Below are 56,373 nucleotides of genomic sequence, written 5' to 3'. Positions count from 1 at the left end.
AAGCCAAGCCTCCAGAGTTTTAAGGCAAGTAGCACTATTTGTCTTAGAAATGCAGAAGCATTATAACCTTTTAATTGAAAATGATTAAACCAGAGTAATCAATTCAAATACATTCAAACTCACCAAAAGTTTTCAGGTAACAGTAATTATTATTTTACCTCTACCTTTAACCTTACCTCTAAGTGTTTGGATTTTTCTGTGCAGATGATCAGAGAAATCATTAGTGTGCTTTTGTTCAGTGGCTGACGATTAAAAGTCTCTCCCTGCATGTGTCAGGGTCTTGCTGTCTCATTAGACTAAACCCTTTGCTGCAGGCACAGCACAATAACTCTTTCTGTTTTTCTAACAGAACATGTCTCCACTGCATTGTTGAGCAGTTTCTCAGAGAAACATGTTTAGTTAGATTAAAGAAGTCCCTCTTTCAGCATTGGGACAAAAAAAAAATTACAGTGCAGAGCTCTGGGTAGGGAGATAACAAAGAAAACTCTTCCTCCACCTTACATGCACGGAGCTTAGTGACACCAAGGCAATACTGTCCCTTTGATTTAGTGTTACACCAGCACATTACGAAGACCAGAACATAGGAATGACATTGAAATCCAGATATTTTTCTTTATTTAATGGGTTCCTCATTAGGTAGGATAGGGGTTGTGGGGTGGAGGTAAGTTTATCTCTCTGTGGTTCAGTTATGATAACTATTTATTTTGCTGCAACCATTCCTCTGGCTTCACTGCCTAGGGGTGGTCATGTATCATCTCATTAGTAAGGTGTTAATATATAGCTGTTAGCAAGTTTAGCTCATACCGACAAAGACTGGCATGTAAACACATGAAACAGGCATGATTTTAGCATGATCTGTTATTATGTATTTCTGTGCTCATCTTTCATTGTAATTTCTTTCATCTTTCCTTAAACTTGTGCCAAAATGTAACATTTTTTGGGCAAAATTCTCCATGCCAGAAGTAATAGACTGCTGAGTTGCTTGGGGCATCTTTCACTGGTCTGTGTACGCCTTACAGTCATAAGACTTAGATGAAAAGTAACATACCTAGCATGTGATGGTTCAGACTAGTTGTTAAGAGTTTGCTAGCTGAGACAGAGATACTTCATAGGCTCCTTTCTTTTTAGTACTTAGTTGCTCATTTTATGCTTTAATAAAGATTCCTTGTAGCACTAAGACCTCACTCGGGGTCCTCACTGATCACCACATCCCATAGCTGTCAGTCTTGAGATGGTTTAAAATTATATGTATTTTGAAATTTCGTTTAAAAGAAAAATGAAGCCTGAGAAAAAATATTCTTTGCCTCTGCCTAGCTCCTCCCCAACATTAAGCTGTTTCAATGCCCACTGGAGTTACCCCTCCACTTTGTAGCAAGGAGATGAAATCTGGCAAAAGAAGCACATGTCTGTGTCAGGGATGGGGTTTTTTCTTTCACTTACACATTCAGACATGTTGACGGTGATGTAGTCCCAGCTCTCCCTATCCCCTGGAACTTCCACTATGAAGTTTCTTACCTTCTTTGTGTCCCCCAGGGCTTGGTTTTGGGGCCACTCCTGTTTAACATCTTTATTGATGATCTAGACGAGGGGATCGAGTGCACCCTCAGTAAGTTTGCAGATGACACCAAGTTGGGTGGGAGTGTTGATCTGCTCGAGGGTAGGGAGGCTCTGCAGAGAGATCTGGACAGGCTGGAGCGATGGGCTAAGGCCAACTGTAGGAGTTTCAATAAGGCCAAATGCCGGGTGCTGCACTTGGGCCACAACAACCCCCAGCAGCGCTACAGGTTTGGGGAGGAGTGGCTGGAGAGCTGCCAGTCAGAGAGGGACCTGGGGGTGTTGATTGACAGCCGGCTGAACATGAGCCAGCAGTGTGCCCAGGTGGCCAAGAAGGCCAATGGCATCCTGGCTTGTATCAGCAATAGCGTGGCCAGCAGGGACAGGGAAGTGATCTTACCCCTGTACTCGGCACTGGTGAGGCCGCACCTTGATGACTGTGTTCAGTTTTGGGCCCCTCACTACAAAAAGGACATTGAATTACTCGAGCGTGTCCAGAGAAGGGCAACGAAGCTGGTGAAGGGTCTGGAGCACATGTCGTATGAGGAGCGGCTGAGGGAACTGGGGTTGTTTGGTCTGGAGAAGAGGAGGCTGAGGGGAGACCTCATCGCCCTCTACAGCTACCTGAAAGGAGGTTGCAGAGTGCTGGGGATGAGTCTCTTTAGCCAAGTAATAAGCGATAGAACAAGAGGGAATGGCCTCAAGTTGCACCAGGGAAGGTTTTGACTGGATATTAGGAAGCATTTCTTTACAGAACGGGTTGTTAGGTGTTGGAATGGGCTGCCCAGGGAGGTGGTGGAGTCCCCATCCCTGGAGGTGTTTAAGAGTAGGGTTGACATAGCACTTCAGGATATGGTGTAGTTGGGAACTGTCAATGTTAGGTTAATGGTTGGACTAGGTGATCTTCAAGGTCTTTTCCAACCTAGACGATGTGATTCTGTGATTCTGTGAACTGTGAAAGGAGGGGAAAAAATGTGGCTTTACCTCTCCACAGTTCTCTGAAATTAGTGTTTTTAAAGTGAGTAAAGAACAATAAAAGCAGAGGCCCTGACTCATCTTGCCTTCAACATGCTTTTAGCTCAAGGGATTGTGTGTTTTCTCCTCTTTTTATCACTTCCATACTGGCAGGAACAATGCAGTCTAATATCAGTGACTGATAATGCAGTGTTGGGGAAAATTGTCCATTTTTGATTGAATAGAGATATTAATCATATCAGTATGTAAATGAAAGTGCTTCTTATGCATTCTGTCTCTTGACACTTCCATTTCAACCTGTCTTTTGGGGATGTTTGCCTCCAAGGAATGCATTAAGGGTAATCAGCCACAAGCATGTAAGGATGAAGCAGGATAGTAAGCAATGTTGGTATTTTATATTAAAAGTAAAAAATATGAGAATGTTCTTTCAATTGAGCTGCAGTGAGTCGAGTTCCTAATTTCCTGTACAAAGCAATGCAAATGTACATAATAACTTAAAATACAAAAATATTGCCGGTTAGCTTTTGTGTTGTCTGACGGAGAAAACAAGAATTAAACTGATGTCATCATTAGTAATATTCAACTTGAAATCTGTTTTCTAACCAGAATAATTATCTTTATTTTAAGTGAATAAACAAGAGCCAGGCAGAGAGTTTCAGAGCATGTAGAATAGTTTCAATCAACAGTAGAACATTATCACAAAATGGCTCCTCTTATCCGTTCACATTAAGTAACACAAGAGAGACCAAGGAGACACATTGTATTAAATTTCTCTAACAATAAGATCTCATTTCCAAAAATAGAATATGCATCGAACAATCTTCAGTTATGTACATTCCATATAAAACAAGTGTCAGGGATTAATCACTGTATGTAAGAGTTGCTGTGATCATACATGATTTTTGTTCAGCATCAGTATTTCAATGTGCCCTTTTTATTTGGGCTTTTGAAGATAGTGATCCTTCAACCTATATTCTGGAACATGTTGCATCAAGGCTGGATGACCTGTTTATTTGAATAAAGGTTGAAGGTTTTCTGTCAGCTAGCTCACATTTTGTATTCTCATTGTACAAAGTAAAGGTGATGCATACATATCAGAACACCAGTGCATTTTAGATTCTCAAGAAAAAGAAACACTTTGGCTCTACAGCAAAAAAAAGAATTTAGCTCAACTCCTCAGAAAGACCATCCCTTTTAATATTTTAATTTCCTTTAATATACATGATAAACGATTCCTGTTCTATAACCAGGAGTACACAACAGGAAATTAGACATTTCCTCATTTATTCTGCATTTTGTCAAATAATTTTAAAACTCTGTTGTCCATATTGATTTTTTTCAAAAGGAAAGAAACCAAATTAATTGTAAATAATGAATCTATTTTTTTAAAAAAGTATTTATTCTACTTCTGCTCAAACTTCAAATTACACTATTCCCTGTTCTCAGGTCAAAATCGTTCCTGAGTATATACACATTCATTGCTAGTTGCTGTGTTGTTTTATTTCAGCAGTACTTTCCTATATTAAACAAAATGGACAAGAAGAAACTGTTGATATAAATGCACAAAGATGCTTCCTATGGAGTATTGTAGAGTTAGGAAGTTCATAGTCTTCATACAAATATATAAAATATTTCAAATTATCTCAATTCACTGGAGTCCATTCAGTTTCTCTTGTCAGACCTGTGTGACAAATACAAGACCAGAAATTAATAATTTATCAGTGCACTCACAGGGATTTTGAGAGCATGCAGAAAAGTACCTGGAAGTTGTGAGGGGGTGTATCTTCCCTGCACCTGCAATTTTGCTTTCACTGCGTGTACTTGTTTTCACCCAAGCTCGGGGAATACAGAGTGGGCGTGAAACAAATCTTTTTGATACACTACATTTTCCCGCCCACACTCCAAATCCCTGTCTGATGAAACTTCACAACTCTGTTAAGAGCTCAGACCTCTGAAGCCTTCATTTTTTCAGGCAGGGTGTGGGGGGCTCCTGCGGTGCCCCTGCCTTCAGGTGAGCCAGGTCCAGCCCTACATGGGCCCCAGGACTCATTCCCAGGGAAGCCCCAGCACTGCTTCAGCAGGCACGGGTGGCAAATCCTGCTGTATGGCACAGCAGTGTGGCCACGCTGCAGGTAGTAGGGGTGCACCAATTGGATAAAAATCAAGATAGCATTTAATTTTACCAGTAAATACTATTTACTGGTATATACATACATGTGTATGTATATATATATATTTTTAAATTTTTTTTAGCTGCTTTGATTATCCTTTTCTCTTGCTTTCTCTGTCCTGCCCATTAGAGTCCTTACTGGTAGTGAGTCTCCTTCTTTGTCTCCTGTCCAAACTGAACAGTCCCAGAGATTTTCAGCCTCTCTTCTTTTGGTATTGCATCTGTTCCTGTAACTGTTTTTGTCACAACTCCACTCCTTCCCTGTTTTTGCTTTAATTCTCATGACTGACCAACACTGAAGACAGTATTCCAGACATGGTAGCATAGTATTTTCTGTGTTGTTTGTATAAATCCCACTGGAGTTAATTTATTTACTAATGTAAAGTGAGGTGTTTAGCTGCTGTCTGGGAAATGATGAGTAATTTCCATTGACCCGTCTACAGTGACTCCTGCATAGTCTCAGCTAATTTGAAGCCCAGCATAGGGTCTATTCCTGTTCTCTTTGAAGTTAAGATACGTTGGTGGTTGCTGTTGATATTGGTGGTTCCAGAGAGCCCAGTACTGAGGAAAACAGGTTTTGAAATTAACTTGCAAAAGTTCAAGACATTAACTTTCTCAGCATATATGTTTAATCAGCTAAGATGTAAGTATTTGAGATGGAGGAATATCTCTATTTTTGGTACATTTTATTGAACTCATGAACCTTTAACAAATGCTTAGAAAGTAGAGAAAAACCCACGGAACAGAAAAAAAAAATTACAACCTTCTCTATTTCATGATGAGCTGCATAAAGTAAGTTTTTGCTGTGCTCCTGAATGTGTGCAGGCTATACACATTTGGACCAATTTTGGAGGGACATTCAAAAGGCTGGAACTACTTCGCTTTCAGAAAAAACACTTTCCTGGATTAAAGAAGTGCTATTAAGAGAAACCCTACATGGGTTGAAAGTGCTTGAAAGTTTTGGTGACTTTTGAATAAAGAAGTCAAAAGTTGATTAACTTGTCTTGAAAAAAAGTGAAGCAGTGTTATTGTCCACAGGAAAAGTCATGAAAACACACGTAGAACTACTAACACGCTCTGTGGTCATTAGCAATCAAACAAGTAATCGTCTCGTAGCCTGATTCCGTAAGGCAATGTACTGTTCTGTTTCCTTCCAACCAGGTAATTTTAGGTACTTATCTTTCTGATCTCAAAAACAAAATCCAACTTTAAGGCTATATTTGATGGCTCCCCAGGATACGCACACACGTGTAATCCTGTCCTATATAATTACCACCTGCCTACACACGTTCTCCATGTATTTCAGTCGAGTATTCTCCTTTCTCTTTCAAACTGTTCTGTGCCTGTTCCTGAATGTCACAAGGTGACTCTTTTCCAGTGGTGGGTGGATAAAACATTGCTGGCTGTGATTAAATTGGAGTGCTCAAGCCCAGGATCAGGAGAGAGAGTGTGCAGAGCGCAGCAGGCACACCTGAGCACAATGTGGTCCTCAGTGTCACAAGTGTTTTCTGATCCTTCTGCTGAAAGAGGCCAACATCAGGTTCTGCCTCCAAGTACATTGTGGGCAGGTTTGTGGCATGAAGGACAGCCATAATTTAGCATTACGGGTTTTAGGATTACTTGATATTTTTGATACCTTCCTAGCAGATTCGGCATCTTAGATGGTAAGGCTGTGTTTCCTGCAGGTGTCATCCTGGAGGAGACATCTGTGCTGCATGGGAGCTCCATGTTTATCTTCTCCAAGTACTTTAGCCTTTCCTTATTTCCTGAGCTCCTAATACCATCCGTCCTGTGCTGCGCACACCAGGGCCCTAGGGATCTTGGTGATAAGGGTACAAAGAAAATGGAGCCAGACTTTCCTCAGTGATGTCCAGTGACAGGACAGGAGACAGCAGGGACAAATTGAAATACAGGGAATTTCAACTAAACATGAAATAAAACTTCTTTTACTGTCAGGTAAACACTGTCAAAGGCTGCCCAGAGAAGTTATGGAGTCTCCATCCTTGGAGATATTCAAAACCTGACTGGACATGGCCCTGAACAATGACCTTGTCCTGGGCAGGGAGTTGGACTGGACAGTCTCCAGAGGTGCTCTCAAGCCTCAGCCAGTCTGTGAGTCTAGGAAGAGTCTTTGTTTGTCCTGAGGGAAGCCGTCCTCCACTCATGAGGGACAGGATGGATTCGTGGGACAGGTGCAAGGTCCCTGCTTGCCCTTGTTTTGCTGTGGAACTGTCAGTGAATTTCCAAACTAAAACAACAAGGTGTTATATACTGTATTACTGTGTTGCTAATAATCCAAGTAGTGTGGCAGCTGGGATTACTTTTAGCCACATGCTCCATTTCTTCAAATACTCCTTTGGTCTCCCTTCATGTCCTCATCAATCCTGGACCTTTGACACCCAGCTCCTGCTGAAAACAATATAAATATCACTTAATAACTTTATGACCTCAGGGCTGAAAGGTCCCAACTGGCATCAGATCCCACCCTGCCAAGCAAGCACCTCTCTTCTTACCACTCGCATGGCACAGGACTCTCACTAGGCAGTGGACCCACCAAAAGATCTGCTGTATCCGGTTCTCCCAGTCACAACTGAGACATAATAGCTCTAGTCAAAGGAAACCTAGTCTTCTAGGATGCCATGCACCTACAAGACTAGTTAATTAGCAGGAGGAGCAAAAAAAAAAAATACTATAGCCACTTTCCATCCAAACACAGGAGCAACCAAATTGCCATGATGATAAACCTTGCCTCAGTGCTTAGGTGCTGAGGAAAATCAAGCCCACTCTTCTCAAATTTTGCCTGAAGCACACTGTTTGCAAGCAGTGCTATTTTAACACCTGCTAATAATATTACCTTTCTCTCCGGTGTACTCTCTGCTCTCTGGTTGCTTATAATTGCTACCTGAACTCCCTTCGCAGCCAGTGGACCCTCTATTATCTCCCCATGATGCTCCAATCCACTCAGACCTCCCTCCAGCCGGCTCCAATTGTCTCTCTCTCAGCTCCCAAAGGCACATTATTTTTAGAGCTCAAACTCCTCCAGAGATCAATGGGAGTCTGTAAACTCAAAAATAGGTTGCTTATGGTACATTAATAATCCTCACAGTTATGTTCCCTGGTTATTCTCTCAGCTGCTGCAGCTTATCTACCAGAGCCTCCCTTGACACTCCAATCAACCTTATTATACTTGAAAACACTCTGCCATTTTAAAGAAAACAGAAAAGGATGTACTTGACAGCAAATGCTTAAATGTTGTCCTGATTAAGAAGGGACAGAAGTACATGCTTAGGATCTTTTCTGAATCATGGAAATAGAGGGTTTTTCAGCCCTCAAGACTTTCTCCATTCCCTGTCTGAAAATCTGCAGGGCTGTGATTGCAGTCAGTGTGATGCCAGTGTTAACTTCTGGGACAAAAAAGACTGGTTCCCTGAGTTTTCTAACTAGCAATGGCTATTTTTATGTAAGAAATTATTTATGTGCTATTCAACATAGATGCTACTTCAAAAATAAATCTAAATTAATTAACTGCAAAATCTCACTTTTTTTTCTTCTTCAAAAATTACAGTTTTTAATGTTGTGTCTCACTTTTATTTCCTGAAAATATGCCCAAACTGGTTAACAGTAAGCAGGTAAAAGATTTACTCTAAAAAAAGCATCAGTAATTCCAACTGTCAGTATTTTCTGTTCTTATGCAACATGTTAGCTGAAAGAAGACAAAACATGAAATGAATCCAGATTTTGGCTGTATCTCCATATATTCAAAGAAATGACTGCATTCAGTGCTAATATTATATAATTAAAGACCGTGCATTAATCACCTGAGGGCTAAATAAAATTTGTCTTTATTAGAACAGTTTCCAGCCTTATATATTTAACCCTAAGATTTTGTTAAGGCAGCCTGTGTTATAAGAACCAACTTTACTAAGGAGAAAACAGACATATCCTATTAGCACTTCATTGAAAATCAGTGATTATAGCAAGGGCACCAAGGCTCAGTAAATGCCTCCCACTCAACAAGCTTCTGAAGTGAACGACCACATGATGTTTACTCCTCACCAGAACCCATTTATAGATCTCTTACTCACCACTATCACAGTAATACATGCAACATTTAAGAAAAGGCAGCAAGAAGCCATCTATTTGGGAGCAGACAGGGGGGTTATAGTTGGAGATCTGGGTCTTTTCTTTACAAGCTGTGAAGCATGATTTAAATCATGCAAACTCGAAAGGTCATAATCAACTGAAAGCATTCATTACATACTGTGGGCATTGCATGTGGACAACGGGTATGTCTGCTTGGAGAAAGTTTTGTACTGACTGGAAAAAAATTATAAAAAGGGTCAAAAAGTGCTTCTTCAAAAATGCAAGTAGGAAATTAAGGTAAAGACTTCCTATGGAGTTAGGAGACCCAGGAAAGAGTTTTGTTCCCACAACATTTAAATGACATCTGGGCATTCCTAGCAAATAGCATCCTGGGAATGAAAAGTGTATCAATTTCAGTAAGGTAAGAAGGGGACAGAGTTCATGAACTTTTGTTAGTCTGGAGCAGAATTAGCCTAGAATTACAAACACACTGATCTTCTGAAAGAAAAACAGGAAAAGGGTAAATCCAGGAACATGCCTTCTTTGAATGCTCTAGTGAATTGGGAATGTGAAATAAAGCTGGACTGTCTCCTTTGACTCCCTGATTGTCCTACATGTCTGGTAAAAGCCTTGTCCTTTCTGAGACAGTAACCTGAACTGCCAAGGGATCTGCATCAATTCATCCGCTCTCACTTAACTTCAGTGGGCACCACTTGCTAAGAACATCTTCTCCTGTGCAACTACTTTAATATTTATATCCTGTGGGAATCACTATCCACACGGAGGAAGAAGCAGTAGGAAGTCAGATGTGCTCCAGGTTAACATATTAACACCATGATGGGATGTCAGAGAGAGGGTTTAGGTTGCAAAGGGGAGGTTATCCTTTGACTTCCTCCCATTGGTAGCTGGCTGACTAAATGAAAAGTCTACTTTAAATTAACCTACACTTTCTTGCATGCTTTTTGCAAATTATTTCAACACATTTATTGTGTTTCTGTCAGGATAATAATAAAAACTCTTGCATATCTGAGCATCTCTCATATATTTTTTAAAATATATTTGCTCTCAGTTATATTTTTGGGGCATGGTCCTGGGCAGCCTGCTCTTGGTGGCCCTACATGAGCAGGAGGGTTGGACCAGACTGCCCGCAGAGATCCCTTCCAACCTCAACCATTCTGTGATGCTGTGAAATACTGGAAAGATTAAATAATTTCTCCTTTTTTTTTTTTTTTTTTTTTTTTCACTTTACATACAGTCATTTGAAATACATCGGGAAGCAGCTAAAAATGGAGATTCAGGTTGCGCATACACATACACACAGTTTCAAAACAAAAAAGGTCAGAATTTCTATTCTTTAGATTTGTCTGACAAAGAATGTTAGACAAAAAAGATGTCTTTTACACTGAAATACAAATATAATCTTTTTGATTATGAACTTTATCTTCACCATGAAGAAATTATTGAAAGCCATATGCTCACTTTCTCATACATATGTTGTTCCTCAAATTAATTTACATCTGTCTTCAGACAGCATGACATGGGGAACTAAGGGCAGTGTTGACCCTTTCCACTGTTCGTGATTCAGTAGTGCACACACAGGGGAGCTGCAGTCAAGTACTGTGTAACAGCACGTCTAGTCAACCACAATAGACTTTTTTATTTAAGACAAAAAAACAGTCAAGTGAAAACATTCTTTGTGTCATACTGCTGTCAAAATTTCTTGTTACCTACACTGACACAAAGCTTTGTCAGCAAAGGAACTTGCAAAAGAGAGACAATTTAGCCCTTTTGGCTCTGAAGTGACAGCTTTGGAGGTCTTTCAGATCAGTATGTTATAGCAGCAGAATGATCTCCTGCCAAATAAGGAACAAATCTGTGACATTTTTGAAAGGTATAAATTGGATACTTAGCAAATGTAACACAATTAAGAAGAATGACATTGCACTGACCTAGTGACTGCCATAACAGTTTAAGTGGTAAAAAAACAGATTAGGTATCAGTATACGTCTGAAGCTCTTTGGAGGATTTTTGGCTCAATGCAGTAGTATTAAACTTCACATGGTTGATAGGTTGTCCCCTTAGTTATTTGGAGATTGCAACTACTTGGGCACAGCAGCTGATTTATGCAAGTGGTTCCCAGAGGGTCAATAAGCATGAACAAGAGAACACATGAACAAATCGTACATGTGAATACTATTCATGGTGAGGTTTGTGTGTGGGCTCCTGGTTGAAGACAGTTGAAGCAGAACCTTGGCTTCTTTACATTCTATACATCAGATATTTTTTAACTTTCTAAAGCAAATGACTAAGTATTGTGTAAGCACAGAAATCTATCAGTTCCCTGAAGGACCAATATTTCTCATTAGTGGTCATTGGATTAACCACATAACAACAGTAAAATTCCATGATTTGGATGGTTCATCTGGTCTCTAGGACAGTTGTTATGCAAAAGGAAATGTTCCATTACAAATTTTTCAGGCAAGAGACTTGTTCTTCACTTATCCAGCTGCAGGCATCTTCTCATCTTGAGAAGACAACAGTGCAGCTGGCTCACTCAAGGTATAACACCTTTATGTTTTTCTCAAGTTAGATTTTTTTTTTTCTTCCCTCAGACCTCCTTCCCTGCCGTGGACCAGAGTGCCAAGCAGAGGTGGCAGCTCTCAGAGGGCCTGAGCTGTGTTCTGCAGGGCAGGGTCCAATATTTGGGAACCTGTGGGAGTCTTTCTTCTGTCTAGGGACTTCAGGGCCCTGACTTCTAAGGAGAGGCTCTGAAACCCCTAGAAATTCTAGGCTGACCCTGGGTTCTTGTATCTCCTAGCTTCCTGCTGTGGATTTGCAGTAAGGGGTCAAGCAGCCCTGCAAACCTTAGGTGGAGCTGTAGCCCTTAGGGGTCCCGGACTCCGTGTCCAGAGTGAGGAGCTTCAGGGAGCCACCACACACCTAGCAAGTCCGCACTTTGTCATCACCTCTCAGGACACTCCCTGAAGAGCTCCCAAGAATAAAGGCTGCTGAAATACTTGGGGAAAATCATACTGAAATATTTCTATTTTTCCTAAATGATTTGTCCTTAGAATTCACAGAATCACAGAATTAGCTCCAGAACTTACTGTGCTGCTTAAATAAGGCCTGTAGTAAAAAGCAAAATTATTTGCACTATGAGCAGATTAATTCATTTCCTATTACACAGAATCACAGAATCACTGAATCATGTAGGTTGGAAAAGACCTTGAAGATCACCTAGTCCAACCATTAACCTAACATTGACAGTTCCCAACTACACCATATCCTAAAGTGCTATGTCAACCCTGCTCTTAAACACCTCCAGGGATGGGGACTCCACCACCTCCCTGGGCAGCCCATTCCAATGCCTAACAACCCGTTCTGTAAAGAAATGCTTCCTAATATCTAGTCTAAACCTTCCCTGGCACAACTTGAGGCCATTCCCTCTTGTCCTATTGCTTATTACTTGGCTAAAGAGACTCATCCCCAGTTCTCTGCAACCTCCTTTCAGGTAGCTGTAGAGGGTGATGAGGTCTCCCCTCAGCCTCCTCTTCTCCAGACTAAACAACCCCAGTTCCCTCAGCCGCTCCTCGTACGACATGTGCTCCAGACCCTTCACCAGCTTCGTTGCCCTTCTCTGGACAGGAGGGGCCCAAAACTGAACACAGTCATCAAGGTGCGGCCTCACCAGTGCCGAGTACAGGGGTAAGATCACTTCCCTGTCCCTGCTGGCCACGCTATTGCTGATACAAGCCAGGATGCCATTGGCCTTCTTGGCCACCTGGGCACACTGCTGGCTCCTGTTCAGCCGGCTGTCAATCAACACCCCCAGGTCCCTCTCTGACTGGCAGCTCTCCAGCCACTCCTCCCCAAGCCTGTAGCGCTGCTGGGGGTTGTTGTGGCCAAAGTGCAGCACCTGGCATTTGGCCTTATTGAAACTCCTACAGTTGGCCTTAGCCCATCGCTCCAGCCTGTCCAGATCTCTCTGCAGAGCCTCCCTACCCTCGAGCAGATCAACACTCCCACCCAACTTGGTGTCATCTGCAAACTTACTGAGGGTGCACTTGATCCCCTCGTCTAGATCATCAATAAAGATGTTAAACAGGAGTGGCCCCAAAACCGAGCCCTGGGGGACACCACTCGTGACCGGCCACCAACTGGATTTAACTCCATTCACCACAACTCTTTGGGCCCGGCCATCCAGCCAGTTTTTTACCCAGCGAAGCGTGTGCCCATCCAAGCCACGAGCAGCCAGTTTTGCCAGGAGAATGCTGTGGGAAACGGTGTGAAAGGCCTTAATTCCTTTGTCTTGAGAAGCAAAACCTCTAATTTTCTTTCTGAATCAGAATCAATCTTTTTCCAAAATTTCTTAAAGAACATGAATCCTAAATTTTTGTTCTCTGAAATATCTGATGTCCATAAAGCCATGATACTTGACATGAGTTATATTGCCTTTCTTTTTTCTTGGTAAGTGGAACCCAGATTAGATGACAGAAATGTTATTATATGTGGTTCCTAACAGTCCAAGAAGCTGCAAATACTAGCAGTTTCAAAAGTGAAAAAAACGCCTTAGATTTCAGCTTTTCCAGTGAAAAAGAAAGAACTTCTTCCCATAACAAATATCTGTACTTCCTGACTAGTATTAAATCAAGAGCTTTAGGATTTGTAATGTGTTACAAATGTTACAATCTCTAGAGCATGGAAATGTGTTCTGAACTTTTCTATCTCCTCAGTCTTATCGGTCTTTTTTTTTTTTTTTTTTTTTCTTTTGTTTGGACATCTCTTGGCTGAGATCAGAAAGCTGCCTAAAATAATATGTGATGGGCTTCTAGTTATCATTTAGATGAAGTAACATCTTAATGACACATTTTTTTAGCTTATGGAATCACTACAGATGCTGGCATAAATATATTATTTATAGGGATAAATATCAACAGTTTCTTAAAGTTGGGAAAGTATATCTTGAAGTTTATCGTATCTGAGCAGTTCATAAAGAGACTGAATTTTTAAGGACTGATTATGCATAACACTTCAAATGGTATTACAAAAAACCCTGTATAAACTCTGATATACTTTCTGTTATTGGTATTGCTACTGCTCCTGTGACTTTTTCTGGAGCTACCCTTAACATTTTCTTGCCACAGTTTACATATCTTAAAGCACAGTGGCTGTAACATATGTTTACCTCACACTAAATTCAAGTTTTCATTTCAGTTTTCTGCTTTTCATTAACGTTTTCCCTCCAACTTCTCATAACCCAGTGTTGTCCGTATAGAAAGGTTTTGCAGACCCATCGTCAATTGCTTTGGGAGTGTATGAGGTCATATGCGATATGTAGTGAGAAGCAAAGATCAAGCAGCATATACGCTGTGATTAAATTTGTTGATGAGGAGCTGCCATGGCTTGCTCTGCCTCTGTTAACGAGAACTATGTTGCAGTACTTACTCCCTTTTAAATTACTGTCTGCTGAAGGGGAAAAAAAATTTTCCTCTGTAGCAGTTTACTAAGCCCTGCTAAATTCATGCAGGTGTGTGCCTGTAATTATTATTCTTTGCAATTATTAAACAATATAGGGGAAAAATTGTTCTCTGAGTTTATGTTAAGCTGTTCTCATTCACCTATACCACCTCTGCTTTAAAAAGCATTTGACTCCCAGTGTAGGCATCACTCAAGGGCTTGGTTCTCTTTTTAAGGTATCATCCTGATCATATTAGCAAGTACACCCAAATAGTCTGTTAATGACGCCAGATGACTTAAAGAGCTTAAGCAGTAAAAAATTTATGGCACTGAGATTAGAAAGGGATTTCCAGGACAGTTTATTTTTATTTCATTTTCATTCCGCATAATAGCAACCCAGATTCTCAAGACAAAGGATGAGACAGTGAAACTTCAGGAATTATTGTCATAGCAAATTCATAAGTAAGGAAGCCAAGACCTAAGATCTAATCCTGCAAAGTGCTTATTACCTCCTTCAAGGTGCTACAAAACCTATTGATTTCTCCAATGATAACCAAAACCACTTATCAGTTTGCAGGCACGGCAAAAAATAGCCAGTAGAAATGCACCTGCATGATGGTAGATTGTGAAAATGAAAAGATGTTGCTAGGTCCCCTTCTGAAAAAAAAAGCTCAGACTGGTAATTGTGATGTCTACAGGACAAAGATATGTACAGAAGGGGCCAGGCTAAGAACTGCTAGAAATAAAATCATGATTTATAAGATATGCAGTTCAGAAAAAAGCAGCAATAAAAATCAACTACTAAAAGAAAAAGTCAAAAAAATTGTGACATTTGAAACAGCAGGACATCTTTGTTGTACTGAAAATGATGAAGGCTCTGTCTGGAGGCACTCATTGATGCAATATGAAATGCACCTGCTGAGAGTTAATTGCATGATTGGAGTTTCTTAACCAGGATGTGTCTCTGAAAGCCAAGTTTCCAGCTAGGAGAAAATGTATATGGTGGTGAGTGCTCGAGCTGTAGAGACTCCCTACAGTCAGTGCTTGGTAGCCCACCACAGAGATAACTGGGGGGGAAATGTCTCACAGGTGTCTGTGGCTAAAGTACAAGAGGCAAGAATACAATGACTGGTATAGCACTGTGTAACATGGATTAAACATGGTCCAATTATTATAAAGCTAAAAACCAGAATTCATGGATTGCTTTAAAAGTGACTTACGTGTGTGGGGGCCACAGCCTTCAGGTTGGATCATGAGCTAACACACTGCAAGCACTACGGCTGCAGAAAGCCAAACCCTCTCATGTCCCACACAGGGCAGCACAAGCAGGGGGACCAAAGGCATTTTGCACTTCCCAAAACCTTGCAGCCGGCTCTCATGGCACTCCCATTCCCTCAGGTGGAAGCTTCATCCCACCAGCCTTGCCTTGGCCAGGCACTCAGCTCAGAGCAACCTACAGACTGCTGTGTGATTCAACCAGCACCGGGAACCGTGCCCAGCAGTGAAGGAGGATGTTTGGTGTGGTGTCTTGCAGCCTTGTAAATCCACAGTCTGTAGCTTGGACTATAATATTTTGTAACAATCTTAATGGCCTGTCTCTGCACCAGACCCATAGTGTCAAGGGTTTGAAGCTGCTGAACAACAGGTGTTGGAAGTACTTAGAAATGTTATTTACTATTCCAGATGGACAGGAAGCTGGAAATCTGACAGAATAAAGCTTCTCAAAAAGGGCCTGAATCAGTTTTCAAATTTTGATTCTTTCCCAGGAAATTGAAAATCCCCAGGTGTTCTGTGATTCTCTGTGAAAATTCAAGCCACCCAGTTTTGCTTTTCTAGAAAAATAGTTGATTTGGGGAGGCTGAAATTTGAAGAAAGGTGACTTTGTTTTCACTGACATTTTTATGGTAGGGTAAAGACACTTCATGTCGAATCCTTTCAGCAGTCTTATTGTAGTCCCTCAAACACTTCAATAAAAGCCTTTGTAGGAGTGGGCTATCACCCTCAAAATCATACTGTTTCATGCCATATGAACTCTAAAATGCATAACTGTGCTACATAATTAAATGATGAACAATAATTTTCAAGTAAGTTGTTTTACTACACAGAAGAGATTCTAGAGAAAGGCACTTGCCTCGGACTTCTTTTATGCTGGCACTTCATTTGGTGCTACTCTCCAATCAAATATTAAAGCTTTACTCTAAATTATGTACAAAACTTTCTCACAAATCTGAACGCAACATATCACACAAAATGCTGCTGCTGGAAACATTCTCTGATTTCACACTTGAACGCTCATGTCTTTTGTTATTGTCATACTGGCTGCCACTTAATACTCCCGATAAACCAGCATTTTCTCCAGAGTCACCCGGCCAGTGGTAAGCAACTCTGCTTAGTATCTTCATGGTTTTCACATACTGAGGAGGGTTAAAAATATTATTTGTATTTTTTAAACAAAAAATTCTAAACAAGAGATTCTGAATTTTTATTTTGCAGGAGATGGTAGAGTTGCAGGGGCAAAGGCTGCGCAAAGTGAAATATCTGGCAGGCTGCTGATTCCTGTGGAGTCCACAAGTGCGTGCCCTCACTAATGGCATTTCTAAAGTGCCACTGGTCTTTGTTGCCTACTGACATCTGTGGAATCGATGGCTTTTTCCTTTTCAAAAAACGCTGAGGAACTGAATGATAAAAAGCACATACTGAAATTGTATTAAGTTGATAAATGACTCACAGAAGTATCAGTTAATCAGCTAAGACTGAATATGTAGACTAATACTGCCTATTCATATCCAAAAGTTAAGACATAGGTACCAAATTTTCTTTCCCCTATACTTAAAGTGAGGTAAGTTGCTTCAGAGAAATACTGGTACGTACAAGAGATGAGCCAGAATTGCTGTGTTAGTTTTGTAATCACACATAATATTGCAGATATGCGATGGTAAGGGAAAGTTGTTATAAATCATAGTTTTCAGGTAACACAATATAAGGCAGGCTGTACAGTATGTTAATTCATCTGCACTGATGCACACATAAACACTCCCCCTTAGCTTCCATACGGCCTGATTTTTCAGTTCCTACCAGACTTTAACATTGTCTGAACATTTTTATGTCATTATTCTTCAGAATTCCCATATCCTCCAGGATGCTAGCTTTGCCATTCATTTTTCATTTCAAATACTCTCCATCTCATGCAACTTTAATGTTTGAGGGGAAAGGTCTAAGCATTAGGTGTTAACTCGTTAGACTTTCAAAAGCCATGTGTTCAAACCTTGGCAAGACAGACTTTGTCTTTCATTTGTCCCTGAAAAAAATGTGCATTTCATGCTGGTTTTAGAAAGGACCATGTCAAAAAAATGTTTTATAAAACAAAGTCCAATCATGTGTGTCCTGAAGGTAATTGAATTTTGGTGTCGTTTGTACATTCATAATTTGGGATTAAAGCTATATATATGTATCTCATGACTGTTTATGAATTTCAAATTCCAGGCCAATGAAATTAGAAGCAAACAACATCTTAGCGTACTGCAAACACAACCTTTCTTCCTTCAGTGAAGCAAAAGGGGAAAATGACAAGAGAATTATTAGGTTGGATAATTATGGGAGAAAAAGACAAGTTTGCTTGATTTGTTGTTTGAGAGTTGGCATGGGCTGAGGCTCCTGAAGTTTATTTAAAATGCAATGAGCTTTTGTACCTTAGCATATGCCAAGAGTCAAACTCGTCCAACATTTTCTGATGGAATATTTCTCCACTGGGAAGGGTTTGTGCTTTGAAAGTATAACTTTTTATGGAAACATCTTGCTTTCAGCAATTCTCCTGATGCAACATGGAACATTGAGCATGACTGATCTGGGCAGTTTCTTATCAGCCCCTGTGCTGGCTCCCAGGCAGCCTGCCAACAGGCTGGTGCAGCTCCTTGACAGGGGCTTCCAAAGGCCAACAATTTCACATCTGCCAGACTTGGAAACCCTAATTCCTGCTTCAACACTCCTAATGTCCAGAAGCTGCTGGAGACAGTTTCTCAAATCAGTGGAGAAATACTCTGTTTTTTAAAATCTAAATAGTATAGGTTAACCCCAGCTATTCCTGCACTATTGTGGTCCAGCTGAGGACAGGGCCCAGATCTGTGGTATAATATAAGATTGACATGTCCAAACCAGTTCCACAGCCTCTGCCTTGTCTCAGTCTCCTGCTGTATTGATCTCCATCTTTATTCAGGTGTGTGATGCCAAACATTTTAATGCTGCCCTTTAGGATTCATTTTGAAAACTCTAATCCCTAAAAATTATACTGTACGTCTTTTCCCACCCAGACTTGAAGATGACACCATAAGAAGTATATAAAAAAAAATCCAAACACATTTTCTATTAATTTCATTTCCTTCTTGGTGATTTGACCACAAGGATGCACTTTTTTACATTTTTGTCTGCCAGTGCAAGGGTGTCTGTAAACATCCTGCAATGAACATGACAGAAGCCAAGCCCCATGCAGATGCTAAGCAATACTCACACATGTAATAATAATAAAAAACCCTGTCCAGTCCAAAGTAATTTCTAGTACACAATAAGACACAATTCATGACACAACAACTTTGAGACAAAGGGAGGAATAAGGAAATGGCAACATGGTTATATTTGGTATAATAATTAGCAGACTTACAATAGGAGCTGCTTGGCTGCTGACACACAGCAATGACTATTATTTTCACACAATAAGCTTCCTGAGCCATCTCAGGACAGTATTTTGAAAGCATTTAGCTGGTTAAACATACAAAACCCCTAGGAGTTAGGCACTTGACAACTGTTTTTGGAAGCCCATGAGGTACCTATCTGCATCTTTACAGAGCTTGAAGTATTTTAGAAGCCTGCCCTCTAGTTTCCCTTAAGAGTTACTGTCACGATGCAGTGTTAACATGTATGTTTTGACTGTGATTTATCTCACTGTAACAATTATTTCCTCTTCTTTTCCACCAAAAAAAACCCAAACCCAAACCCCGCCAAACCCTACCATCAACCCACAATGTAAAGAAACTAGATTCAGTGTTAACCCTTTGGGCAACGTTCTGTACTAGAGTCACGATATAAGTAGAATTGGCAAAATCACAATTTCATTTGAAAACTAATGCTTTGGAGAAAAAAATAGCCTTTATTAATGACAAACCCAGTGAGAAAAAGAAGATAAATGACTGTCAGAAAAGAGTTTTTTGCATTTTAACACTTCATATGGCTGAAGGAGCCGCAGGACACATTGTTCTGTTATGCTTCTGTTGAGAAGAGGGTGGGGGAAGTAAAAAAGCCCATTTCTGCGGCAGCCAGGGAGACCCACAAGGGCAGCAGTACAGAGTACCTGCTTCTGCTATTACAGTGAAAGGGAAAAAAAACAGCTGTTTAACTTAACCAAATCCTTTCTGTACAGTGGGAGAGGATGCCCTGATGCCTTAGTCAGTAAAGACAAAATGTTCCTTGGCACTTAAAAACCCAAGAAATCCTTGCCCGGCCCGGTGCCTTCTTCTTCCTCCTGCCCTGTCGCCCCCCAGAGCCAGCGCCGACCCCTGACCCACAGCCCTCCGCCACCCCCCACCACCACCCCCGGCAACTGGGGGAAGGGGGGACCATTCTGCAAACGCCCCTCTGGTGCCACGCTCACTGCTTCAAAACTAAACTGAAATAAATGTACAAAGAGAAACATCCCGCCTGGCACCAGAACCTGCGCAGAGCCCAACATGAGCAAGAGCCTCGATGGGGTCTTGGGTTTGTTTGAGCGGCTCAGCAGAGGGATGTGGCTCTGCCATAGTTTCAGCTCTGTCAGAGTTTTTCAGGGATTTCACTGGCACTCAGGCAGTTGGAAGCTCTGTGAGGCAAACGGCGCTGCCCTGTGCTGCTCTTCAACAAAAAGGGAAGATATGTCCAGAGATGCCAGTCAACTGAGGTGATGTTTAGCAGTCCCCGCTGGGGTGCAAAGGCAGGGGAGGTTATGTCTCCTCAACTGCAAGGCTGGCGTGGAGCCGTGTGGCTTGCCACTTTAATATAGCTGTATTGCAGAAACAAGGGTGGGGAGTGTGGGGGTCATGGGGTTGGGGCAAGCCAAGTGCTGCCGACCCTGGAGCAATACCCATCCCTAAGCTCTCTCGGACTGATATCTTTGCTTCTAATGCATTAACAGCAAGCTCTCTGGTCTTGAAGACACTGAGAAGGGGCTCATCTCCAAGCAAGAAGACAGAAATCTCAGCTGTCTCTATTTGGGCAGTGATATCCAATTTATTCATCACTAATTCTGCTTCTTCTGCCACCTTACTCAGGCTGTACTGCAAATAGCCCACATTTGACTCTCTGTGCTAGTTACATTTTCTAAAAATGCCACTTTCTCCTGGTCATATGGCTTCTTCTCAACAGAATTCATAAAGTATGAGTGAATGTTGTTCCATATAAATACAGGGCACATCTGATATGCCTACAGATAATATCATAGCATGATTGATTTGATTAATCACAGTTCTATTCATCCACCTGTTTTCTTTCAATGTAACTCTGGCATGTGCAATAAGAAGAGAGGGCCTGAGACAATGGTCACATCCCTGCAAATATAGTTACAGAAGAGATGGAAATTGGCTATGGTTTTATTTTCAAACTGAGAGGTCTCTGTGTACTTTGCAAAGACTTTTTCTGATTGCTTAGCACTTCATATGAAGCAAAATACATTGAAAAAATACAGCAAATGGGAGGAAAAGGAAGTATGGTAAGAAAGTGATTGCTAACTGTCAAAACCCAGCATAGTCTTTCCCTAACCCACATTCTTTGCAGCCTCTTCTGAATATTTAACACTCTTGTCCTGGATTTCGTGGCCTCCTTGCCATGGAAAAGCGAGAGGTCTTAATCAGCTCAGGAAATTTGACAGCTGTCTTGTGCATAACCCAGAGGATCTCTTCAGAGATGGATAAGCATGAAGGCAAGACATCATACTCAGGCTACTAACTTAACTTGACATGTAACTGACTGTATTAGAAAACTGTGTATTCTGACATCTGGTCCATGCAGGATATGCTTAATTTCTCACATTATCTTGGTTTTTCAAAGCCACTGCATGTAGCATGGTAACTGTCTCCTCTTTGGAAAGCTTATTGTCAAGTTGTTTAATATTTGGTACATACAGCTACAGTACACATGAAGTTCTTTCACATCACTAACTGGTATATATATGTTGTGTTTGCAGGGGTTTCTCATTCATTAAAGCTTCAAATGTAAGCCCATTTTTTCTCGTGGAATAGATTTCTTCAAAACATAAATGAAGGTGTTACAGCATGTTGTCTGTACAAGGCTGTACTGTTAAAACTTGATTTTGCAATCTGTGACCGGTGAGCATTTAGAAATTAGGTATTAGGATTGAGTGGAAGATATATGGGAGAACTAAACTTTCCCATGACACCCTGTTTCATAACACAAAATTGTTTTTTGACTAAACAATCTGAAAAGAAAAAAAAAATGTTTTCCACTGAGAAACAGAAGGAAAAGGTGAGAGGAACCACCTGCTGTTAAAAAAACATGCATCCAAGACCAATTCAAGACCAACTACTTTTTGTTTTGAATTTGCACCAACAAGGTCTACAATTTCTCAAAAAGATCTCTTGCTCAGCTCTGCTGAAAGGCTCTTCTCAGAATGTACACACAGCAGTTCCTGCTGGAGCACTTGCACAGCTCTCAGTACGAGTCCTGGTTCTAACTGCAGAAGGACACAGAGGCCCATTCACTCTTAACAATCAACAATATGCAATTTGCATATTCAGATTCAGAGTGGGATTTTGAGAAGCACTTAAGCAATTTAGGAGCATAGTTCCCACTGAGTGGCAATAGGATTGTGCTCCTTAGTAGTGAGGGACAGAATCCTTAGATGCCTAAGGTGCACATGGGATGTAGGCGCTTAACTCCAAACCTTTGATGCTCAAAACCATGGTCCAACTACACCGTAACCTCACACTGTGCTCATGCCCGTCTACAAATACCTGAGTTTTGATAAACCTGCTCAGCTGAGTACCAGGGAGACATGTAACCCTGAGCAGCACACAGAAGCCTAGTAGGTTTCCACAGAGACCTTCCTCCTCAGCCACCTACATAATTGCTTCAGCCTTCATACAAAAACACAGCAGCAGCTACCCTGGTTTCTTTTAAAACACAGCTTGAAAAAATTGTTGCTACACAAATTAGTCTTTGGACAAGGTACACAGCAATCCACAGGCTAAGGCACATGGAAGCAGGTTTCTCTACTGCAAGCTGAGCTCCACATTGCTAAGCTGCTGTCAGGCTCACTTGTCTACAGATTAATTTTAATTCATTTCTGCACGGCAGCCTAGATTTACCTCAAAGTCTAGAAAGGGTGCCCCCTGCCAAGATAGTCTGCAGTCTCCAGGGAGGCAAAAATGTGGGTTTTAATCCTTCTGAGGAGAAAAAAGAATTGACCTGCTTTATTCATGCATCCTGGCTGGGTATGTGTGATAATCACCGAGCCAAGGCAGAAAGGAGGGGCCACTAGCAGGTTCCTTCTCTTGCATGTTTTCAAATTGCTTTTCTTGTTTTTAAAAGAAATACTCAGGTGTGAATCTCGAGGAGACGGTTCACACTGTAAATCCAGTGTGGGGGGAAATGGCTCCTGGCTCTATTCAGGACATTGCTGAAGCCCCAGAGAAGACAACCTGATTGTTTTCAATTTTTTCTATTAGCTGTATCTAAACAGCTCTCCACACAAGCTTCACGATGCTGCTTGCAGAAGTGGTTCAAGGTTTCTTAACAGCGTATGCAGCACCATCTTCTTGAGATGGCAGAAGAGCAGGTTTCTGCAGGGCAGAACATTTCTGGATGGACCTGTGAGGTCAGAGACACTGGGGACTATGGGTGAGACAGGAGTCTCTCTGTAACCTTTGTATGTCTCCTTACAGCCAGTTTCCTCTTGAGGGGAGACCAGAACTTGTCCCTGAGCAATGCTAGTGCACCCGGGAAGGGGAAGACAATGCTGGCCTTCATCCAGCCCTTGGGACATAGCAATCAAGGCAGAAGGTGGTGCCATAGGCTCTGGGCCATGTATTCTCCACCCCTGTCTGCCTACACCCAGGCTTCGGCTGCCCTCTTTAATGGTGGAGCCACCAGCCAGTAGGTGTTTAACAGAAGGTAGAGTCCAGGCAGTTGTATCCACTGGTAGATGATGCAAGAGGATCATCTCCATGGTAAAGAGAGACTTTGGGAGACACAGAGCTTGTAGTGCCTCTCTGAGGCAAATGAGTACACAGCAGTGCAATGCATTGTTCTGTCATCTTCCACTGCTACCAGGAACAGCTGTCTGCATCATTCTGCCCAAAATGCATCTGATCCCTGTGCTGTTAATAAAATCCCAAACACTGGCAAGGTACGTGAAGGAGTGCTCTATTGGCTCAAGGCACTCTTAATGCCATTGCGCATGATTTTCATACTGTGGGCTTGCCTTGATGGAAATTGTTAGATGCCAAAACTGTCACTGCAGATGGCGTCCCAAGGGCTTGACTGTGCTGAAGGATGGTCAATCTTCAGCTCAAAAATCAGGCCTTTAGCCTCAGGTCAGCACAAGCTGCTCTGGGAGACAGTCTCCAGTCACCTCTATGGTGCCTATTAAAGTAAGGCATTGAAGAAGTTGGAGCTAATTGCTCTGTCTCTCATTCTGCCTTAGGGAAACAGATTTCTTTAATTTCAAAGAAACTGCAAATAACTTCATACTTGGACATGTGACCAAGTTGCCCCATGAGCCAGCAAGCTACTGCTTGTCAGCTGAGCTGTGGTGTTTGGCCAGGTTCAATCTCTTATTCTCTACACATGTGAAGCAGAACATGAACTCCTTCACTGAGGTTTCTACTGGTTTGTCAAAGACTTTGAAGCATGCACATGCTCAACAGTGACTCAGGTGTTGTCTATTAATGTGTTAAACTGTAGTAACTTGATAGACAACACTTAGCTGCTCCTTAAATAAGCAGAACTGGTTTGCCCCAAAAGTAATTGTTCAAACATATAATAGCAAATCTATTCCATGCCAGATTTAAGAATAAAAATAAGAAAAGCATATAAAGAGTGGAAAGGACTGCAATACTACACCATCACGTAATTTGGTACTTTTTGAATGAAGGCCTTATACTAAAAAAAAGGGTACATGTGAGATACATCCATCTGAATTCACTTTGCTTTCAGCAAAATGGACTGAAAAACTGAAAATATGCCTCTTGTCTTCACAAAGAGAGCTCTTCTTGTCTTGAGAACTAAAAGGGAGAAAGATTACTTTTTTTCCCCAAAATAAATGCTTCCATTCAAACCCTGAAGAGACATATAAGTTCAACTATTTTCAGGCAAAACCACAAAACCAAGGAAATTGAGAAATTCAAAAGTAAAAGGTCTGAGATCCTTAATTAATTACAACAGAGGACATACTCTGTCCTGGTCTTTGATGATGTCTGGGAGGGATACTGCGCTCAAGAACAGCATGATTTGCAAAACACAGAAACAACTGGAAGCTTGGTTTTTCTTGTATTCTGCCTATTTCAGCTCAAATATTTGGTTTCAAGTCTTTGGATTTGTATTCTCTTCCATTTCAGTACACACTTTGTGTTGGTTTCATCTTATATATAAAGCCAGCACCTTTCAAAGTCTTGAAATAACACCATCTAGTTATTGTGATCATCCTTCCCTCAGAACAGGAGCAGTTTGGCTTTGGGGGAAGTGTTTTGTTCTTCGATGTTTCTTCAGTAAAAGCAATTTTGCCAGTCCTGCTCTCTCCTTGTGCGCACGAGTATTGCTGCTACCACCACTGTTAAAATGCACTAACACGGCAGCGGATGTGGGCTGGTTAGCCTGTTTCTCCCGTGGCTCATTTGCTAGGAAGCAGGGCAAGCACAGACATTGCCCTCTTCTTCCCTAAGTGCATTCATGGCCGCAGCTATTGTTTGCTCTGAGATTACGTTTCTGTACCGTGAAAGGCTCTGTAAGGCCATGCAGGAGTAACAGCAATTTTAAGACAAGGTTCGCTCCAAGGCAACAAACAGGAACAAAGACCCGGGAGAGATAAAAGCTAAAGGACTCGATTTATTTTTTATCAGTTGAATAACTGAATTATTAAATTAAAAGCAATATTAAGGCAACTTTACCAAAGTGGGGGATTAAGTTCTGAAGACCAAGTCTGAAGGGTTTATTCTGCTTTTATTGAATCTGTCTGTACACGGAGCTCAGCCATTTGCAGTCAGAAACAAATACAGTCATACTAATATAACCACTAAATGGAGGAAGAGAAAACCAGACTTTATACTTGTTCCCAAGTAAAGGTTAGTTCATCTGAGTTTCCTTTCAACTAGCTACAGCCTGCAGCAAATCAAATGTGAAAAATAAAGTATAACCAACACTGAGAGCAAAACCAATACATGTTCCCATAGGAAAATGCTCATTTATGCTGTGTACTTTGCTCTCTCAGTGTCACCAAAACGGGATAAAAGAACTTATCAACGCCAATGTGATGTAGATAAGCAGATACTCCTTTATTAACAGCCGGGCGCATAGGGGAGTCGTCTCACCAACAACACACACCTAACTCGTGTAGCATGTTGATTATATAGAATACAGTAATCAAGTTCTCATACATAAACATGATAATTCCCATAACTCATTTTCTTATTCCCACCTCTTTCCGGTCATGCGCACTTGAGTCCTAAAATGAGTCAGGGGCCTGGTTTTGCGACCACCATGGACTACTGAGCTAAAAGAAAGACCCTCCAATGCATGCCCTTGACTCAAGGACTTTGGCTCACATTGTGATTTTAACATGCTTCAAGGCCCTTTCACAATGTAACTTTTAGAACACCTGATCTACAGGGCAATAAATAGTCCTTACCAAACAGTCTAACAATGGTACCTCATCATGAGTCTTATTCTTTGAATAGAAATCTGGTTAATGATTATTACCAGCCTACGTGGCCTTAGCCTGGGACTTTACAAAGGACTTCGTAGCAGCATAATTGGTTGTACGGTTACTCTAAACTAAATACAGTATTTCCATGACTAGTTAAAACATTACACCACTATCTTTTTATAAAACTAATACTCCTGTAAAATTCCATTTAATTGATTAAGCCTAACCATTCCTTATCCAAATCACCAAAAATCATTAAAATCAGCTCAAATTAATAACAAATCAGTAACACTCAGTAACATCAGTGCATGGAAATACAATGTATTTGAGACTGCTGTTGCAAGTCAAAGGGGAATTAGGAAGTTAAAACAGCAGCAGACAGGGACAGCAAAACCCAATAACATCTGCAGCATATTTCCTCAGTAGTGTTGTTGACTGGGCAACAGCTGTTGGGATCACTGTAACGGTGAGCTCTCCTTATATATGGTGTTCTACCTATATACAGTGAGCTCTACCATTATATGATGATATTTATTCCTACAAGGAATTTGCAACCAAATGTGGAATAGAGGTAGCCTTGGCACTAAAAAGAACTACACTTTTCAAAACAAGGCACACGAGAAGTAATTTGATGGCTGAAGTAGGTGTAATCCTGTAAGTACAGAGCAGGGCCCGTGACACTTGTAGATGGCCTGCTCCCAGACAGGGGTCACAAGGGTCATGCAAGGTTGAGCCATCTCTGCAAGAGATGACGAAGTACAGTGATGCAGTAATTTATGTGGTTCTTGAGCACAAGGCTGTGAAAACATAATTAGGTAATCTTCTATCAAATGAAATGAATAAAAACTATAAAACAAAATGATGAAGAGCTAAATTTAGAAGAAAATTCATTTGATTATCACATCAGACCTGTGATATTTCAGATTGTACTGTCAGCTTAATTGGCTACAATTTATGTAGATTTGATAAAATTATCATCTGAGCTGTTAATAACATAGGAAGTTGCACTTCATGTATTCAAAAGCATTTAGCCTTTTTACTCTGATGTAGGCACTTGAAAACCTTTGTGCGGAATACATTTTGAACCATGAAAGGTTAGAAACACTGGAATTGCTTATTATTTTGGGTTTCTGATGATGCCTGTCATTACATTGTCTGAGTGCTCCAGGCATACCTTACACTGGCAGGACAGTTGCCAGGTACAGAGAAACAGCATTGTTCTCATCTCACTCATAACTCTTTAACCGTGGACAGTATGATCTCTTTTCCACTCTTCAAACAGTTTCTAATGCCCATGGTTACAATTGGTTCTGCATGGATTTATATGTGTGTGCCTCAGGGTTAGCGTCATTTAAGTCACAGGACCTTCTCTAAATAAAACGATCTGTTCACACAGCAAATAGCTGAAGTTTTAGGGATTCCTGATATCCTGTTCTGAGATTTCCATGAGAAATACATTCTAGTGGTACTTATTGTCCAGTGCTGGAGTTCATTCATACTACCTCTTAATTCATATAGCAGACATAAGCAAGAAAACTCCTGCTGACTATATTCCCTCTTCACACTTCACTGATCGCTCCACACCTGGTATCTTCAGGAGGCTTCATGCCTTTCTGAGCTTCATTTGAGGGATGTCACCCCAGAAATTGCATCTAACTCAGGGAATTGACTGAAAAGTTTAGTTCTTACAAAAATCTTTTATGAACAGCACTGATGGAAACGTAGAGGTTTCTATATGAAAGAGTCTAACAATAAAAGTTCAGGAACAAGTAATCAACAGAGTGATCACAGAAAAGCAGTTATTAAATAGCAGTGACTCACTTTTTTTTAAAAAAAAAAGGAGAATTTTCATCTTTCAAACAAAATGCTTGGAACTTTCTCCCAGAAACTGACAGTTCTCACTCCAGAATGGAGCAGAGATTTGTGGGACCACATTGCTAGCGTGGGAAGTATTTTGTTACTTTAAGGGCATTAACATTTCAAAGCGAGAGGCTCAGTGAAGAAATTTCTTGTCTGTGTAGTGGCCTGTTCATCTCTACATGTCTGCAAACTCTTTTGAGTATGGTGAAGGTAGAAGAGTAAATAAGACACTCATGTTCTAAAAATTAGTAGAGCTCTTTATTACTTTGTGCTTGTCTCTTCCAGTAACAAAAATGCTCTGCTTGAAGACATGGTTTGGAAATAAAAGACTTTTTTTTTCATATTTTATGCTTTGAAAAAATACAAGTATTCATTCTTGTAGTTTGCTTTGAAACAAAACTTTTTCTGATTTTTCAGTGTTTGTTTTGAAGTTATTAGTCAGTTTTCAAAACCACAAACCACATTCTTTTCCTAACTAGTTTATGTAGAAGCATTTGTTGTTCATAAGAACATTCCCTGTTCTTGACTTGGTAAAATCAACCTCCTAACACATACCTTCAAGCTTTCTTAGGCATCTAGAAAGCAGAGTCTCTCCAGTCTGCTTTCCTCCTCACTTCCAGTGTTCAACAAGAGAATGAGAAGGAAACCTCTCCTCAACTTGCAAAGGCCTAAGGAATGACATGCTAGGGGCTTACCACAGCATTGCGTAGGTGGTAGAGAAGAGACTCTGAGTTCATGACAGCTGCAAGGCCATGTTAGAGACAATGAATTAAATTTTTACTTCCGAACACAGATACTCTTGGAAATAAGACATGAATAACTTTTTTTTTCTCGAGGAGATAACATGATTCCAAAGGTTCCTCTGATATTAAATTATGTCCTGGAGATTCCAGTTTTCTCTTTGAAAAGAAATTTCTAGCTCTTCTGTTTTAAAGTCTGAAAGCATGACATAAGTAGACTTAAAAAACCTGGAAAGCAAACCAAAAGAAGCTTAAACATGCTGTTAAAAAATCCCCAAACCCTCAACTACCTAGTTTCTTGGGACAATTTGACAAACAGAAGTGACCTGGTAAAACTGGTGCCTGCCATGAAATCCCCAAGTGCTGTGAATCTGGGAGTTCTAAACCAAAGACGGCTGGATGGTAGGAAACTAAGGATAGAAAACCACAAGAATTACATTGAAATTAACACAGGCCAAACAGCGAGTGGGTCCGAGGATGGCTTGTCACTGGGCACCATTGAAAAAGGCCTGGTTCTGTCCTCTTTGCACCCTCCTTTCAAGTACTTGTATACATTGATGAGATCCACCCAAGCCTCCTCTGACTTTGGCACAAAGGTCCTGCAGAAATTCTTGCAGCACATCCTCCTTCTTCACCCCATTGTTCCCACTCCAGCTAAGTAGATTTGAGCTTCTGACCTACCTTGGCATCCTCTGGATGCAGGATTCCCTTCTCTCACACAAGGGCTGGCTACTTGGGCTTAGTCAAATGAACACATCTTCTTAAAACTGTGGGGCTGTTTCAAGAGCTCACAGCATGTCAGACTTCCTCTACTAACAAAGCACTGGGTGTATTTCTGGAGAAAATGGCAATAACTTTGCTTGTAACTGTACAGTTGCAGTTTAACTGTATCCCTCTGGTCCATGTGACCACAGGAATAAGACACGATCACTGAACTGTGTGTCAGAGCAGTGACGCTGGGAGAGGTAGATGGCTACTGTTAACTGGGATGCAGTTTAAGAACAGTATATAGCATGTAACTGTAGTTAAAATCCACAGTAGTCAGTGGACAACGTTATAATGTGTATTTTTAGCCCAGGATAATTGACATTTTTTGTAAATAATTAATAACAACACCAAGGAACATCTTGTAAGTATGGATATAAGAGCTCTATTCGCTAAGGGACTTGTTTTTTTTTCCCTTTCTCTCTTTCTTCCCCAAGTGATGTCCATCTCAGAGGCTTCTCTGCTGACAAGATTCCTCATTTTATGTAGGGCAGGATTCTCAATATATTATAGAGGAGGTCATGCTGCAAGTAATGCAAAGGCCAAACTGCCCTGGGAAGCTTTTGCTAGCTGTTTGTTCTTCTGCCCTCAAAAGACAGCTCCCTTGCTTCTGTAATCTGACAACAGAACTATCTTCTGAAATTAAACCACCCTCTCCAGTAGAGTTCCAGGTAAAGACAACAGTTTATCTACAAGTACCAGCCGCGGGGTTTCTCAAGGTTTCATGGGGATTCTGACAAGCCTTTTCTCCAAACATGACCAGAACACAGTGCCAGGAGTGCTGCCTGTATATCCACAACAGACTTTTTTGTAACTTCACAACAGTAAATTCCCCTTTTTGCCTTTTGAGAAGTTCCTTCAGTAAGTATGAAAGTTTCCTTCAAGGGGAAAAGACTAGACCACTCTGGCTGAAGGTTTTTAGGTCCTTTAAAGCCAAAGTCCAGCATTCAGACTCCTTGGCCCTTCATGGCACATTGTAAAAAGTCTTGTTATGCAAACCCCCATACTTCAGGACACAAAATGTGAAGGGGTACAGAATGAAGAATGAACAGGAGTTGCAGCAGTAACTAGCTGCAATTACATATATTCTCAGGTAAAATGCAAGTTTGTGCTTAGGCCCATTTTCAGGTACAATCACTATACTAGTTATCACATGAGATATCACAACAATCAGCAATAAATCTCAGCCATAGCAGTCTCCATTAGTCACAAATTAAATGCTGCCTACCATTACTTATTCAATAGGACATATATTTAGCTGATTAGCGTGTGCAATTTTGTTACTATTTTATTTTGCATATGTTTCACTGTAGTGCATGTAGAAATGGAAAGGAGCAGCAAAAATATTGTAGATGGAGAAAAGGAAAACGAATCACAACTCATGTTGTATATTAAAACTCGCTGCATCAAACACAACATCTGCAGGTCTGTGGAAGAAAAAAATTCTTTATGACAAAGAAGAGTATGCTAATTAGTTAATTTTAGATGACAGACCAGCAGCAGGGGATGACTACAGGAATATCTTAACTGATAAGCAGTTTATGACCTTCAGTGGATCCAACTTCATGACATCTCACTAACTATATCCCTCCCACAAACTCAGACTCATAACTATGATCTTAGAAAGTCTATTCATCTCTCCTAATTTGGTGAAAGAGCAAGACCAAAGATATTTAACAGAAGTTACTGTAAAGTGCAAATTATGTAGGAATGGGTTTGTAAATAATGGACCAACCTACTGTTTTGCGGGTTCCTTATTTTTGCTGATGGGTTTGCACTCTCTAAAACTGAGCAAGAAAACATGAAGCAAAATTAAAACAAAATTGATCATGTTGACTTGCAATTTACTGAAACTGCAATGAAAAATGACAATACTCGGAGGAAGTGTTAGAAATAACTGTTGTAGTTGTAAAACCTTTGGTATTTTTGACATCTTTATGTATATTTTTGATATTTTTATGGTATCATGTTATAGGATTACAGCATAATGGAAATTATCCAGAGAATTTGGAATTCTTCTACCAGTTTCAGTGGGTATTTCCTACAGAGTACCACAAGAAATATAAAAATACTATCAAAGGGAAATCCCTCAACAGTGAATATCTGAAAAGTTTATTGTACTGATGTGAGAGAGAACTGATTTCCAAACTGTGTAAAGAACACCCTCATTTATCAGTACTCAATCTGCACAGGCATATTCTATTGACCAGTCAGTTTACCATTCTTTAGAGAGCATCACATCCAAAGGATGATCACTTAACCCCTTCTTGGAGACAAAGCAAAGTATCGGGCAGATGTGAGCATTAATTTCTTTCAAATAAAGATAATCTTCATTGGCTTGGCAGGATGAGTCATAAAACAATTCACTGACTATATCACATTTTATACAAGGCTGCTGGTCATGCCTAAAACAACTGAACTGATGAATGAATGTCCTCCATAGGGGACAATCCTTAGATTTGGTATCATTTAAGGCTGCTGGATGTGGCAAGTGATTGATTTACATCCTAATGTTATGTAAAATTTATGCACATGCTTAGTTCCACACTGCAAACAAACCCAAACTCCTAGTCTCCATTTAGTACTGTGCCTGCAACTCTTCTAGAAACTAAGTTTTCAGATATGATCTGTGACTACTATCCAAAATCTAGAAATCTGTGTCACTGTCAGAACCTGATAACCAACACAACACCAAAATTAGGATGAAGACAAAAATTACTTCATAATGGCTTCACAGCTTTCAAGATGCCCTTTACTTTGCTGACCTTTCTGTAGAAATCTTTTCTTTAGAGAGAATCTCTGTGCACACCCTCTCTGTGCACACCCTAAATGTTTCTGTCAGACTCTCAGTAAGCTAATTTTTAAAAAAATGTTTTAAATATTGAAAATAGCAAACGTTGAAAATAGCAAACATTGAAAATAGAAAATCAGAATAAATATGAGGTTAAATTTATGTCTAAATATTTCTTAGAGAGAAGAACCTCTTTAAAGCCTCACATTAAAAATTCATATTTCTCTGGGTACTGCTTTAGTGTGATGACTACAATGTTACATTTCACAAAATGTTAATTTTCCTTTTCCCAAGTTTTCTGAAGAGAAAGACTCTGTTGTTTCCTTAAAATAACAGGAACATTATGACACAGCAGGGTAAAAGCAAGAAAAAACTAAACACTTTTCCCTTCTAAATGGTATAGTTATGCTGTACATAAAAAATAAGTTAATGTTGCAGTGTGTATTGGGGCAATTCACTCAGATTATACACCATTTCTTTCAAGATTCCTGATCCATAGCACTTCTATGTTCCCAGACCCCTTCTGCACTGTTTTCTGTTTTCTTTTGTTCTTCATTTACATTTCTGTGCAGTAAATTCCAGATGATGTTCTTCTACTCAGCTTAGCTCCTTTGCCTCTCTTCACGATAAAAAGGACTTGTTCCAATAGGCACAACTGGAAATTCAGGTGACTCCTATGTGACACAACTATCTTTTTTTTAACTGTAGTCAGGGCTTTTTGTATTAAAACTTATCTGTAGATCTGAATTTTCATTGTAACTGCCTGTTGCATCTGTACTGACTCAGGCTTTTCAAAAAATATCAGAGGATAATTTCATGGACAGAAATTATCATAATTTTTTTAAGGCACAGAATGTAAACCAACCAAGGCTTATGGGCCTTGTTTGAAATTAGATGGAAATTATGCTGAAATCTGCATTGAAGTAATGAGTATTTCCTTCTAAATAAAATAATCATAGAATGGTTTGGGTTGGAAGGGACCTTTAAAGACCATCTAGTCCAACCCCTCCTGCCTTGGGCAGGGACACCTTCCACTAGATCAGGTTGCTCAGAGCCCCGTCCAACATGACCTTGAATGTTTCCACCTCTCTAGGCAACCCGTTTCAGTGTTTCAACTCCCTCATTGTAAAAAATTTATTTTTTATATCTAGTCTGAATCTACCCTTCTTTAGTTTAAAACCATTAACCCTTGTCCTTTCACTATAGGACCTACTAAAAAGTCTGTCCCTGTCTTTCTTATAAGCCCCCTTTAAGTACTGAATGGCTGCAAAAAGGTCTCCACAGAGTCTTCTCTTCTCCAGGTGAACAACCCCAGCTCTCTCAGCCTGTCCTTATAGGAGAGGTGCTCCAGCCCCCTGATCATTTTTGTGGCCCTCCTCTGGACCCACTCCAACAGGTCCACGTTTTCCTTGTGCTGGGGGCCCCAGAGCTGGATGCAGTAACTCCAGATGGGGTCTCATGAGAGTGGAGTAGAGGGGGTAAATCACCTCCCTCAACCTGCTGGCCATGCTTCTCTTGATGCAGCCCAGGATACGGTTGGCTTTCTGAGCTGTGAGCGCACATTGCCGGCTCATGTCCAGCTTTTCATCCACCAGTACCCCCAAGTCCCTCTCCGCAGGTCTGCTCACAATCTCTTCATCCCCCAGCCTGTATTGATACTGGGGGTTTCCCTGACCCCTGTGCAGGAGCTTGCACTTGGCCTTGTTGAATCTCATGAGGTTCACATGGGCCCACCTCTTGAACTTGTCCAGGTCCCTCTGAATAGCATCCCATCCCTCAGGCGTGTCAACTGCACCACTCAGCTTTGTGTCATCTGCAAACTCACTGAGGGTGTACTTGATCCACTGTCTATGTCATTGATGAAGATATTAAACAGCACAGGTCCCAGTATGAACCCCTGAGGAATTCCACTCATCACTGGTCTCTATCCAGACATTGAGCAAAATAAGATGAAGTATGAGCTGTGGTGCTAGTCATAAACCAGTGGATCAACCCATAGGTGTCTGGTGCTGTCTGCAGCACCTGAGGGTCCCTGCCTGGTCTCCAGCTGCCAAACCAGAGGAGCACAGATCTCCCCAAGGTCCTACATCATATCTCCGAGCCCCACATAGATATATAGTAAGTCCTTGGGTGCCACAAGTGGCATTGGGTACTTTTGTGTGATCAACTACATAGAGCCATTAGCATGTCAGTTTTGAATTACAGAAATAAAATTATATCAAGTATCTAACGTTCCAAAGGAGCTTTTTAAAAACACTGACCTATTTGTCCATCACTGCAATAAATTTATATCCATTGGAAAACGCGTATTTAGAGTGTAGTAACACTATAGTTAGAGTGTACAAATACAGGTCCTATATTCTGTAAAACCTTGTACTTGCGAAGCAAGAAGCTGGTATTTCGAAGCTGGCTTCAATATTCCTAATAGCTGAATATACTTTTTGTTAGGCCTGTTGATGGGTGCCATATATCATTGGATATAGTCTCCTACATGCTCCATGTTTGAAATAACAGAGAATTCCAAGGTTTATGACCTTCTTATATTTTGTCTTTGAAATACAGGGTGTTATTCTCGTCCTTTGAAGTAATTGGAAAGCCATCTTTTGACACAAAGAGGTTTCTGGATCAGCCTGCTTCTCCTAGAGAAATGTAAAGAACCTCTCTTTTACTCACCTGCTTGTTCCAGCTACTGTTCAGCTTTGGGGACAAATTTCAGCTCGCTCTTTATGTTTTGAATCTCTGACAAGTTGACAGCAGGACCTGGAAGTTTCTTAGCTCCTGGGAGATGTTTCTTGTCTTTCTCCTCCTCTGTCAAAGCAGGAACACTCTGCACAAAAGGATACCAGTAACCTTACTGCTGCAATAGCAATCTCTCGAGCATGAGCATAGGTCAGTTATTTGAGAAACAGGAAAAGATGTTTTTATACTAAATGCAATCCCAATGGAAACTGGGGGGAGGGGTCAAGGGGGAGGACAGAAAGAAATAGGTTATTTTGTTGGTTGTTGTCTAAAATGTCTAAAAGCATTCTGAAAAAAAAAAAATTTGAAGGTGCTCATTGCAGGGGAATGTGGATCTTTTGGTAAATGAGTAAGCACTTACAGTGTCAGACCATTAGCAGAAAATTAACTGAGCGGAGTATTAAAGTCAACTCCCAGGTTCTTCATATTTTAGGGGAAAAAAGCAGAAGAACCATTTTTATAATCTAATTTCTTTCAGAGTCTCATAGTTACCAGCCAATTGAGGAGGAAAACCATCCTCTGCACTTCTGCAGCTCTGGAGAAGAGCTATGATAATAGATTATGGACTCCAAAATAGATAGGACTTAAAATTAATAACAAAATTAGTATAGTAGGTTATGGACCTCCATTCAAGCTGAGTTCAAGTTGATGCTTAATTTTCCTTAACCTCTTTTTTAAGACCAGAGAGTTTTTGTCATTTTATGTTTGAATTAGGGTAGTGCCTGACAGCTATTTTGCTGACACTGTAAAAATTCAGTCTAAATAACAACACTTACACAATAGTAAGTATCTCAGCTAATTTCCCAATGGACCACAGTATTTCAGCCCTTGGTACTTCCTTAGCTGTACTATTTCTCCTGGGTGAAGTACAGTATGTATTTCAGAAAATTTCTATTCTAGACTGAGTAATGTTTTGAAGGAGTAGTTTTCCAGTAGGGAGTTTAAGGTTCATTCAACCTGTTCTGAATTTTATAAAGCTGGCATAGAGGGGGAATCATGTAGGTTTAGAAATGAATTAATATTTTATTGTAAATTATTTCACAATTAAATTATTTTTTCTTTTTTGATTACTCTGTGAATGTCCTTTTGGAATGGCCTTTTTGGAGTTAATTCGGTATTTAGATACATTAGCCACCCTTTTTGGAAAGGTGTATTGAACTTGAACAGTCAATTCTTAATATTTTACTTCATTTTTAAAATTACAAAGCTATCTGTCACATATTATTGGCCAGTAAACCCCTCTTTTTTCCGTTGACTAATGGACCCCATGCTAATGAGGAAGCAGACTTTTTGCAATGTCAAGTAGCAAATAAACAAGGAATTTTAGAAAACATATTTTCTTCCTATCTGATCCTTAAGCCATGAGCTTGTATAGTTCTTTCCTTTGACTGTTTTCTTGCATGATTAACTAATCTGAATAATCGGGAACAACTACCATTCCCCAAACCCCCATAGCAGATACTGTGTTAAAAATACTGTTTCAAGTCATCTACAGTACCATTTCTTCTACAAACAGTGCAAACTTTGACCACATTTTGGAGACTTTGCACTCCATAAATTGATGTTAGTTTTCCCTTCCAATCTCAGGTGTGTGCTATTTATGACTGCATCCCCCCATATCAATGACTCTGTGTGCAATGCACAACTGAGATCAGACCTTGGCCTTCGGTTTTATTGAAGAAATCTGAAGAGTGACTTAGATATATGACAAGAGTTAACAAATAACTTCACGGAAATGCTCTGACTGAAGAAGAGTGATTTTCTGAAATTCCCACCCCCCATTTCTTTTGCATGTTAACATGTCCGCTCCACTGACCTTCAAAAATGTATGTTCCCTTCTGACTCTAACATCCCTTTGAGTAAGACCCATATTTCCCTCAACTCCTTTGCCAAGGTTTGAAAATATAGTGAAAAATGCTAAGCACTGTTCGCAAAAGTTATATTTGTTTAAAGCTGATCTAAAGAATCACAAGCTGTATTGCAAAACTTAATGAGATGAGAAAGCTGAAAAGATAAGTTCACTGGTAGTGTTTTTATTCTATTCCTGTTACAAGATCTGTTTCTGTAGTCTTTACTCCCATTGCTTTCATTGCATATTGGCTATAAAACTGGGGCCAAGAACTTTCATTCTGTAATGTCTGTCACATATACAGTATTCACATAACTGAGAAGAAAAGTAATATTCAATTACCCAACCAAATCTAATTACCAGCACTAGTCATTTATTTTATTTCTCAAATACTACCAGAATTCACACATGCTATATTAGTTTCTGCTTAATAACATGCATTCCTTCACCAGTTTAATTACTGTGGAGAGAATATGCTTTGTTTCTTTCCAGGGAAGAAAGCCACAATATGCGTTCAAGGTCACATTGTATATTTGGTTTTGTTTTTTTAAAATCTTTTTAAGAAGAGTTAAGTCAGCCTGGGTTTGATTTCTTCAGGAAAGTTCTCTGTAAACAGAGTACTATTTATATCAAATATGTCAAAATTTAGAAAAAAATCTGATATAGACAGCATAGGATTATCTCTTACATAACTGAACCTGACCATTTTAAGTGCCTCTGTCAGGTCAGGAGGAGCTGATGATTTGTCCAAAACTAATCTGGCTGCTTCTTGTTTGGAGCTGAATCACCAGCAGTACCACTGCACACCTGGAAAGAAGTGGCTATCCACCTCCCTCCTGGTCCTCACGGCTCTGCTATGCGTGAGGGCAAGATTCCCTCCAGCCAGAACAGCTTTGCCCCGCCTGCATGGCAGTAAGTCCACCTGACCGAGTCCTGCCAGAGGTAGCCAGGCTGTGTGGTGTTGATTTGAGCCTTTCCCGCCCTTGGCTCTGGGGAGCATTTGCAGCTCTGGCCCAGCAGGACCAGTTCCTGGGTAGGGACTATATGAACTAACTCAGCCAGCTGTCCAGGAAGCCATAAGTACCCATCTTTACTTGAGTTTTTTTCTTGTTTGGAGTATCCCACTACCTTTTCCTCCACCACTTGGTTTCATTCTTGTTTATCATAAAAGTTCATGGTAAATAAGGTGCTTTAATATAATCCAGAAATACATGTTTAATCATAACCTTTGTGATCAGTGTTGGTTAAGGTATAAATTTCACTTCCTATTCAAAATTCAGTGTTAAATACTCCCTGTAAAATACAGGCATGAAAATACAGAATTCAATCTAAAATGGAGTATTTTCACCCCTATGCAGGTAAACAGGTTCACAATTTCTGTTTTTAATTTGCGAATGTATAGTATCCACAGTCAATTTCTCTTTGTTGATAAATACTCCAAAAACATCAGGTTTGAAAACCTGTTCCAATATTGTTAAGCTGTGACAATAAACACCACCACAGGGGAGCAGGTAGTAGCATATTCTTCCAAAGCCTTTCTATAACTTTTCCTGATGTATCCCATCAACTCCCACCTAGATAAATGCTGCTGGTGAAATCCTGTCTCTCTTTTCTGACAGCAGATATCATCTTGGTGTTGAAGCAGAGCTACACACCTTTGAAGCAGTTTAAATTCCTATAGGTGCCTTGGCATCAAAACCAGAACAAGATATATATGAAGTGTTTAATAGCTGGCCGTTCATTTCCATGAATGATCAGTACATGTTCAGCTGTGATGCCTAAGATTGGAATGTAATACTATAAGACTGATTAAAAGGCTTTCTTCTATCAACGGCAGGGATTCTCCTGGCAAAAAAAAAAAAATCAACTCCCCCTTCTTTTCTTACCTCTTCCACTTCTTCAGGTGTAAGTTCTTTTCTTTTATGCGGGTGGCCTGCACCAGGTCGAAACGCTCCCATTGGGATGTTAATATTAGCCTGTGAGAAGGAAATTATGATGCATATAGTAGTGACTGATAAATAAACATACAGCTGGTAAATGGCAAAACTCAAAAGTGGTGGGACAAGTGTATGACATTATTGTGGTTTCCGAGAACTTATGCCTTCAATGTATGCATCATCACACCACTCCCGTGGGAAAGAGAAGTGGTTTCATCTCCATTTTAAAGATGGAAAGTGAAAAAACAAAGCTACCTAGAAAGCTTTTGAAGTTCTGCATTTTAGTCTAATGCTCCCTGATTTCATTGGACTTAAAACGAATGAGTACTAGACACCAAAGTGTCTTTAGGCATCTGGGTCTGCTCTGATACGGTCAAGGTCAAACAGAAAGCAAGTGCCAGAATCAGCATTTAAGTGTAAACCACCTATATCCTAAAATAACACCCAAACGACTGGAGCACTCTCCCTTTCCCAGTGACACCAGTTCTCACCTCATTTAATCACAGGTTGTTAGGAAGGAAAGCCCGCCCTGAACCAGCTTAAGCCATGAGTGTTTAAAATGTGATTTTACCAACAAAATTTACCCATGGGTGCTACAATTTACCCAAAATTTACCCATGGGTGCTAATGCCTTAGTCCTAGAAATACGCCTCTCGGTTGCAAAGATCTGTTGGAAAAGTTGGGAAGGCTTTTTGACCCTCCAGCGCCTGCTGGGTTTTGCCCAGCCACCCCAGCCCCATCTGCAGCAGGGGCTCACAGGTCAGAGCTGGCTAGCCCCCAGATTTAGCAAACTCCCTCCAGAATGATACCCACATGAATGCATCAATCCAATTTTTTATTTGTGGCAGAAAGCCAGTAGCCATAACATAAATGGGGCTGATAATAGATACCTTCAAAGTAAAGATTTTTGAGAAAAGAATGGCAGAAAACGTTGCTTAGGAAAGAGCAGCTAAAATGTATCTATTTCCCGATGTGACCCAGCCTGGATTATTTTAAAAGTCAAATAGTGTGATCAACTAAATGCACAATTTATACCTATTCTTATCTTGTTATCTCAGAAGAGAAGCTGCTCCTAGGAAATGTCATCAAAATATCATGACTCCCACTGGTAAAACCAGGGGGTGAATCGGTAATGTTACAGAGTGGAAGCGAAGAACCTTCCAACAGAGAGCTGTGTTATTGTAGTTTACCATCTGACTGATTTGCATTAAATGAAGATGACTAATTCCATCCTTCTGCTCAAATCCTGGTCTTGGCAGATCGTGCCCCAGGTTGGGCAACCACAGGAAAACAGCCCACTGTTTTCAGTAACAATTACTGTTCTGACAGCTGTAATCAAATATCAAGCAAATTAAGAATCCATTTGCTAAGAAATAAGCACCGTTCCCTTTATTCCATTTATCTATTTCCTATTATTTTATTTATGCAAGGTGATCTGCCATTTCAGTAGGGCTGGCAAATGTCTGTAGGGCCATGTAGTTTATAGACAACTGGGTATTCACTTCATAATGTTTTTTCACTGAGCATTAGTTTAGATATTGTGAAACCTTTCATCTGCACTCCCTAAGTTCCCAGGAGACGGGGCATTTTCAGCCTCACAGTACTTAACCCATTATTTCATTTAGGAGTGGAAAAAAACAGCTTTGCTATTTTTAATTTTAAGCATCTCCCCCACTAGGCTCTGGTACCTCCAGGCAGCTTCTTTTTTTGGAATATGAAACTTCTTTGCACTTTACAGCTAGCGTGGTCACACAAGTTTGCAGAGTTGAAACACTAAGAGTTCTCTCTCCTCTTGGTGCTCATTTGGAACTCAGGCATTCCTTCCCCTTGGGGTCAATCAAAGCAGAAGCAGCCTCCCACAGCCACCCAGGGCATACCACAGCATGGCAATTCTGATATCCATCCCTTGCATTTCCTACTGTGATTGACAGACCAACTGTGACTAAAAACAGTTCAGGAAACAAAAATGAACTGCTAAGTGCCAGACTGCTAATTAAATTAAATAAACCACTCTTTGGTCTGCTCCAGCATTTTCACAGTAATCTGTGTCACACAAAAGCAGTTTGTACTATTTTATCTGCATTCACATCAGAGTTTGGACAAGACATACTCAGATATGAAATATTAACTTGGTAAAATGAGCAGCCTTTAAGACATAGTTTAACACTGTCTGGATCTGATAACACATACTATAAATTAAAATATTTCCAGTATGAAATGAAAGTATGACTGATTTCTGAACAGCTCCTGAACAGAGGTATCAAAGTCCTGAGCTGTAAATCTCCCTCTTAATCCAATGCTGGTCCCTTCCTGCAGATGAGCAGCCACATAATGGGTGGACCAAATTCTGTACACCAGTGTAGCTCTGCAAGGACTCTGTTGTGCTGAGATCAGCACAAGTTTGCAATTGTGTTTTTAAAATACATTTCAAGGCTCTTGTCACCTGTCTGCTGGAACAGAGATACAAGCCTCAGTGATCTCTTCCTCACCTGTTCCCTGTCCAGGAAAATGCTAAACAGGAAATTTTTTGTTGCAAACTCCTGAAATCCTAAATTATAATTGCTTTAGACAGACTCTCTGGTGTGATTATTATTTTTAATCATACTAATTATGAAAACTATTGGGTTTGCATCTTCCTTTGTTTTTGGAAAATGCCTACCATATTTTGGATGTCATTGCAATTTTTGTAATGAGTAGGTTTGTACTGATGTACTCTACTAAGGTCTTCCCGAACAGACCAAAGGAAAAATATCTGTAAGCATGACATACAACATATATTTCTGGTTTGACTCAATTAAACTGGTATTTAGAGATTTGTTTGTTTAGTGTTCTTCTTTTTGTTTAATAGAGACAGGTTATCCAGATTAGGACACAACGCATGCAGCCATGCATGAGTTGAGGACTGTTACAGATAAATTCTTCACAGCATCACAGCCATCCCTGGCTGTCCAGAAGGATGACTGAATAAGCTGGAAAGCTGCTTCAGTATAAATGTATTCAATTTTTAAATATAATAAAGGAACAACAGAGAAAACTGAATGTAATTTGAAAAAAAAAAAATAGGAAACCCCTCACCCTTACCTCTGGGGAAAGCCAAGAGTGGTGTTTGCTGGTAGAATAATTTTCAGTCAGAGCTCTACACAGCCTTTTACACACTGAGAGGGGGAGGCCAGCAATGAATGTTACCAGGAATAAACAGTACTTTGGTCCTCTGCCTCCCTGAACTACTCTTGGAAACCAGTTGCTACCTTTAATTCTTCCACATCTGTATTTAGTGGCTGTTGGCAAGTGAAGATTTTAGCGTACGTCTCATACAGTCAGAAAGAAGCCACTTCTGACACAGAGTACCATGAAATTCTGCAGTTAGTAAAGTGTCATTGCATTTCCATTGCTGCAGCATGATGTATATTGTCCAGGGGATGTCGGTCCTACTATAATAGCACATAATATCAAAGGATCATAGTATATGAATCACAATGTATAAAAGTAACGTCACATTTTGAGTCATGGTTCTTAGAGTGCTCAAAGTATAACAGGCATGAATTCAAGTGCAAGTGCCCTGCTGGAGCAACCTTTGACACAAAGTTTAATAGATTTGTTTTAAAGTTCCTGTTGTAATTTTTCTCATGATTCAAATTACCTTTGCAAAAATTAAAGTTTCTTTAGATATTAAACTTAGTGCTTAAATGTAATGCACTTTTTTAAATGGACAGACTAGAAGCATTTTTTTACATTTAGAAGTTGGAAAGTCATCATAAAAATAAAAAGGCATCTACAACTACTTCTTTACTTTAAAGAAAAAAATAAACCAAATTCATTCCTTAAAAATGTTCGTATGTGCCTATGGATTTGAAAAGTAAAATGTAAATACTTTTGAGCTATAAATTATCTACATTTTTTCATTAATCATACAAACATTTCTAGTGTCACTGTAAAAGAGGGACGAAAATTTGAACTGAGTGAAATCAATGACAAACTTCTGTTAATTTCAACTGAATTAGAGCATTAGAGCATGCCTGTTCTAGTAGAGTTGATGATGATAAAGAGAACTAGCATTTTTACAGTGCCTTGCAACTTCAGAATGCTGTCTAACCACTGGATAAATAATCTTCTTGATATTCCAATCCACTGAGTTAGTATTATCTTGAGGAAACAGGACAGATCAGTCTTTAGAAAGTCCACTTTGTGTTTCTTATGTAATTTCAAGGGAACCTGAACTGGTGGTAAAATTTCACAAAGTACATGAAAATTCTGTAAAATTCTGCAGTTCAGGAGTTATTTTGGCCTTTTGACAAGAATTGATGATAGCATGAGCTAATTACAGTCTTCATGATGCTACTTCATGGTGATGGGATAATTCTCCAGCTGTTTTGTTTACAAGTCTGTAACAATCAACTTCACCCTTATAAGTACATGCCATTTGAGGAGGTATGTGACGTACAAGAATTTTTTTAATGAAAGCATCAACATTTCTCTCATTTTACTTTGGCTTTTAAATAAAATTATTCTTTTAAAAAAATTGGAAGTTATAGGGTTCTTTCCTAAAGGAATGCAGACATGAAAAACTTCCAATACCTATGCCATCATCTTTTCAATCTATAATTCTTCCAGCATTATATTAATTCTGTAGAAAATCTAACAGTTGCAAGAATTAATTTTACTCATAATGCTGATCAGTTATGCAGATGTATCACCATGTTTTGCTTAGCTGATCTACCAACAGGAATAACCTAACACTGGAAAGACCATGCAAGCAAGCGATCAACCAACCTATCTGGTCCAGATTTTTATCAGCTCAGATCATAAGATGCTCTTCAGGTCAAACTTTTTCAGTGCTTTCATACCTTCCAAGCTTTTCATTTTAAAAGAATAATCCCCAGTTAGCATTTCTGTGGTGTTTTTTCTGAGCAAAAATGCAGTTTGCCAAGCAATGGAGGCTGAGATTTATTATTTTATTATATTAGAAACATAAATACTGTCTCTTACCTGAATGGCTTTGACATGTGACGCTGGCTGTTTTGACATTTTTAAGACAGAGGCTTATCCCTGCAAGCAAAATGGGAAAGTGTTACAGGCTCTGACATTCTGATAGCTAAGGGAGATAAGCTAGAACTTAACCCATGCTGCCTCTTGACAGGCATCCATTTCATCTGCCCAGCTCCTGTTTCCATCTCAGTTTCAGAGTTGCTTAGTTATTCCTTCTGAATATCAGGAGACAGAACACCTGAGCTCCTCCAATTAATCTTTTATAGCCACAAATGGAGCTATCTCTTTCACATTAAAAACAATAATGAGTAGAGATAAGGAATCTCTCAAACCTTAACGGCATTGTAAAATGAGTAAGAATTAAGGGAAGCATTTGAGGATAAACAATGTATGATTATCTCTGTCACAGTATGTACATGGGAATTATTAGAACTCTCAGTTTAAACCTTCTTTCAAATAAAGCATAACTTGCTACAAAACATTGATAAATGCAGAAATCACCATTTTCTGACTCACAAATCCTTGTAAATCTTTAATGCCTATAGACTGAAAATGATCAAGATGGTGAAAATGTAAAGCTCTTTGACAATTCTAGGGCACAAAGTAGCCTATCTTCAAAGTTTTAGTTCATATAGATTCATCAATTTTCTTTAGCAACAAGATAAAAAAGAACAGAGTTTTCAATACAATTTTATGCAGGAGGAGAAATACTGACTAATATAGTATTAATACATAATAACAAAGGGAAATACACCACAGTAAAAAAATTCTGTAAAGTTTAAAATTTTATTATCAGATTAATTGAAACATCATCTCAGCCTTTTATTCTTTCACTGAGAATTAAGATTTTAACTGGACTAGACTTTCATCAAAGTCTGGTTATTTAACCATTATAATATAAATAAGATAGTAATACTAAAAGGTGAGAAGAGAGTTCACCAGAGAACTCACTGATCACAGCCAGACTCGAGCATATTTTTGCTACTATACTTAACCTGAGATGAGAAGGAAAATATTGAGAAAAGTAATAAATGACGTAGGAGAGAACAGTAGAAATATACTGAGAAATCAAAAGTGGGTCAAAGGCTTTGGTACTCCAAAGAGTATAACAGTCACATGGAGGCAGTACCACAGAAAAGTGTAGATGAGTTGTAGGTTGGCTTCAGCCTGGAATATCAGCCTGAAATTGTATCACTGGAGCTGCATGGAAGACTTGCCCTTGCATATTCTCACATTGGCTTTAAATCTGTGTATAACGCTGAGCAAAACTTAAACTAAAAATGGCCTGCCATTAGAGGTCTCCCTCTGATCACACTCTCAGCTGTAAAGAGTGCTGTCCAAACCAACACAGTGTTAAGAGGACGTCATCTTCATAGGTTGCTTTGGGTTTAAATTGATTCCATTAAATTAATAAGTCAGAAAAAAATCCTGCCATGCACAATAAAAACAGCATGCTACCAGTCAGTTTTATATTGTGGTTTTACATTTACATTTCCAATCTTAAAATCAGAGGTAGTTCTAAAAACTTCAGAATTCACTTTAGGGGATGAAAACTCGGCCACTGAAGTTCATGACAAATTTTGCACAGGTTTCAAAAAGCCAAAAGCATTTACTGCACTGTCCCTCTTTCATTTTTGAAAATCTTTACTATGCACAGAGATAACTGTGCTGTAAACCAGTGATTGTATTCCAAAGATATTAGAAAACAATCCCCCAGTTTATTGGAAAGATAGGACTCATAATACAGAAAAGTTTAATTAATTTTTCTTATCACCTTCTCCTCTTTCTAATCAGAATGAATAATGGAAACAAAACCACAGGAAATTAACATAGAACATTTTAAAGCACCATGGATCTACTTCCTAAACACTGTCACAAAAATTCACGCTAAGATGTACTTCTCCATCTTGTGTGACTGTGCATTGCAAAAGCACCAATAGACACTTCTTGGACCATCAGAGCTAAACGGGCAAGGATTCACATTGAATCTCAACTTTAAAACAAGCACAGTGATAGTGCTACTCAGTGAGTTGCTCTGGGTTCACAAAGTCTGTGTTCAAAATGATTGCAATCAGACACCAGTTCCTAAAGACAGATGCATGATACAATTGTGTAGGACTGTTTTTGGAGGAGGTGATCTTCCTACCAGTTCGTGCTGTCCTCATTACCGCTAGAGAAATCAGGACAACAGCACGCTACTGAGTAAAAATAGACAATCTTCTCTAGCTCTCTCCCCTTCCTTCCCTTCCCTGAGTTTCCCTCCAGAGCAATAGTGACCATCGATCACAGGAAAATAAACCTTAGATTACAAATGCATCTATTACTGAAGTGATTAGTTCATTCTTATAAATTCTTTTGTTCTTTTGCCATGTGCCTCAGAGAGAAAGTGAAGAGTGCTGCACTGATTGCATTATTTCTGGCATTCCAATCAGCTCTGCAAACTTGAAAAAACCACTCTTCACCCTCATTTCCACGGCAGGATTTCAGATGTACACAGCCAGACAAACGCAGACACATGCAGCATGTATTCCCCAGGGTCTTTTTGGTCTCCCCACACCTTACCTTTTACCTTTTATGGGCTGCATGCTGAGCCAAACTTAGAAAGCAATGGCAACATTAGTTCAGTTTGGAGCTGTTGTATGCCAGACTTCCCCTGCAAATTTCCTTGCTTCACAGTAAAAATACTCATTAACAGGACTATTCATGAAACACAAGACTACTACAGTGAAATAAATCAGTGTTCCAAAAAGAAACTTTGTAAAAAAACCCACAAGACTACTACAGTGAAATAAATCAGTGTTTTGAAAAGAAACTTTGTAAAACAAAGGACCTATCTTCTGTCCCTCTGCTAAAAATAATTTCTGACACGGCTGCAGCAAGATAATAAGCTGACTTATTCAATTTGCTTTAAATACGATGAGATATCATAATGCCATCTTTTGTAATCCACACAAGAGATGTACAGTAGCACACAGACAACAGAAAGAGCCCTCCCCCTGCCCCAGCTGGAAGCTGTCCTTTCCCCCCACCGCACTCACGGCATCAAGCACAACGGGTATTTTGGACACAGAACTGCAGTGTATTATCTTATTAAATGGCTTTGACAGGAACTACACTACTGTGAGACCCAGCTAGTAAAAATAAAGAAGAGAAACCCCCACTTTGCAGCTTCCAGCATGTTACAGAAAAACTTACTACATGCTCTAGGCAAATGTGATCACATTTTCTGTAATGCAGTTGACTCCGCTACAGTTACCTGTTAAGCTTACAGTGAAAGAACACCTCTCTTACCATCAAAACTCCCATGTAATATTTCTCTAGTTATAACAAACATATAGAAAACAATAATCATGTTTATAACCTATGTACTACAGTATTCAACCTAATACACAGTTACGCTTCTTATGAGTCACTAGGTATTTAAGTGACTTTCTGGTTTAAATCTTTAAAGATCCCCACAGACTATGAAGCAATAACTATAACAATCTGCTCTGAATATGCTAATATGCTGCATGAGACATTAAGATAAGCAGAAACCCACAACTATTTTAGTCATCTTGCAGCAGTTATTAAAGAGTTTTCATAAGGGTCTTTCAAGCTTTTAATTGACCCCTTCAAGATTAGCTTACTTATTTACTTATATAAGAAAAGCTCCAAACCGTCAAGTGAGTATGTGCACCTCCTTTTGATGCTGAAAGAGGTACCTTCTTCCACCAGCTGAGGTATTGACTGTGATCCTTTTAATGTGTCTGAAATAGCTCCGATGCTTTCAGCCCAGACGGCACTGAGAGCTGCTCCAGGCTGGAGTGGGACTGGGCTGAGAAGCAAAGTGTAAAAGGGAATTCCTGTCATAGCTTCCAGTTGTTCTTCCTAAATATAGAGTTTGATTCACCCTGTAACTTGGTCCCCTGTGACACTTGACCATCGTGAAACCAGGGCTCAAGTGTTAAGCGGGAGGTGTTGAAGGAACACACCTTTAGGTCCTTTTCCTGCCCTCCCTCTCCCTGTCGTTCTGGGCTTTTCACAAGTGCCAGGCATACAGCGGCAGAAGGTAACACACAACTCTTCCCCTGGTGTTTGGGGCAGCGTGTGCCTCCCTGCTGCCACACCGGAGAAGGAAATAATTATGGAGACGTAATTACAAAGAACTCACCTCGGAGGAACTAAATAGGGGAGGTGAATGCCACGCCAACATGACTGTATCACTGCCGGGCTGGGAGCGAACTCACCCAGCAGCTGCCTTGGGGTCTCGGCGTAGCGTTCCTGCATGCAGGACAGCCATGCTACCGAGGAGGACTTCTGACTGTGCGAGGCCATAGTGGCTTCTGACTATGTGAGGCCATAGGGCTTCTGACCACGTGAGGCCACAGCAGCCAGCTGCTGGGCCTTAGGGCACGTGGACGAAAAGAAGCTGAAGGAAGAGTGTAGGGGGGAGTTGCTATAGCTCGTGAGGGAAGTGAAACATTATTCAGCCATGCTTGTGCTGGCTGGAGTACTGCCTTCAGTGAAGGCTACCGAAGGAGATCTGCCACAGCAAGTCATGCGTGGGGCACAGCCTTGTGTTTCCACTCCCAGAAGCACAGCCTCCTGTTCAATGCATCTTCACAAGAGTGAACTTTCTTCTTCATCACTCCTCTGCCATACCTGTCCTCCGCCTGACCCACAATACTAACGGTGACAACAGCAGTGTCATTATGGGCAATACTGTTCTGTCCACTTGCTGCTGCTGCTACTTGCAACTTTTAGGAGAAGATCAGCAATGTTCAAAATTGATGCTAAAGACATTTAGAACAACTAGTGGTTGGGATAGTGATTTCAGAGAGGATTTCCCCTGACTTTAACTTATTTGACCAATCACTCATTTCAAGTATCTCAAAGAGGAAGATGACCACCCAGATCACTTCATTAAGCCTGTGACTCACTCTCTCCTGCCCTCCTTCCCAAAAGCACTGTCATCTGGAAGCACCTGATAAAGCTGATGACTTGCTCTGGCATCTTGCAGACTACTCATAGCCACCCCCTTCCCAAGGAAATGTGACAAGATGGACACACAACCAGGCATGCAACAAGCACATGCATCTGTGTTAGGTCAAGACTGGTGGAGGTATGTATAGCAGTCAGCTCATTCCAAGGACACCCCTTGGTCTATTCCTCAGAAAGGCTGAGCATGGCTGTTGTCAAACGTTTTGAGGCATGAGAAGACTACTGCACTTGAAGCATGGCAGAGTTACAACAGGGCGCACAGACCTCTTTTGCCTAGAATGGAGGAGTTTGCTGTTACAGTCTAAGGTCCTGCCTTCCAGGTGGTTGAGACCATGTTAAAGGAAAGCTGGAGTCAGATAAGTGACTTATCTCCTTGTGAAGGTTCATATTTACAACAAAAATATTAGAAGGCAATGAAAGAAGCAATATATTTTTGTGACGTGGTCTTGTACATGAATTTATTTCAATTTCTATTACAATAGTTATATTATAAACCAGCTCTGGAATATACAGTTCTTTCTTTCGTGTGTCATTAATTTAGCAAAGGTAGGCCATTGCTTACATTTTATAATCCCATCATCTTGCAAATATGCATAAGAAATACCAGCTTCACACTGTTTCCTTCAACAAATTTTCATAGCAGTGACAAGTAATTTCACAGATAGTCTTAGTGATATGTAAACAGGAAAAGAATCTACCTCTGTCACATACCTAACACCCATAAACTATCACACCTAAATTGTGGGGATAAAAGGAGTACACTGAAATTTTATTAGAAATATCAGAAAATGTAGGTCTGAGTAGATTTTAAAGGGAAAAATAGACACTTTTACCATTATTTTGCAGAGTACCTTACCTTTGAATAACCACTGGGATGCACAGCCCCATGACTTGCAGATTCATCTGCTAAATACGTGCAGCAGATGATTTACTAAATAAATAATGAGGCATATGTGCATTTCAGATGATGGATTCAATGCCTGGCAAGTTAGGGCCAGGTACATTGACACACACTGCATAAATTTATTGTGTCTTGTGTACAGAGATCCAAAAGACAAAGTAACAATGTATTTATTTGAAGTATGAAAATCCCAGTATAGTTCAAAATACACTTTTGTTGCATTCCTAGAAGCTTGTCTAGTTAACATGCTTCCTGGAACAGCTTATTAGTTTTGAAAGCGAAGTTGATGGTTAAGAGAAATGTGTATGTATCTTACTTCTTGACTGCAATATTTCACTGTATAATGTCAGAATTGTTTCTTTAAGCTGTCACTACTTAATATGCTTACTTAAATGTTTTGCTTTTTGAGAAACCTCATGAGCACAGATATAACTTCCCTGAGGCTCCCAACAGAAAAATATATTTTTTCTATTATATTCCAAAATGTTTTCGTGAAATGCAAACAACGTAATACAATTGAAAATGCAAGTCAACAAAGGAGCAGCCACAATTTCAGCTCATTTGAAATAAGACTTTTTTAAAGTAAAAAGTTAAAAAATACATTCCTGGATTTTTGCTTCAAATTACCAAGTAGTAGCAACATATTCTAGATCTTTGGCAATGCAAAACTTTATTTTAGCTCTACAAATTACAGTTTATTACCAGATAAGAATAGTGGGCCCACAAAATTAAGTATTTGGTTAATTTAATTCCTACCACTAACTTAATTTTAGTTGTTTAGTGAAGAATATGAAAACTAAACTTGCAGTGCAACTAGTGCAACTATTCTCTTCATTCGACACACCTAAGTTATTGATTAAGATTTAAAAATAAGAAACCTGCTATCAGACAGATTTACCAGAGGACTAATGTAGAGGATCCTGGCAAAAAAATAACACCATCCATTTTCTAAGTCACACAGATTTTATTTGTACTTTTGGGCTCTTCTCCCTTAGTAAAGATATATCTACTCCATGCAACAATGATTTGGCACATAGGCTTGATGAAAGACAGAGACTTTTAGCAATGGTATCCAGTCATACGAGGTTAGACAGAACTACAAAAACTTAAAAGTACAGTGGAGATAGCAATTACCAGGCATCAAAGCCCATTCTTACTCTTGATTTAAACTGGAAATCATTTTGAATCCTAGGTTGCAGAAAGAATATTAGACCTCAGCTGCTCTGTCAAAAGAAAAGTTGTTTGAAGAAGTATCATCTGCTGTATGATTTTTTCTCACAGTTTCCCCCAATCTATATGCTTCCTAATATCAAGAAAAAAATCAAACACTTTCTCCTGAGTTTCTACTCATACAGCTATGCCAACAACAATAACATTAGGCTATTTAAATAATGAATGACATAAAATAGCAAGCAAAAATGTTTGTTATTATCTAGTGGACAGGAAATGAACAAACATATCTAAATTAGTTGATTCTGTTTCTGTGACATTTCTGAGCTGCTAAATATTAATTCAACTCCTGCATGGTCTCTTTCTTTTCCATATAAAAGCATGATGATTATTATCACAGATTGTTCCATCAAGAAATAATTAGCCTTGTATTAAGAAGATGATCTCATTAGAGGCTGCCAGTGACCTTGTTCTAAATTTCAGAGCATCTTTTAATAGCATTGTTAGCATCATCTAAGAATTTGTATTAAGTTCTAAAAACTGCATTATGAGTATAAACCACATAAATGCTAGATCATAGCTTTGACCACTGAATTACCCAAAAGCCATATTCTCTTTTGCTTTGTATTCTGTAAAATTCTTACTTACCAAAATGTTTTGAGTGACTGAAATGTGATGATGACGTACAAGCAACAGATTTGTTCCCACTTTTCTCCTGGGAAATTTTAGCCACTATACCTGGCAAAGCTGATACCATAAAAAAAGATTTTGAAGGGAATATTAATTTTAAATAACATGCTGATTTAGTAAACATCCTGTCTGCTATAATGATTCAGCATCATTTGGAAAAGAAATAAAAAACATGACATTGCACCATCAGATATTGTTCTGGTCAAATAAGTTTGACAAAATAGGAACTGACTGAATCACTGGTGAAATTTTGAACAGAAAGACTACTCCTCATTTTCACAAATCAGGATAATTCAAATAGGCACCTATTATCTTTTACACATCACCTGGTGTACAGCAAGGAATTTTGCTGTTGTACCCATCTGACCCAAAGATATACAAGAACTAGGTACAGATACACCAGAGGACTTGGGGACTAGCACCACACAAAGCAACGTACTTACCTCTTGTAATAAAGCACAAAACAAAACTGCAGCTGTGCAGGTAATCAGCTATGATCCCACTGTGAGAGCAATCATCTGAAGTCTAACAAAGAGAACACAGACTAATTTCTGATGATTCCTCATCTAAATGGCATAACAGGAATAAAGACATGGTTGAGACACGAAAAATCTGCCTGATAGAAAGATGCACCCAGAACAAGGGTGATGAGGCAATGGGCTGGAGGAAGCAGAATATCAAGGACATTATCAAGAAATGAATGCCTTTAGATAAAAAATTACCAAATTCAAGGACAACTGCACCAACCTTCTGAATCATACGTGACTGACCAGTTGCTATCTTTGGCTTGCATCTGCTAAACAGAAAATAAAAGATGGAAGATTGATAAACTGTGAGTGTGAAGATTTTTGAAGTTTGAATCAATATCAGGACACTTATCTTAGTTCCCATGAGTCATAAGGAAAAAAAATCCTTAGCTTCTCATACCTCCAACATTCTGAAAGATAAGACAATTAAGAATGAATGCTTTCCATGGTGAAAATACGAATAAATCTCCTAGTCATACCTATCTATCAAGTAGTCAAACATGATCTATATCAAACCCTACCTTTATTGAATCAGATCTGCTACAGGAACATTCTTCAATCATCTGTGGTCTCCTGCCACACAAATATTGTATCTGTTCAGAGAGAAATTGCCAAAAGAACTAAGTGTTGGCACAGAAAGAAAAGTCCTCCAACTGCTAATTTCTAAATTATGTTTCCCAATACAATATCAAATTTCAAGTATTAAAAATAGTATAAACAGATTCTCTTAGGAAATTATACAAAGTAGTTTTTAAATACACATCTTACTTTACACCCACATGAAGTAGGGTTGTGGACTGGCAATATCTTCTATCCAAGGATAATAACAAATCTGAAAAAAGAAACTATAAATATTAAGCTCCTTTATACAGTCACATCAGACTGTGCAACACAGGGAGTAGCCCTTTGAAGTACAGTTCAGTTCTCAAGATCTGGAGCTAGAAGTGGTGCTTGAAAAACATCTGTCCTGGAAATTATGTTCAAGGACTGCAGGCTGCTGTGTGTTTCCTGTGCTCACCAACTACTGGTGAGGTCCTAGGCCATAATCTTTATGCTCTGGCTAGAGTATCCATGAAGAAGTTCACAGCTTTATTGCAGCCAGCTCTCAAACTGATTATTTTTATTAGGTAGAAATGTTCTTAGCTCAGGTTCCCAACATAAACCGATCTATGTAAAGCAAAACCACTGTTCTGTTGTGGATAGTTCATGGATGCTCTGGTTGACAAGGGGCAAAGGGGATTTGTAGTACTAGGACACCAGTCAAGATTAGAGTTTATCCACTGCATGGAAGGCTGTGTGATCATGAAGCAGCTCCTTACAGCCTGGTCCTTGAGGCAGAACAAAATCACTGCTGGTTTAACTGAGTGCTATGCTGTATGATGAAACAATTCAGGAGCTACTTCAACCATCTGTACATTCCAGGCAGACAGTTATGGTGATATCCTCACCAGTTCATCCTGCACAAGAAATTCCTATTATTCAGAACAGCTAAATACCATATATGCATATGTGAACAGAAATACTACAGGCTTTAACAGTGTTCTGGTTTGGAGAACTCAGTCTTGTCCAAAGTGTTATCTCACTTTGAGTTACTCAAGCTAAGTGCACTTCTATCCCTATGGTTCAAGGTTGCCCTACAAGTTTTGGCGTTCAAACTCAATAGGTCTAATGCTATCCTGTGCATTTACTTCAGGTTACAGTAAGCATGAAACAATACCTGTTAGACCGGAACTATTCTATATTTATTTTCCATCCTGCAGCAGAATAGGGGATCATGTACATAGGGACTTCACAGGTAATTTAAAGCAAAAAAACCCAAACCATAACTGTTTGGCATTAGCTTCCCTTGTGTGTTCTCCTCCTTCCTTCACTGACTGAGCCCTTTTTTCCTGCAGTTTAGGTAAATCCATTTTCAAGGACAGACTTTTAAAGTTGTAAAGGGATCGCAGCATAGGAGTTAATGCTGAACAGCTACTTTGCAGTAGATATTCCATGCTTTTTCTCACATATAACTTCTAAATGATTGCAGAGGATGCAAAGGCCAACAGGTGAGCAAACAAGACTATCAGCTAAAATGAGTAGCTGAAGCCCCAAACTAATATTCTTCCAGAATTGTGTTCTAGAATAATATTTGAGCCACACCTCTCAAGTTTCTCTGTTTCCTTTGTTTTTCTTTAGAGATTTCTCCTTGGAGTGCAACAGCTTTGGAGGACCTTCTCTTAGATGTAATTCCAGTTGTGATGTGCCTCACAGAATTACAACAGATGGGTAAAATCTGCAAATCAATAGCAATTAAGACAAACCTGTCATTTGTTTTGCTACAGATCAGCACTAGTAATTAAAATGGTGAAAAAGCGTGTATAACTACTCTTTGTAGCAGATTAACCTAGTAAAGGCATGTTTCTGTGAACACTTGTGCTTTTCCTTTACTTACATTGTTCATATGAACAGTGATTTAAGAACAAATTTCGCTTGTTTTAAGAGTCAAAATCCCACCTTTCCAGCACGTATTTTTGGTAACCAGGTTAAATATTGCAAACAAACCCTGAACCTTAACAGAACATTTTGACCTCATTTCTACTTAAATAAAGCAATACTGTTTTGTACTGTAATTGGAACATTAAAAACTATCAAGAAAATTGTGTAACATTCTGCTCTTTTCTAGGCACAGCAAGGATGACTTGGTTTTTATTTTCTTGGTTGGGTTTCAGTTTAAAAGATCACACATATTACATGTCTCCATAATTCTCATTACCTGAATTTCTCCCATATTCTGAGATTTTTACATAAGAATAATATTAGTAAGGTAAATGAAAACATATTTGTCCTTCAAACATTTACAACCAATGCTATATACATCTCTGTAGTGTGTCAGTCTCTGTATCTCTCCTCTTGTGTCTCAGATTTCTTCTTTACTCTGATCTTTTTATTCCCTCCAGAAGCAATCTCCTAACCTGCATAAGTGCTTAATGGACCGTCTATTTCATCTTTACCCATCTATTTCTTCTTTCATACATCCTTGTCTGTACTTGAAATTCTCAGCTAGACTTGGGCGCTCATTCTGCAAACATTCACGTACTCCATGAAAGCATCCCTTCAAGTTATGCTGGCACATAAACGTTTGTGAAATCACGTTATTGCAGCCTTCCTTTCCTCTGTTTAGCTCATCTCAATGCCCAACAATCTAGTGATGAATACTACTCAGAACGTGTCTAAAAACCCATTTGCTTTCTTCAAGGCTCAAACACTTATCCAGTCAAATCACGTTCTGATTGTATTGTCTTCAAACTAGCAAAATTTACCACCTCTCTATGCCAAAATTCACATCTTAGCTGATTTTAGGTCTGAGCCTGCAATGAACTGTGATCAGGTACAATTTCCCTGAAGCCCTGCAAACCCCTCTAACATCAGAGCTTTTGAAAGTGTTGTTAAGACTGGTTTTACTTTTCTTTTGCAATGTGTCTTCTAGGGTAATATCTGAATAATCACATATCTACTTCAATAATAGATCCAATTTGAAGAAATTATCAGATATGTTGATAATTAATTTTAAGCTAAATATATTTACTACGCCTAGAAAAAGATGCCTATGATACTAAGCCACTAACTGAACTTGATAATATCTTAATTAATGTATTATTAACACATTCTGTTTGGTATTTACTTGCCAAATTATATTTAACCACTATTATTATGCTTATGAGATTATTCTTTTTCTTTCTAGAGTTTTTGCATGGATTTAGATACTCTTGCATAATGACTGATTTATATCCTTTTCTAACACCCTTTGATACTTGCCCTTTTGAGGTACACCCATGCTCTTCCCTTAATGCACACCTCAGCTGTGACTTCTAAAACTCAGATAGCTACACTGCTTTGTAACAACATACGGATACCGTGCACTAACCTAATTACCGTATGGCATTTTCCCTTAGTCAATACTTTAGCTTAATATGTGGCTGTAAGGAAAAACAAGCAGCAGTAAAAAGTCTATCAGCATCTGCACTACCTCCTGAACCATTTTAAAGTGGAAATCTTTAATACCTTAACTTTCAAAACGCAATGTCTCCCTATAACACTTCACAGTCTGCAACAGTTTCATTCCATGGGAACAAGGATTAACTTCCTGTTTCTGCCAGGGGCAAATACCCGCTCAAATTACACAAGTGAAAACACTGGGGCTGGCAGTTCTCTCAGAATGTCTATCTTCTGCATTCTAGGAAATTCTCATTTTTGTTTGTTTCCTTGTGATAAACTCTCTAGCAATAAAATACAGACTGTGCATTTTAGTTGCATT

General features: G+C 39.6%; 1 protein-coding gene across 8 annotated transcripts; it reads right to left on the bottom strand.

Moving 5' to 3' along the window:
* Positions 1-3,123: 3,123 nt before the first annotated feature.
* Positions 3,124-47,618, bottom strand: SMPX (small muscle protein X-linked). 8 transcript variants are annotated; one of them, XM_074814661.1, is made up of 5 exons: positions 47,485-47,618; positions 43,806-43,865; positions 38,769-38,858; positions 34,968-35,121; positions 3,124-4,210 (listed from the first exon to the last, which is right to left on the bottom strand). In XM_074814661.1, exons 2-4 carry the CDS (start codon positions 43,842-43,844, stop codon positions 34,981-34,983), a joined length of 270 nt encoding a protein of 89 aa, XP_074670762.1. In that variant the 5' UTR covers positions 43,845-43,865; positions 47,485-47,618; the 3' UTR covers positions 3,124-4,210; positions 34,968-34,980. The 8 variants fall into 8 exon arrangements, with proteins under 8 accessions (XP_074670762.1, XP_074670763.1, XP_074670761.1 ...); XM_074814662.1 differs by having other exon boundaries at positions 47,510-47,618; XM_074814660.1 differs by having other exon boundaries at positions 47,465-47,612.
* Positions 47,619-56,373: the final 8,755 nt, after the last annotated feature.

The sequence above is a fragment of the Strix aluco genome, chromosome 2 (assembly GCF_031877795.1).
Source record: "Strix aluco isolate bStrAlu1 chromosome 2, bStrAlu1.hap1, whole genome shotgun sequence".
In the NCBI taxonomy this organism is placed as follows: domain Eukaryota; kingdom Metazoa; phylum Chordata; class Aves; order Strigiformes; family Strigidae; genus Strix; species Strix aluco.
This window is presented reverse-complemented; position numbering and strand designations above follow the sequence as displayed.

What these genes read in the sequence shown, in the direction of transcription:
- SMPX (XM_074814661.1), bottom strand. Translation starts at nt 43,844, where the DNA reads ATGTCAAAACAGCCAGCGTCACATGTCAAAGCCATTCAG. An exon ending in CACATGTCAAAGCCATTCAG is followed by an intron (nt 38,859 to 43,805) that starts GTAAGAGACAGT and finishes TCCTTCTCACAG; the next exon opens with GCTAATATTAACATCCCAAT. An exon ending in CACCTGAAGAAGTGGAAGAG is followed by an intron (nt 35,122 to 38,768) that starts GTAAGAAAAGAA and finishes CCTTTTGTGCAG; the next exon opens with AGTGTTCCTGCTTTGACAGA.